This window comes from Schistocerca cancellata, chromosome 8 (assembly GCF_023864275.1).
Source record: "Schistocerca cancellata isolate TAMUIC-IGC-003103 chromosome 8, iqSchCanc2.1, whole genome shotgun sequence".
In the NCBI taxonomy this organism is placed as follows: domain Eukaryota; kingdom Metazoa; phylum Arthropoda; class Insecta; order Orthoptera; family Acrididae; genus Schistocerca; species Schistocerca cancellata.
This window is the reverse complement of record NC_064633.1, coordinates 96,921,350-96,993,438: the sequence shown is the minus strand read 5'-3', so window position 1 is coordinate 96,993,438 and position 72,089 is coordinate 96,921,350. Positions and strand designations below refer to the sequence as shown.

The 72,089-nt window shown below is 43.4% G+C and overlaps 1 pseudogene; it reads left to right on the top strand.

The window, feature by feature from the left end:
• Positions 1–22,103: 22,103 nt before the first annotated feature.
• LOC126094506 (myogenesis-regulating glycosidase-like) lies at positions 22,104–71,655 on the top strand (annotated as a pseudogene).
• The last annotated feature ends 434 nt before the right edge of the window (positions 71,656–72,089 follow it).

Below are 72,089 nucleotides of genomic sequence, written 5' to 3'. Positions count from 1 at the left end.
CGATATCGAGTGAAAAGATAGGAAGCATCTCAGGGTTCAAAGAGCAAAAAAGAAAAAAAAATCCTTTTGTTAAGCCGATGATGTTCAGGAATCAGACTTTGTGTTATGTTATGTCCCATAAACTGTATACAAACAACAAATATTCAAAATGCCGATTCATCTTGTTGTTTGTAAGCTGATGGATTTAATACGAAACAAATTTTTATGTTAGTTGTATCAGCTTACAGAAACAACGCAAATCGACATTTACAATATTTTTTGTTTATGTACAGTTTACGGGAATAACATAACATAAATTCCAGTTCCTGAATTGTTTACTTTTAGATTGACGTAACTTTCGTCTAAAACAGATAATTTTAACTTTCCAATGGCTTTAATTTCAAAGATAGAAAGGAATCAAAAGGCGAAACAATGCGTACAATTTCTTGCTAATAGACTATATATTAAACTTGTTAAATTAGGGAAAAGCAACTGTGTTAAAATTTTTTAGGTGTAGACGTGAAAGAAAGCCTGGACTCCGAAGCCGCTGTTTGTAATTCCATTTTTCTTTTATTTTTACGTTTATCGGAACGACATACGTGTTTATATGTGACTGAATGTGTTTAAAAACGTATTAAATTAGGTAATTATTACATACAAAGTGTTCAAATTAATAAATTTTTCTTTGAAAGGCAATTAAATTATAACTTACGTTTCCAATTGTAATGGACGATTTAGGTTTCCTATGTCCTTAACATATATAACGAGAATTAAAACCAACTTTACGACACTACAACTTTGAAAAAATCAATAAATCACAAAAACACGTGATATTACAAAGACTGCACGAACTGGCGTATTCCCAGGAATAAGCAGTGGGATGCGACGCCGGGGATGCGAGAGACCAAGCTTTTAAAATCAGGGAATTACCCGACTTGCGATGCTAAGTTGCGTTTCGTTTCTCCTCTAATGAAAGACAATAAATACGTTAATTTGTAAAAGTTGTTGACAGTTTCGTATAATGATATTTTTAGTGAAAACTGGCAACCACAATAACAGTTTAATAATAATTAATGTATAATTTTCAACTTCCCTCTCTGTAAAATGAAAATTTTCATAAATAGGGAGGTTATTGACTTCAGTCCGATATTCGAAAATCGAGTTTTCGTCAGATTCGACGTTTTAAGGTCCTAATAAACTATTCTGATCATATTTACGATAATGTCCGTTCATTTCCTTGTGCGCGCGGGCGTGTGTGTGTGTGTGTGTGTGTGTGTGTGTGTGTTAGAGAGAGAGAGAGAGAGAGAGAGAGAGAGAGAGGAGAGAGAGTGAAACCCCTAAACATCTTTTGTATGGACTGACCCGTAGCGTTTGAAAGCTATTCGCTAAGCTTAGATTTCTTGAAATTTTGAAAAAAATAGAGTAAATTTCGAGAAAATAGAAATATGAAGTTTCTTAAAAAAATATACCTGATCTTAATATCTTTTAAATGGTCAACTTAATGCCTCAAAAACCCAACCAGCACTTTTTCTCAACAAGCGAGGTCGAATGACGCGTATCAGATGGAAATCGGTTGATTCGGTCAAAAATTACCGCCAATCAAAAATTTACAAAAAGTTTTTTTTTTAAATCAACACAGTAATTGGTAGTTAAAACACCACGTAGAATACTCTCAACATCGCTTAATTCGTTTAGAAGATATTGCTAAAAGAAGTTTTCAAAAAAGAGCTTTTTCAAAATAAGTTTCAAATATCTTGAGGGAGCAATATGTTTGAAGAGACATTATTTCTTGTTATAAAAACCAGCATCGAATGCCACAGTTCAGTTAATCGCTCGGTAAATATTATTGCTCAAAAACATAAAAAACGCCATTATTATTTTCCGAACTCAAGGAGCTCGAAAATGAGAAAACAAGTCCTACTTTTTGAGCTCGAAGAGTTCAGTAATTACAAATAGAAATGACCTTGAGTCAACCATTTTTAAAATTCTTCTGTTGCATTTCTCTCTATGTATGTGTGAACTATTTTACACGTAGCTCGTAAACCAGGGGTATGTAAAGTAGGGGCGCAAAGTAGGCTAGGGCCCTACTGGCAATCGTCACCTCGACTATACAGCCAGTCCGCCCACAGTGCTACCTGGCTGCAAATAATGCACAACATGGGCCAAACGTTCAGCTTTTTACACTGAGGGTGACGCTAGATAGCAAAGATTAGAGCCAACGAGCCAGCCGTTCGATCAGGTCAGAGGAACGCATTTATATTTATCACACCAGATGTGTTATCTAATATTAGTTATCTGGGACTAGCAGATAACGAGCGGCTTCTGAAAACTAACTCATATGGAATTATCAGGTGGAAGCCGTTCCTACGATGTCAGTTTGTCATTTTTTTATATGATTCAGTTTCAGTGTAGTCATTATTTTGCCACTATGTGTCTGTGTTTTCTATGTTGCTGAGTCTCTTACGTTATTTGCAACTATAAACGAATAAAGCATTAATGTTATTTCTTGCAAAACGTTGTTTGTTATCAGACACACAACTTCGGCAAGTAACGATACTGAAAGTATGTTTGTTGCACCGGAAGAAAAGGCTCGAATTAAACTGTTTCGAAATTTATAGCTCATATGTGATTTAATGATACAATATCTTGACTTTGCTTATCAGGCGGCTGTCTGATAGCGGGAGTTGCCGTGCCTGCAGCCGCCGTAATTATTTCGATATATGTGTAGCAAGACGGTAAGTGTTCCTGGCAACGTCTGTGTATGTAGAACAGGAAGAAGGAAAGAAGAGGAAAAGGAGACAACAAAAGAGAGGACATCAGTCAGTGCGTAAGAGAATGGGAAAAGGTGGGCTATTATCTGTGACATATATTAAAATTTTTGGGTACGTAATTTTAAACGAAGATTGTTAATGTTGTTAGCATTACTAGAGTTCAGCACGTAGCAAATTCTAGAGTAAGGTCTTCACAGAATAGTTACAGACTACACCGGTAAAGTATATCATATCTGCAACAATACATGAGTATAACAACAGATCGTATAACAATAGATCGTACCACATATTTTCACTTTGCTTACTTTGCTTACGAGAGTGTCATGTCCACACATTCTGTGACCAAAATGGTACTGAAACAGAGGATGACAAACTAAAGGCCGAAATACTAAATGTCTTTTTCCAAAGCTGTTTCACAGAGAAAGACTGCACTGTAGTTCGTTCTTTAGATTGACGCACAGATGACAAAATGGTAGATATCGAAATAGATGACAGAAGGATAGAAAAACAATTAAAATCGCTCGAAAGGCCGCTGGACCTGATGGGATACCAGTTCGTTTTCCCACAGAGTACGCGAAGGAAATTGCCCCCTTCTTGCAGCGGTAAACCGTAAGTCTCTAGAAGAGCGTAGCTTTCCAAAGGATTCGAAAAGGGCACAGGTCATCCCCGTTTTCAAGAAGGGACGTCGAGCAGATGTGCAGAACTATAGACCTATATCTCTTAACGTCGATCAGTTGTAGAATTTTGGAACACGTATTATGTTCGAGTAAAATGACTTTTCTGGGGACTAGGAATATACTCTGCAGGAATCAGCATGGGTTTCGAAAAAGACGATCGTGTGAAACCCAGCTCGCACTATTCGTCCACGAGACTAAGAGGGTCATAGACACGGGTTCCCCAGTAGATGCCGTGTTTCTTGACTTCCGCAAGGCGTTTGATACAGTTCCCCACAGCCGTTTAATGGACAAAATAAGAGCATATGGACTATCAGACCAATTGTGTGATTGGACTGAAGAGTTCCTAGCTAACAGAACGCAGCATGTCATTCTCAATGGAGAGAAGTCTTCCTAAGTAAGAGTGATTTCAGGTGTGCCGCAGGGGAGTGTCGTAGGACCGTTGCTATTCACAATATACAATACTTGCAACTGATCAACAGAGATTGAAAAATGAGTTTCGACGTCTGGAGCTTCGCCAACGCGGAAAGATTCTCTCCTTGCATCATAGCATGACAGAGGTCGACAACGGACCCTCCGTATTCCAGCTACTGTGGAACGTATTCCGGTCATACTCCAAGAGCCCCAGCGAAGTACACGTAACGTAGCAAGGCAGCCGCGTGTCTCGCAAGGCAAGGTCGTTGACGTGCTGCACCAGCATGGACTGCGCCTCTATCATTATTCTTTAACGCACCACCTGCACCCTGCAAACTGCAGTCTGCGGATGCAGTATCGTGAATGGTTCTAGTAACAACGGGAAACCAACGAAGACTTCAGAAACATTGTACACTACTGGCCATAAAAATTGCTACACCACGAAGATGACGTGCTACAGACTCGAAATTTAACCGACAGGAAGAAGATGCTGTGATATGCAAATCATTAGCTTTTCAGAGCATTCACACAAGCTTGGCGCCGGTGGCGACACCTACAACGTGCTGACATCAGGAAAGTTTGCGACCGATTTCTCATACACAAACAGCAGTTGACTGGCGTTGCCTGGTGAAACGTTGTTGTGATGCCTCGTGTAAGGAGGAGAAATGCGTACCATCACGTTTCCGACTTTGATAAAGGTCGGATTGTAGCCTATCGCGATTGCGATTTATCGTATCGCGACATTGCTGCTCGCGTTGGTCGAGATCCAATGACTGTTACAAGAATATGGAATCGGTGGGTTCAGGAGGGTAATACGGAACGCCCTGCTGGATCCCAACGGCCTTGTATCACTAGCAGTCGAGATGACAGGCATCTTATCCGCATGGCTGTAACGGATCGTGCAGCCACGTGTCGATCCCTGAGTCAACAGATGGGGACGTTTGCAAGACAACAAACATCTGCACGAACAGTTCGACGACGTCTGCAGCAGCATGGACTGTCAGCTCGCAGACCATGGCTGCGGTTACCCTTGACGCTGCATCACAGGCAGGGGCGCCTGCAATGGTGTACTCAACGACGAACCTGGGTGCACGAATGGCAAAACGTCATTTTTTCGGATGAATCCAGGTTGTGTTTACAGCATCATGATGGTCGCATCCGTGTTTGGCGACATCGCGGTGAAGGCACATTGGAAGCGTGTATTCGTCCTCGCCATACTGGCGTATCACCCGGCGTGATGGTATGGGGTGCCATCGGTTACACGTCTCGGTCACCTCTTGTTCGCATTGACAGCACTTTGAACAGTGGACGTTACATTTCAGATGTGTTACGACCCGTGGCTCTACTCTTCATTCGATCCCTCCGAAACACTACATTTCAGCAGGATAATGCACGACCGCATGTTGTAGGTCCTGTACGGGCCTTTCTGGATACAGAAAATGTTCGACTGCTGTCCTGGCCAGCACATTCTCCAGATCTCCAACCAATTGAAAACGTGTGGTCGATGGTGGCCGAGCAACTGCCTCGTCACAATACGCGAGTCACTACTCTTGATGACCTGTGGTATCGTGTTGAAGCTGTACGGGCATCTGTACCTGTACACGCCATCCAAGCTCTGACACAATGCCCAGGCGTATCAAGGTCGTTATTACGGCCAGAGTTAGTTGTTCAGGGTACTGATTTCTCAGGATCTATGCACCCAAATTGCGTGAAAATGTAATCACATGTCAGTTCTAGTATAATATATTTTTCCAATGAATACCCATTTATCATCTGCATTTCTTCTTGGTGTAGCAATTTTAATGACCAGTAGTGTAATATGGCCGAATGAAGCAGTGTCCACTGGTGAGGGTGTCTTCAATGTGCACAATGCCCACCATGGGTGTGACGTTAGCCCACAGTTCACCTGCGACCGTATATCAAGATGGCTTTGGCAACAGCGTCTGGGCCGCAATCGGGCATCAGGAGTTTAGGTCCCTAATGATCGAGTAAGCGGTTGACTGTCGAAGGTATTATGCATTCGTCTCAAACTACACTCCTGGAAATTGAAATAAGAACACCGTGAATTCATTGTCCCAGGAAGGGGAAACTTTATTGACACATTCCTGGGGTCAGATACATCACATGATCACACTGACAGAACCACAGGCACATAGACACAGGCAACAGAGCATGCACAATGTCGGCACTAGTACAGTGTATATCCACCTTTCGCAGCAATGCAGGCTGCTATTCTCCCATGGAGACGATCGTAGAGATGCTGGATGTAGTCCTGTGGAACGGCTTGCCATGCCATTTCCACCTGGCGCCTCAGATGGACCAGCGTTCGTGCTGGACGTGCAGACCGCGTGCGACGACGCTTCATCCAGTCCCAAACATGCTCAATGGGGGACAGATCCGGAGATCTTGCTGGCCAGGGTAGTTGACTTACACCTTCTAGAGCACGTTGGGTGGCACGGGATACATGCGGACGTGCATTGTCCTGTTGGAACAGCAAGTTCCCTTGCCGGTCTAGGAATGGTAGAACGATGGGTTCGATGACGGTTTGGATGTACCGTGCACTATTCAGTGTCCCCTCGACGATCACCAGTGGTGTACGGCCAGTGTAGGAGATCGCTCCCCACACCATGATGCCGGGTGTTGGCCCTGTGTGCCTCGGTCGTATGCAGTCCTGATTGTGGCGCTCACCTGCACGGCGCCAAACACGCATACGACCATCATTGGCACCAAGGCAGAAGCAACTCTCATCGCTGAAGATGACACGTCTCCATTCGTCCCTCCATTCACGCCTGTCGCGACACCACTGGAGGCGGGCTGCACGATGTTGGGGCGTGAGCGGAAGACGGCCTAACGGTGTGCGGGACCGTAGCCCAGCTTCATGGAGACGGTTGCGAATGGTCCTCGCCGATACCCCAGGAGCAACAGTGTCCCTAATTTGCTGGGAAGTGGCGGTGCGGTCCCCTACGGCACTGCGTAGGATCCACGGTCTTGGCGTGCATCCGTGCGTCGCTGCGGTCCGGTCCCAGGTCGACGGGCACGTGCACCTTCCGCCGACCACTGGCGACAACATTGATGTACTGTGGAGACCTCACGCCCCACGTGTTGAGCAATTCGGCGGTACGTCCACCCGGCCTCCCGCATGCCCACTATACGCCCTCGCTCAAAGTCCGTCAACTGCACATACGGTTCACGTCCACGCTGTCGCGGCATGCTACCAGGGTTAAAGACTGCGATGGAGCTCCGTATGCCACGGCAAACTGGCTGACACTGACGGCGGCGGTACACAAATGCTGCGCAGCTTGCGCCATTCGACGGCCAACACCGCGGTTCCTGGTGCGTCCGCTGTGCCGTGCGTGTGATCATTGCTTGTACTGCCCTCTCGCAGTGTCCGGAGCAAGTATGGTGGGTCTGACACACCGGTGTCAATGTGTTCTTTTTTCCATTTCCAGGAGTGTATTTTCTTGACGCACTAGAAGATGTTCCACTTCATGTTCGGCAGAGATTTACTCTTTCAAAGTGATTGTGCACTTCCACACTTTGGAATTAATGTGCGGCAATATTTAGACGGAACATTTTCAGGAAAATGGCTCCTGCGGGAAAGTCCAGTTGAATGCCTCCGCTTTCACCTGACCCTTGGATTGCTTCCTCTGGGAACCCTTGAAGGAGTACGTGTGTTCTACACCTCCGACACAATATGTGGAAGAACTGATAGCGCATCTTCATGCTACTCTTGTGTATGTAGATGCACCCACGTTGCGAAGAGTCGCGAGCTGTATGATCCAGCGGGTCGCGCAAAGTTTGGACATGCTGGGAGGTCGCTGTGAGCATCTACTCTGAGGACAACGTTTTCCTTTTTAAACGTCGTGAGGTTATTAATATGAAGATTATTATTATCACTGGTTGCTAATGTATTACGTCTGAGCGGATGTACTGCATGTGATATAAATTACTAGTAGATGCTGAGTTATTTAACTGTGCAGTCATCTTTAAAATCTTGAAATGGCTGTTGTATTTGTAGTTTTTCTGTCCTACGACTAGCCATTTGTTTCAGCTGTCTTTTTATGACTTGTCTGACCACGTCTTTGTTACGTTCACCGCATCAAAGCACTGTATCATGTAAATGTCGGGTATGTGTGGTTTAAGAAACAGTATATAATACAGTATTATATGGTAGAAGGAAATTCGCAAATAAGAAAATACGTCTCGACCCAGAATAGCGCACCGTGCCGCGTGGAACTTAGCCGCCAACACGCGATCCGCCTTATGGGCGCGACCAATAAAGAAGCAAAAAAGCACGTTTCCAACACTGTGTTCAAGGTCACAGCGACTCCCAGAGGCACCCAGAGACACTGTGTGCATCCCAGAGTGCCCCATGAGAGCTACAACACGAAGAAGAATCGCTTCTCGGCATTTGCCAAGATCATGTGTAGTATTTTTGGGGTTCAAGGTCATATAAGTAAAACACTGTATACATTAAAGATCACTTATTGCCTATAATACAACACACAGTCTCCTACAATCTTTATCTTACAATTGTTATTGCTTACTTTGGCCCAAATAAACAAATACTCGTCAGAATTAAGGAACTTCTTTCTTCTAGTTGAGATGGAAAACGGCTTATTTGGAACCTAGGTACCATAAGGAATCTTCTGTAGTAGTCCGGTACTCTCTGTTATACTTCAAGTATTTCAAGCCAAAATGTTTGCATCAGGAAAAGTTTCAAGGCCACCATAGTGTGCATGACTGCCCCATACAACAGCTAAGGTCAACCATGTACTGCCTCCAAACACTACTGATACGTCACACGTGAACTGCATTTTAAGTCCACGAAAAACACTGGGACCACCAATAAGCTGATGCTTATTAAATTGCCCAGTAAGGTCAATGTTGATAGCTTTCAATGACCTATACACAGGAACATACCGCGGAAGGCGACGACGATAATAACGTCGACGAGGCATTGCAGAGGTACGTTAACACACAGTGAACCTAGAATCGCACCTCCTAAAAATGCTGTAGTTACTGTACATGTAAATACAGTGTTGACAGATAGCCAGTCTTTAACATCCACTTACTGCCGGAAATACGCAAAGGACCAAATTCTGTGGGAGACATGTTTGTACTGTATATGAGGAATCACACTGCGAAGGCCGAGTGCGAGAATTTTTCTTCACGCTTTGTATATACACAATGATGAGAAACAACATTACGGCCACCTACATAAAAGGGTGTTGATGCACTTCTGGAACGCAATTTAGCAGTGATTCTGCGTGCCGTGGTTACGGGAAGCACTCGGTAGGTTACCAGAGGTTTGTGGCAGCGGATGCCAGCACGCAGGTCACACATCCCGTAATTTACGCGCGCCTGGTTTGTGGGCGCGTGGCTGGCGGACGGCAGCGTCCCATTTGGGTTTCATCGTATTCGGAGAAGCCGAATCTGATGGACAAGACATCGACGTGAGTTCACTATCTTACTCCTAAATCCATTGCAGCAAGTTTCCGGCCTTCTGACACGGTTATCCTACTGGAAGATGCCATCGCTGTTGAGGAAAACATCGAGCATAAGGGGTTACAGGCGGTCCCTAATAATATTCATGTCCCATGGCAGCCCAGACGAATGTCCCATACAACACAGTACTGCGTCGTGGCGCGCTGCTTGCTAGAGCAGCCCTTAGCCTGGTTGACGGCATATCTGTCACGACTATCGTCCTGATTTAACAATAAAAGGGATTCGTCCGACCAGACGACACGATTCCATTGATCCGCGGTCCAATCTCGAAGACCCCTGTATTCATTACTGACGATGTTGCTGGGTAAACATGGAAACACGTCAGGGCCCTGTTCTGCGGAACACCATGCCCAACATGTACGCTGGACGGTGTGCTCCAAAACACTTGTTCCTGCGCCAGCACTGTATTGTTTCATCAGATCTGCCACAGATCGCCGCCTATCCTGCTTTAGAGAGCGGGCAGGCCTCCGATCCCTATGTTGTGTGATGAGGTACCGACATCCAGCTCCTTGTCGCCTACCCGTGGTTTCAGCACTCTTCAACCACTTTCCACAGACGCTCACGACAGTAGCACGCGAACAGCCGACCAGCTTCACCGTTCCGAGATGTTCGCTCCCAGACTCTGGACCCCAACAATTTGGCTTTTTTTCAAAGTCGCTTAAGTCAGCGAATGATTCCTTATTCGTCTATACTCCGCCCATATACTTGTATTTATCTTATTGCGTCACGTGCTCACAGCTCCACCAGACAGCACACAACCTCACGTTACTCAGTGGTCATAATGTTTCGGCTCATCAGTATATGTAATGTATAGGTTGAATCACCTAAAATTTGCACCGCAGTTATTACTGAAATGGTGTTATGAATGTATGAATGTACAATTTTCGCAGAATGGATTGATGGTCGGGGCCTCGAATTGTTAGCCAATCAACAGATTTGAAACTATATTTTTTGTGTATAGATGCACATTTTAAATGGAACAATGTCTATTGACAGTAACAGACTAAAAGTAGGGTAAATCAGAATGTCAGTGGTGTTTGTTGCAGGAGTCTAGTGATAGTCATTTACCAGATATTGTGTCGTGCAAAGTTTCCACACCGAAATTGTTTCTGCCTTCAACCTGCGTAATTGCTTGTTGTTATGTTTGTTTACAGCGTGCTCGTGTGTTCCTTCAGTGAACTTGCTAGTCAGTTAGTGTGTGACCTTCCAAGCAGTAGGTCGTGAGTGGAAGATGGGATTTACCAATGCAGAAGCCGGCCGAAGTGGCCGTGCGGTTAAAGGCGCTGCAGTCTGGAACCGCAAGACCGCTACGGTCGCAGGTTCGAATCCTGCCTCGGGCATGGATGTTTGTGATGTCCTTAGGTTAGTTAGGTTTAACTAGTTCTAAGTTCTAGGGGACTAATGACCTCAGCAGTTGAGTCCCATAGTGCTCAGAGCCATTTGAACCATTTGAACCAATGCAGAAAACGCCGACATGCTCGTGTTGTATGGAGAGTGTAGGAATAATGCAGTTCGTTTCTGTACGGTGTATACGGCAAGATAGCCAAACAGACGTCAAGCATCTCGGCTATTATTTATCAACCCCTTCAACCAATTACGCGAATGTGTTATAGTGTAACCTAGACAACGTGAAAGAAGGAAACAAGTGACGACAGAAGAGGGGGAAATCATTCTTCTTGCTGCTGCTGCAGTTGATCCGCACCCATAGCTCCCGCGCCTTCATACAAGGAAATGTCACGAGTCCGGCAAGTGCCCTACGCATTCTCCATCGACATAGGTTCCATACCTATCACATCTCTCTCCATCGAGATCTATATGGAAACAATTACGAGAATCGCGTTAACTTCTGTACATGGGCATACCAGACGTATCATTAACCTTTTTTAGTGATGAAAACCACATTTACCAGTCATCTCCAGGTACACCGCCGAAACATGTACGGTTGGTCTATTGACAGGCTCTGTTGGCTTCGTCAGATGGAACGCCAGCGTCCATGGAGGTTAACGTGTAGTGTGGGATAGTGAACACCAGCGCGTGGGCCAGTTTTCCATAGACCGAACACTGAACGCGCACAAGAATCGCAGACTCCTAACAGATCATCTTCCACGGATGCTAGAAGACGTTCTTCTGCAGAATAGGAGGAACCTCTGGTACCAACATCTCATAGTGCACAAAGTACTACAGCATATCTTCTTGAATTGTTTTGAAATCGTCCGATTGGGTACAGAGGGTCTGTACCTTGGCCATCCCGTCCCCCGGCTTTGACGCCTGTAGTTGGGAGAGCTGAAGGACGCTGTATACAAGGGCACAACAATTGCACCCGATGATATGCAACGACATTCATTTTGAACACAACCTGCGATAGTCAGTTGTCTCGTTATTGGTCAGAATCCACGTAACTAGTGTATGCACTTGTGTTGTTCTTTAGTGTGTGTTACCACAGATACTGTACAAGTATCGATGCGGAAACTTTTCAAAATGTATCTCGTAAACGAATAGTACTAGAATCCTGCAACAAACAATCACTGGCAGTCTAATTTACTCTATTTTTTGTGGTTACGTTGCACTTTGTATGTACGGGTGTTTGTGGAACCGTCACTGAGATTAGTCAGATTACACTGTGTTAATTTGGGTCTTATTCATTTTTTAAGGAAGTTATATATTTAGGTCCATACAATGTGATAGACGCCCTACAATGGTAAATGAAGAATAGGAGGAACCTCTGGTACCAAAATGATTACTGTCCATCCCATAGTGCACAAAGTACTACAGCATATCTTCTTGAATTGTTTTGAAATCGATTGGGTACAGAGGGTCTGTACCTTGGCCATCCTGTCCCCCGGCTTTGACGCCTGTAATTGGGAGAGCTGAGAGCTATGTTACATTTCCACACTTTCGTAGCTTGCCACTTTGTCAGGATACTTGTCAATACAGATGTTCTGGACCACGAGGTACGCCTTGTGTTGTAATCCAGTAATGTGGCTGCGACGCAAAAGTGTAGTAAGAAGTGAAAACCAATTTACAAGAGCTAAGAGAGGTCACTGCGGCAATGAGCACTAGTTTGGTCAGGTAATAGGAAAGAGTGTGGGTGTAAATATTCCCTTTGAGGCCATAAAAACTGCTTTCAGGGAAATTAATTTTAACGCCCTGGAATTTGATCCGAAAGGTAATTCGCTTGATGTGGCTTTCTTTAAAGGGTTGATTAGCAGATCCACTGTAGGATAAGAGTAGACAAGCTTGTGCTCTGCTGAAAGGGGTAGCGATCAATGGGGACCAGACATCATTGAAAGATATGAGAAATTTGAGATTTTCAAAAGGTTTCTGGCTAATTATTGTTCAAAAGACTAACAAAATGATTTGAATAAAACATTTAGCCGTACTTCTCGCTATAACAGGTAACCTGGGAAGACCATAAGGGAATGTATTAAAGAGCGGACTAATGATTTGAAATATGTAGCTAGACCTGTCAGTAGATAATGAGGACATAACTGATACACTGATGGACTAGTTGCATCCAAATAAGGAGAACTACACAGTATATGGAAACTGCAGGTACACCTGAAAAAGGTAGGAGTAATTGGCTGCAGCGTCCTCACGTTAGAAGGGATTGTTTTTTCATATATAATCAGTCATAAACAAAATAAAATACAACATGCGGGACAGAGCAGGACAAGTTAATTTTTAGACTATTACAGCCACGTACTACAGGAGTGGTGAGTGGAGGAGATTGGGGGGTCAGTATGAGCATGAGAATGCAACTTAATGAAACACAAATAACAATTTTAGGTGTTTGGCACTATTTCCAGGAACAGAAAATGTACGAATGAAAAGTTGATCGTCTTTCCATGGGAACTAGTAACAACTGATTGGAAAGTACTTAGGCGGCACTGAAAGCTTCAAGTTGTGTGCAAGAGCTTCGGGCAGCTGTTGTGTGTTTTTATATGTACGTGACTGGCAAACACACATCCTGTGGGTGGATGATTTCTTAGAGCCGCTAGTGATAGTTCCCCTCTGGCGAAAGATCGCTGGGATGACCTCCCCATATATAGGACGTACGCGAATTCCACCGACAAACATTCTGTGGTTTTTCAAGGATAAATTCTGAATGTTTTGGTATAAGGGACCCACGGTCTCCAGCGGTTCGTTGCAGAGTTACTACAGTCATACCAATTAGCTTTGTATTTCTGTCGTACTGGAAAAGTGCAGAACGGTGCAGATGTTGACGGTATGCTTTTTGTGTCTGTTTCCACTGGCTTACGGTAGCTGCTGCTAACAACAGTGATGCCGTTTTCAACTCGTTGCCCTCCGGTTTGCCTTAAGTACTGCTCGGTTAGAATCGGAATTTAAAAGAGCTTTGGAGGACTTACAGTCAAATAAGGCAGAAGGGATAGGTAACATTCCATCAGAATTTCTAAAATCATTGGGGGAAGTGGCAACAAAACGACTATTCACGTTGGTGTGTAGAATATATGAGTCTGGCGATATACCATCTGACTTTCGGAAAAGCATCATCCACACAATTCCGAAGACGGCAAGAGCTGACAAGTGCGAGAATTATCGCACAATCAGCTTAACAGCTCATGCATCGAAGCTGCTTACAAGAATAATATACAGAAGAATGGAAAAGAAAATTGAGAGTGCGTTAGGTGACGATCAGTTTGGCTTTAGGAAAAGTAAAGGGACGAGAGAGGCAATTCTGACGTTATGACTAATAATGGAAGCAAGGCTAAAGAAAAATCAAGACACTTTCATAGGATTTGTCGACCTGGAAAAAGCGTTCGACAATATAAAATGGTGCAAGCTGTTCGAGATTCTGAAAAAAGTAGGGCTAAGCTATAGGGAGAGACGGGTGATATACAATATGTACAACAACCAAGAGGGAATAATAAGAGTGGACGATCAAGAACGAAGTGCTCGTATTAAGAAGGGTGTAAGACAAGGCTGTAGCCTTTCGCCCCTATCTGTACATCGAGGAAGCAATGATGGAAATAAAAGAAAGGTTCAGGAGTGGAATTAAAATACAAGGTGAAAAGAAATCAATGATACGATTCGCTGATGACATTGCTATCCTGAGTGAAAGTGAAGAAGAATTAAATGATCTGCTGAACGGAATGAACAGTCTAATGAGTACACAGTGTGGTTTGAGAGTAAATCGGAGAAAGACGAAGGTAATGAGAAGTAGTAGAAATGAGAACAGCGAGAAACTTAACATCAGGATTGATGGTCACGAAGTCAATGAAGTTAAGGAATTCTGCTACCTAGGCAGTAAAATAACCAATGACGGATGGAGCAAGGAGGACATCAAAAGCAGACTCACTATGGCAAAAAAGGCACTTCTGGCCATGAGAAGGCTACTAATATCAAATACCGGCCTTAATTTGAGGAAGAAATTTCTGAGGATGTACGTCTGGAGTACAGCATTGTATGGTAGTGAAACATGGACTGTGGGAAAACCGGAACAGAAGAGAATCGAAGCATTTGAGATGTGGTGCTATAGACGAATGTTGAAAATTAGGTGGCCTGATAAGGTAAGGAATGAGGAGGTTCTACGCAGAATCGGAGAGGAAAGGAATATGTGGAAATCACTGATAAGGAGAAGGGACAGGATGATAGGACATCTGCTAAGACATGAGGGAATGACTTCCATGGTACTAGAGGAAGCTGTAGAGGGCAAAAACTGTAGAGGAAGACAGAGATTGGAATACGTGAAGCAAATAATTGAGGACGTAGGTTGCAAGTGCTACTCTGAGATGAAGAGGTTAGCACAGGAAAGGAATTCGTGATTCGTGGCGGGCCGCATCAAACCAGTCAGTAGACTGATGACCACAAAAAAAAAAAAAAAAAAAAAAAAAAGAAAAACTGCTCGGTTCTGTCTCAGCTTTTGTTTTCCGGCAGTGTTATTTATGCGTTATCAATGTTACACAGTAGTACTGTGGATAGAATTGCAGATGAACAGTTGACTGTTACGCACCTCGTGTATGGGTTCACTGAATGCAGTGGAATAGCGGCACAACGACACGTCGTGCTGTGCTGTTAGCGCAGGGAAGGTAACCACACCACAGCAGTGTTGTGTGTGTGTGTTGAGGTTTATGGGCGCTCAACATCGAGGTCATCACCGCCCTGAAACACATTAAAAGGAACGAATGTCACAGCAGTGTTGTGTTTCTGTGAAGATTATTATGTTACTCAGTGATTTATGGTGTTTGTTTTTTCAGGTGTTTTCACTGTTGTGAAGGTATTCACACAGAAAGGTGACAACTGTAACAAATCGAATAAGAGATAATTACACAATGATTCTGTAACGATTCGCCACAGACCGTGGGTCCCTCAAGCCAAAATAGTAGCTATCCCTGTACATTCTCTGGAAATTTGTCTGTGGAATTGTGTTTCACCCTGCATAACTGGGAGGATGGGAACGGTATCAGGGCAACAGGAAGACAGACGTGCATTGAAATGCTTCTGTGATAGTTCGGCACCAGCTCGACACAGTTGCAAAACTGCCAACTTTTTTATTTAACATTTTGGGGCGGTGTAGTAGCCCGCCTTAGTCACATGACTAACATCACCAATGTTTACACTTTATTTCGCGTCAACAGAACTCACTTTAACCTTCACCTACGTTGCCATCTCTTTCTCTTATTCTTGCAAGCAGAAATCTGAAAATTTTCCTCGTCTACAGACACGAATCCACGAAACTATCAGGCATGTCTTCCTAATAACCTCTGATTTTCGCAAAAATATAAAGGCACGTTGTTTACTTCCATGTGAACGAAATCTATCGTTGCTTGCGGAAGTTGGGTAAACTTTGCGGTAGGACAGTGCACTTTAGTTTTCGTAATGGTGTCGACGCCATACTATTGTTCCAACGTTTTCCAAAGTTGTGTGTCTTATTAATTCTCCTACGTTAATCGTATCAAACAATGTGTCGCTCTATTATACTCCCCGACAATTGTATTTTGTTCCAAGCAATTATTTCTGCTTCATTTAAAGATTGCTTTGAAAATTTCGACACGTTCTTGAGATTGACTGTGTGGTGCTTCTTAGTCGCAGTCTCACTGGGAATTTCATTCTGTGAGGCATTCAGCTAAGTTTGAGCATTTCTGTGGCTCGGAGTGCAATACTGTATCTTGAAGTGACCAATACCACGTTGAAAGTTTTTGACGACGTAGCTCTATCCGTGCTACAGAAACGTCTAAACATTGCTCTGACGTCCAAACGCCTACCAATTATACGTATTATATTTTTAATTATATTATGCAGCGTGATTTTTTCACGGTGTACGTAGGGTTTGATCGATGAGAGGATACGGAACAGAAAAGGTCTGATGAACCTGTGTCCGGGAATGCATGGTTTCTGTGCTAGAGACCATTTATTCAATCATACTCTGTTACAGAAGGTGCGGTCTAATACGCGCTGTACCACGCAGCCGCAGTTACAGTATGCATGGTTTCCTCCTAGAGGGTGGTACTGTTCCTCATACGTCATGCCCTAGAGCCCTCTCCTGCCGTAGTAATTGGTAAAGTTGTGTCCGATGCATCTCTCTTGCTGACTCACCTTGTAGTGGACGTGATACAGCGTTGTACACAATGGTTCCGTATTCAGATTGAGAGCTTGCCGACATAGTGTTTACTTACGGTGAGGCAAATGGTAACTGGCGGCGGGCACTGAGGTTTTATCAGGAGACCCATCCCTGCCGATAACAACCTCAACATTCAATGTTTACAACAATGTTCCGCCGTTTTTCTGAGACAGGGTAGTTTCTGGAAGCAGGAAATCATGAAGGACGTACCCGAAATGTTCGGACACCAGACTTGGAGTAAAATGTGATTAACACTGTGGAAAGCGAGCGCCGTGTCAGCACCAGACAGTTGACCTGCCTATACAGAATAAGCCAGACGACGGTGTAGAACGTTCTCCATGACAATTGTTACTACCCTTGTGGTGTCACCGCCAGACACCACACTTGCTAGGTGGTAGCCCTTAAATCGGCCGCGGTCCGTTAGTATACGTCGGACCCGCGTGTCGCCACTATCAGTGATTGCAGACCGAGCGCCGCCACACGGCAGGTCTAGAGAGACTTCCTAGCACTGGCCCCAGTTGTACAACCGACTTTGCTAGCGATGGTTCACTGACAAAATACGCTCTCATTTGCCGAGACGATAGTTTAGCATAGCCTTCAGCTACGTCATTTGCTACGACCTAGCAAGGCGCCATTATCAGTTACTATTGATATTGTGAATCGTGTACCGTCAAGACCGACGTTCTTCATTAACTGATTAAAGTTAAGTATTCCGCCAGCTACGTCCGTTTTTCTAAATTCTAATTTCCTTGTCCTGTTCGAGACCTCACGCCAGCCTGCGTGAGCTAAAACGCGTGCCTTTCGGTCTCCTCTTGTAACCCGGTGTTGGCTCTCCTGCCAACCAAAACAACCCTTATCACGTAGAGCATGTGCGGCCTTTACTAGCGACAGACTTTCCACATCGGGAGCTGTTTTGTCACTGGTTTTTTCACGAGGCAATCACGATTCAGGGATTTGTGCCACCCATCCTATTTACAGATGACGTCACCTTTAAGCAAAGTTGTATCTTCAACTTTCATAAGTCATCTGTGGGATAGTACGTAGAGCTCCCATACTATGGTGATAGCGAATCATGAGCATCGGTGCAGCCGGAATGTGTGGGCCGGGTTTATTGATGACCATATTTTGGGTCCAATATTCCTTCCATCACGCCAAACACTCCGAAATTATTTCCGTTTCTTGCGGGGACTGCCTCCACTGCTGGAAGAAGTGCCATTGATGATTCGAAGGGTTATGTGGCTGGTACATGATGGTGCTCCAGGCCACTTCGCCTTTGATGTCCGGATAAATCTCAGTCGAGTCTTCCCTGGTCTATGGATCGAGCGAGTGGTCCAGTTGCCCGGCCTGCTCGTTAACCGGATCTCAACCCGTGTGATTTCAGGTTATGTGGCTATCTCAAAAGTATCGTGTATGCCTCAGATGGCCGGCCGCGGTGGTCTAGCGGTTCTAGGCGCTCAGTCCGGAACCGCGCGACTGCTACGGTCGCAGGTTCGAATCCTGTCTCGGGCATGGATGTGTGTGATGTCCTTAGGTTAGTTAGGTTTAAGTAGTTCTAAGTTCTAGGGGACTGATGACCCCAGCTGTTAAGTCCCATAGTGCTCAGAGCCATTTGAACCATGTTTTGCTTCAGATGTGGAGATACTGGAGCAGCGTACACATGCTACCTTTGTTTGGATGCTGCCTGGCGATGTGAATGTATGAGGCAGAACATGCTACAGCGCGTACATGCAGGTGCGTTGCGGGTCATGGAAACCATTTTCCACACATACTGTAACTGTGAGTGCATGCTCGTATTAGACACAGTCTCAGCGACAGTGTATGATTGAATAAATGGTCTCTACCATTAATAAGAGTGGACGATCAAGAACGAAGTGCTCGTATTAAGAAGGGTGTAAGACAAGACTGTAGCCTTTTGCCCCTACTCTTCAATCTGTACATCGAGGAAGCAATGATGGAAATAAAGGAAAGGTTCAGGAGCGGAATTAAAATACAAGGTGAAAGGATATCAATGATACGATTCGCTGAGTGAAAGTGAAGAAGAATTAAATGATCTGCTGAACGGGATGAACAGTCTAATGAGTACACAGTATGGTTTGAGAGTAAATCGGAGAAAGACAAAGGTAATGAGAAGTAGTAGAAATGAGAACAGCGAGAAACTTAACATCAGGATTGATGGTCACGAAGTCAATGAAGTTAAGGAATTCTGCTACCTAGGCAGTAAAATAACCAATGACGGACGGAGCAAGGAGGACATCAAAAGCAGACTATGGCAAAAAAGTCATTTCTGGCCAAGAGAAGTCTACTAATATCAAATACCGGCCTTAATTTCAGGAAGAAATTTCTGAGGATGTACGTCTGGAGTACAGCATTGTATGGTAGTGAAACATGGACTGTGGGAAAACCGGAACAGAAGAGAATCGAAGCATTCGAGATGTGGTGCTATAGACGAATGTTGAAAATTAGGTGGACTGATAAGGTAAGGAATGAGGAGGTTCTACGCAGAATCGGAGAGGAAAGGAATATGTGGAAAACACTGATAAGGAGGACAGTATGATAGGACATCTGCTAAGACATGAGGGAATGACTTCCATGGTACTAGAGGGAGCTGTAGAGGGCAAAAACTGTAGAGGAAGACAGAGATTGGAATACGTGAAGCAAATAATTGAGGACGTAGGTTGCAAGTGCTACTCTGAGATGAAGAGGTTAGCACAGTAAAGGAATTTGTGACGGGCCGCATCAAACCAGTCAGTAGACTGATGGAAAAAAAAAATGGAAACCATGCATTTCCGGACATCGGTTCATTAGACCTTTTCTCTTCCGTATCCTCTCATAGATCAATCCCTAGGGTTTGAACAAAGTGGAAAAAACACCTTGTGCCAAACTGGCTGTTTTTAAACTACCTCCTGATGCTGTCTAGTTCAAGAGAGAGGGATGTCGTCTGTTGACTAGCGCGCGTTCACCCAAGAGTCATACAGCAGCATCTGAGAGAGCTGATTATTTCGCTCAGGGTGGATCTTAAACTTGTTGTCGTACCTGTGGACAAGTGCAACGCTGCAATCTGACGACTGGAGAAGGAGGATTATGTACAAAAAATGAAGTGTTTACCATCTGATCCAGTGTATCGAAGGCTCTGTGCTAACCTGACAAAAAAGTTTAAGAGGAAGAATAACAGGCTCCTGAACAAAAGATCCTTGTCGCAAGAGACAAGTACTAACTCTAATTGAGCTGTCTCTCCTTGACTATTTGGTCTGTCAGTAGCGTTGGTGCTTTAGCATACCGCGTAGCAAAGCGTCTTGCTACTCTATTGAATTCACTAGTAAGTGGGTGTGTGTCACCTTAAGAACGTGACGTATTTCTTACGTCGATTAGAGGGGTTGAACGACTACTATATTTCAGTAAGTTTCGATGTGGTCTCACTCTTTACTCGCGTTCCTGTGACTGAATGGTTGTGTTTATTGAGGTTAAACCTGGCGTCGAATTAAGGAACGTACTTCGACATGTATTGACTTCCACTTGGTTTTTATTCGGTGATCAGTTCAGTTTGAGTTGTGGTGGGGAGCCGTTTGTGACATGACGTTTCGAGTCATGAATCCTGCGTGTTTTTCAGATATGAATGCTACACATTCATTTGACTTCAAAGAAGTGAGAATTTAAACGGCTTTTTAGAACGTCTGAACTGGACCCATCCTCCACGATGGAACTGGAAAAGGATGGCTGCCTTCTATTTAGTGAAGGGTTGGTCAGGAGGAAGCCTGATTGTAAGTTGGGATATGCTGTTCACTGGAAGCCAACGCAAGCCAGTTGTCACCATCCGGCAGAGAATCAAGGGGTACTTTGTACCCTGCTTCATACCGCCCATGTTATTACAGGTCCCGAAAGTTTGTCAACTGAGTTAGCCACCTCTGTCACTTACTAAGAAAGGTAATAGTGAAAGGCAGATCAGACGCACTTTGCGCTATCGGACAACCGTGAATTGGGTGAGTGATGAAGTCTATGGTCGTTGTGTCTTACACAGGTAGCATTTCCAACAGTATTTGTCGTACCCTGCGGCGACGTTATGTGAAACGCGTTTTCTGACCACCATTTAAGATTATGGCCCTTTTAGGGTCTATAAAGAATAATCAGGGTTTGTGTAAGGCGGGTGTCTACCTTATCCCTTGAAATTGTAACATGTCATACTTTGGCCAGATTACCAGGACCGTGAAGCGCCTATATAGTGAGTATGTGTCACAAACGGTTACACAACGTGAGCAAATCGGCTACTGCAGAACAGTGCCTGGGCACTGGTCATCCTAAGAGATATAACGACACGGAGGTTCTAGGATGTACCTCCACCTGTTGGGACGGTTGGGAAGCGGTTGAGATTAAATTCTGCCGGGACTTCAGCTCTCTCCCTCGTCAAATATCTCGACAGAGTTAAGGCTACCTCTCATGTTGCTAATTAATGCTCATTATCGATAACTTCTGGTGTTGGCCGTCTGCGCTTGTGTAGTGGCACAAACGTTTGTGTGTGTGTGTGTGTGTGTGTGTGTGTGTGCGATCTTTGATCATACCGGCGTTTTAATTTTCCTTGCAAAGCGCTCTCTCGTTGCATTTATGAGTTGAAAATGACAGTGCGAGCAACTGTCGAAATATTGGTGGCTGTCGAAGATGTCACCTGGTTGCATTTCTGTATGAACACTCTAAAGCTGGTGACAGTTTACACATTGATTACATTTCTAAAACGTGCACAAATAAGGTCATTTTTAATAAATTAAACTGTATTTATATTTCAAAAACGTATCACATATGGAAACTCTGTTTTGTAGGACACGAAGTGAGACTAATTCAGGATGCGAGCTTAAGTGGTACACGAGTTTTTTTTATTGATTCACATTAAGCGAAACAAAACTTAGAAGAACTGGAAACGTAAAATGTCTTAATTAAACTAATGTACGTAGCATTCTTCACACATGAAGTGCAGAGATGACAAAAGGTGTAGTCTTACTACGATTAAGATACCTCGTTCTCATGTTTCGTGCAACAGGGTCGTAATTTATTTCAGTGATTCTTGCATGATAAAAGTTTGATACATAGTAAGTATAAGAACAGTGCAGGTTTATGTTAAAGCGTAAAATAGGAGTGAAGAGAGGGGCAGCGATAACATTCAATCGTTGCAAACTATTGTTTTCCAGTTGGCTGGATGGCACCTCTGCTGTTATTGGTGCTGCTGTTGCAAGTCGCCGCTGCCGACCTCAGCACCCACTACAGTGACAGCGGTCATCTGCTGCTGTTGTCGTCCAACAGGAGTGAGTCTCTTAACAGTTTCAGTGACACTGAGATTCTGTACGCTTATTTAAAACATGCTTGAAACGTAAAACTGTAGACCATACCTTACATTATAGACCAACTCTAAATAGAATTACGACACTAGCTGCCGGCTGGGGTGGCCGAGCGGTTCTAGGCGCTACAGTCTGGAACCGCGTGACCGCTACGGTCGCAGGTTCGAATCCTGCCTCGGGCATGGATGTGTATGAGGTCGTTAGGTTAGTTAGGTTTAAGTAGTTCTAAGTTCTAAGGGACTGATGACCTCAGAAGTTAAGTCCCATAGTGCTCAGAACCATTTGAACCATTGACACTAGCTACACGTAAGCTTCATAAGTAGCTTAATAAATTCTTATATATTAGGAACATTACGTATGTGGATTGTGGACAGTTGGGAATGTGGGTCTCACGGGAAGCGTGCAAGGGATAAGTCCCTGCAGTCGCGCTATTCATCTGTGTCCTCGGTGGCTCACATGGATAGAGCGTCTGCCATGTAAGCAGGAGATCCCGGGTTCGAGTTCCCATCGAGGTATGTCAACAACACCTGTCAGCAGCTGAGGGTTTCAATTAATTATCATACATTCAGAAAAGACAAAACGTCGAATAGCTTGCCGCTGTTTTGTTCTACCGGCTTCTTCTGGCTGCACGCAAATATGGGCCAAAAGGGAGTCTGAAACGTTGAACGTTACTTGTGAACTGGCTCCGACCCAAGTAACGTTCAACATTTCGTTTTGTCCTAATGTCCCACGAGCTGTTGTTGCGTGGCCACGTGTTCTGATTCTCACTAAAGAATCGCTCTCAAATTCGATGATCTATAGCCATAATTGGTTCTTAAACCTAAATTTCCATGTATAAAAGTAGATGTAGCATAACATAAAATTTCGATCACAACATTACATTGCTTTAAATTTTCTGTTTGTTTTTTAAATCAATCAATGTACCCACAATTAATCAGTTGCCATCATACTCAAATGCTCAACGTTCATTGCTGAAAGACTGCTAACAGAGAACCATATACAACTATATTTCATTATTTATTAGTTAGCAAGACTAATTATACTTATATTATTTGAACGAATAAAGTTTTTATAACTCATCGTCACCCTGCAAGCAATATAAAAACAGTAATTAAATTCTTGTCACTATTACATTAGTTGCACTACATTCTTTACTTGAATTTTTACTAAAACTTACTGAAAAAATTTAAGAATTTTAATAAAAATTGTAGTATTGCGAACAATTATTACATTATACTGTTACATAAAAATTAGAGTTCTGCATCTCACCGAACATTCTACAAAATATTCATGATGGAGAAGAATTAAACCTCAGTAATCAAGATTTATTTACAGCAGCTATAATCTTAATGTTAGGGTTAATGTTTAAATAAACCCTAATTTCCTTGTTCTAAACTTAAGTTGTTAAATAAACTAATAATTGTAAAAGCTGTTATTAAAAGAATAACCTTTTAGGCCTTAGTAAAATTTTGCATCTGTAGTATTACATTCTGGATTCTTAACTGAGTATAATATCTAATTTCCTAGTAAGAGAGAAATTCTCAAAAGCAGATTTACAGTTCAATACTTTTAACTCCTGCCGTCTTACCCCAAAAATGATTACTCTCAACAAACCATAAGGACACTGGTACTTTATGCATTTTACTTAGAATATGAATCGAAATAGTAGGAACATCAATAAGAACACTGTTTCATACTGAATTACGCCAATCCAGATCTCTAACTGTAGATGATCAAATTTATTGCGTAATTATTACAGTCCAAGATACCTGCTTGTACATATTTGTGCCACTGTTATCTTCGTCACTGCAATTTTTTACACAAGATGGCTGACTCTAAATTTACGTCACACTTATCTTGATGAGTACAATAGAGGACCCAATATGGCTGCTACAATCAGTTTTGGTTGCTCAAGAAAAGTCCAACACCATTACGTTGCAGTGGACTTAGCCCAGTGTAAAAATGGTGCGAAATTTAAAAAGGTCCAAGTGAAAAATGGTTCAAATGGCTCGGAGCACTATGGGACTTAACATCTAAGGTCATCAGTCCCCTAGAACTTAGAACTACTTAAATCTAACTAACCTAAGGACATCACACACATCCATGCTCGAGGCAGGATTCGAACCTGCGACCGTAGCAGTCGCGCGGTTCCGGTCTGAAGCGCCGAGAACCGCTCGGCCAGGTCCAAGTGAGATAGCTTGCATATTGCATCGCTTATTTATCCAGCGCAGTGATAACTATAAATTTGAATGAAATTTTAAAAAATTTAGGTTAGTTTACTTGTTAAAAACAAATACTGCCTACTTTTAGTGCACAATTTAAAGAATGTAGGGAAGGGAAGCATACTTGCCAGTCTGGACATAGTTGCCATTTCAATTTGTCAGTGTGTATAGAGCTGCAATCTTAGAGAAATTGCACAAAGGTTCATTCGAATCCTACTCAGATACGTTTGGCCATTTGAAGGATCCAGCATATGGCACTGTCTTGTGGCGATGTTTTGAGTGTTTTTGAGACGCTCTGATCAAAGGTAAGTTCTTTATTCAAAACATTAATGCAAATTTGCATAACAAATTGCATTTTTGTAACACTTTTGCGTTGAAATAGTGGTTATGTATCGACAGTGTCGACGATTGCTACACTCCAGGCTATCGCCTGCTGTAAACAGCTTTTGTGGAAGGGCGTCAGGTGGACACAGCGAGCAGCAAGTAGCCAGTATACTCACCCTAAATTAACCTTTTTATCCACTTTTATTTTTTCTTATGTTAATAATTATTGAAAAATGACAAGAAGGTATGTGGAGGGTTTCGGATATTTTTACATCAAAACAAGGAAAGGAAATTTACCATCATCTCCTGTTGTTGGAATATACTTTTTTCGGAGTACCAGCTAAGAATGTGCATTGTGCAACATGTGAACAGTGCGAGAGGATAACCTCAAGCACAGTTTTAGTAAGGAGACCAGAATGCGTGGAAAGGGGGAGGTTGCTGGTTTCCGGATAAAGTTTCCAACATTGAGGTTGTGTTCAAATGCCCAGGATTTGCAGTTTGGGCCCACCCCTAGTACGCTGCTACTGGTGGTTATTTTAAGAAAACTGTGCCAAAAATTTCTGAAATCGGTTTACTTTACTTTCTCTCAGTAGCAATAAAATATTTTTCTTGATCAAAAATAGCAATAATATTATGTAATAAATATTTTCCTCTCATTATGTAATTTGTACTACAAATAAGTTGTTTTTTCTTTCACAAATTTTTCAGCGTTAGAATTATGTTTGTCAATTTATTTAGCATTCTGTAGCGGAGTGGCCACAATGGCCTATCGAATATTTTTCGGATTATTGATTAATTAGGTGTGAATGAAAAAAAAAGGGCAGGCAGGTAGGAGCATAGTGTGACTACAACCCCGCGGTTTTGGAATTCCTACATCCACTACAACTTCGCTAAAAAAAAAAACTGCAGAAACATCGAGTGGTCATTTTGTCTGTTCTTCACCTGTACTCTTTCTGTGTAATAATTACACTGTGCAGGTGTTGGGTTTCATTTTTCAAACGAAGTTCACCTTCCTATGTAATTCCTATGGAAACGCGGGATTCATTTTTATAAACAAATTACACTGATATCCCATGGCTCCCTGCTTAACAATTGCTACTGGCGTTTATTTATGCAGCCACGTTTTACGGCCTGAACTTTAGGAAGGAATGGAACAGATATGAGATCTTTATTATAAACATTCACTGCAACCAGCGAGCGCTACCCACCAACGTTGTCACCAGCACTCACTACCAAAAGATCGCTACATTACACAGTCCTGATGTACGGGCTGCTGCAGCTGGCTGGTGGACCTTTGCTCAACGGCCGCTCGCAATGTCCACCGAGCACCACATTGGCTCTGAGCACTGTGGGACTTAACATCTATGGTCATCAGTCCCCTAGAACTTAGAACTACTTAAACCTAACTAACCTAAGGACAGCACACAACACCCAGCCATCACGAGGCAGAGAAAATCCCTGACCCCGCCGGGAATCGAACCCGGGAACCACCACATTGCTCATCTGTCTGGTCTTGTACCCCCTCGCAGCCAGACGGCAACTGCTGCCCCCGACTCCTGTTCAGATGAGTAGACATTGCATGTAACAGATACAACTTTCTCCCGTGAGATGGCAGCACATTGCAGAGGCAATTTTGAGAGCTTGCATGGAGGCTAAACAATCATGAGAGTCCATACCTTGGAATGATAAAGCCTATCTGAAAGAGCCAACCTGTACACAACAACTCGCACTCCACTAGCATCAGTGATAAAAAGATTCAATGGAACGGGTCTTAATTCAATATATACCATGCAAAATATACGATTATACGACTCAGTTACCACACTTACCCGTCCTACCAACTCTGGATACATCCTACCCTATCCCCCCTCCCCTCCCCCCTCCACCCAGGACTCACCCTGCTCTTCCCTCCTACCACATCTTATCCCCTCTCTCCTTGTTCCCCACAGCCACATCTGTCTTGTCATCACGTCTTACCGTTTCTCCATCCTCATTACCACCACTCACCTATCTCCCTCCATACTCTCACTTCTTTTTCATGTACAATGCAATGCCACAGGTCAAAGGTCCTTTTCCAATTTTAGGAAAAGCGCACGGTGTTCCGTTTTTAATGGTCATTGTATCTTACTCGTTCACGTTTTTCAAGTGTTCCTTCATGTGTTGGTTCGTCAAGTATTCCTCAAGTGTTTTTAATTGTGCTTTCTGCCCACATTTTTATCACTATTTTTCAACAATTCATGAAGGTAGCACTATGTTATTGATCTCTCTCCCACTCATGTCACCTTTCCAAATAATTTTATCTATATCTACATCTACATACATACTCCCCAATCCACCATACGGTGCGTGGCGGATGGTACCTCGTACTACAACTAGCATCTTCTCTCCCTGTTCCACTCCCATACAGAACGAGGGAAAAATGATTGCCTATATGCCTCTGTAAGAGCACTAATCTCTCTTATCTTATCTTTGTGGTCTTTCCGCGAAATGTAAGTTGGTGGCAGTAAAATTGTACTGCAGTCAGCCTCAAATGCTGGTTCTCTAAATTTCCTCAATAGCGATTCACGAAAAGAACGCCTCCTTCCCTTTAGAGACTGCCACCCGAGTTCTTGAAGCATTTCCGTAACACTCGCGTGATGATCAAACCTACCACTAACAAATCTAGCAGCCCGCCTCTATGTCCTCCCTCAATCCGACCTGATAGGGATCCAAAACGCTCGAGCAGTAGTCAAGAATAGGTCGTATTAGTGTTTTATAAGCGGCCTCCTTTACAGATGAACCACATCTTCCTAAAGTTCTACCAATGAACCGAAGACGACTATCTACCTTCCCCACAACTGCCGTTACATGCTTGCCCCACTTCATATCGCTCTGCAACGTTACGCCCAAATATTTAATCGACGTGACTGTGTCGAGTGCTACATTACTAATGGAGTATTCAAACATTACAGGATTCTTTTTCCTATTCATCTACATTAATTTACATTTATCTATGTTTAGAGTTAGCTGCCATTCTTTACACCAATCACAAATCCTGTCCAAGTCATCTTGTATCCTCCTACAGTCACTCGTCGACACCTTCCCGTACACCACTGCTTCATCAGCAAACAGCCGCACATTGCTATCCACTCCATCCAAAAGATCATTTATGTAGATGGAAAACAACAGTGGACCTACCACACTTCCCTGGGGCACTCCAGATGATACCCCCACCTCCGATGAACACTCACCATCGTGGACAACGCACTGTGTTCTATTACTTAGGAAGTCTTCGAGCCACTCACATACTTGGGAACCAATCCCATATGCTCGTACCTTAGTTAGGAGTCCGCAGTGGGGGCATTTACATTCATAGTACATATGTCTCCTTGTTTCTTTGTGTGTTAGCATCTAAGATAGGGCTACTTTCTAATCGCTGAGGAGCATGTTATTTGTACAGCTGCCAGAGCACCGCCACGTCCACATGGAGCAAGGGGGGGGGGATGGACTAACAATAAAGGAGAAAAACTGCCAAGCTGCCAACACACAAATTATCCCTCATCTCCATGGTTGTCACGAGAGACAATCCCAACTCTCTGTCTAAACATAGCACACTCTATAGTGGTTAGCAGAAATGAAAATGGAACCCCGTAATTTACATTTTATTTAAAACATGGGATAGTGTACAGAAGTTACCATACAAGCTGAGATTAACATCCCATACCACATCTCTGAAAGCCAAGTGCCATATGAGATCAGATATGTATGAGACCTGGTGGTCAAGGAAGGCAGAATTAGGTTACGATTGTCGACAGGGCCGTAATCAGTTACTATTGGTTTGCTTTTCTTTTTATCACACACAATTTATTTAAAATTAACAACAAACTAAAATAATGTCAATATTTTAAGAATTGTTTCACTGCTGAAGGTCTTAATGGCCATAAATTAAGAATGTTTAACTTGTTGCAATTACAAACTACAGTTATTAAAAAACTGAATACAAATCACCAAGGTCTTAAAGGTTAACTGCTAAATACCATTGCCGCATTAGAATTTTAAGACAAATAGCGACAGTCACGGCTGAAGCCCTTTAACGCCAAGAATGGCAATTATTAAAAAAATTTAACAAACATCCTGTCAAATAGCAAGGCAATAGCAAAGTTAATTTAAAAGACAGGCAACTGATTACCAAACAGGTGAGACAAAATGAGAGTTAACTTGGTAGTACAAATGTTTAAACTTGCTCTTACACCAAGAATATTAAAAAGTTTAGAAACATACAATAAAACAGCAAATATAATAACAAGGTTAATTCGAAAGGACAAGCAACTGATCACCAAACAGGTGAGACAAATGATGGTAACTTGGTAATGCAATAATAAAATAATAACCCAATAATAAAACACAAGGGCTAGTCACATACGGTGCTCCAGGAATCGACCTCTGAGAAGGTCAGGCCAAAAACACTTTCGCGAGCGATGAGAAAGGCAGCTAAGAGTTGCATTCACTTCACAAGATGGTAACTCAGACTAGTGGAAGTCTAACGAATGACTAATAACAATCTGCTGAAGCTACCTAACGTCCGATAACGAATGCAACGATGGAACACCACGCCATAGCCGGAACCGGTGGTCAGCACTAAGTCCTCAGAATGTTGTGTTTAGAGCGTCCTAAAGAAGAAAGGAACCACTACTACCAGAGATGAAGAAACACAAGCCAACCTACAAATCAAGGAAACTGTCAAAACTACACACCTTACTGGACAGCAGCGGCCAGGCGAGGAAACGTACACTGCCGTTACATGCACTAACCTCCAGGGCAGGTCACTGGGGCGTAAACGGACACCAGGCAGGAACAATACCGCCTTCCCCAATCACTCCACTCGCTGCTCTTCGTCTTGGCGACACTGTGAGCAGCAACACGAACCCAAGTAACTGGAGAATCGCGAGATCTCACAATTGTGGAGGTTTCAGTGCTAGGATTGAAATCAACTTAAAGCTTGTTGGATCCGGTTGACGACTAGATCGTGTACCCTCGCGACCACAGCCCTTCCATCCAGCAGTCCATGCGTGCCGCCAGCAGTTCCGGCGTTCTTGCACTGCCATCTTGGTTCCTCCGGAGTCCCCAACCGAACTGCTCACTCACACAACCCGGAAGAACAACGACGTCACCCCAAAGATAGGGCCACGGTTACTACACATCGATAACGCTGCTGCTGCCACTAGCGGACAGGCAACTGTTGCGAAACCGAAGTGGCGCCAGTCAACACAAGAAGAACACAAACAACCGTAACCACGTCAACTAAACGATACAATCTGGCCTCCAACAGAGGACGGAAATCTACAACAGCACCATCGCGAGCAGTAGCATGGCTCAATGTAATACAGACGTCATCCATTTCATTAAGAGTATATCATCTAGTCATTTGTGGATTGCAAACGTCCATAATTTTTGGATCCAGAGGAAATAATGACGTTAGCTTCTACGGGGCACTGAAACATACTAAAGGGAAAGTTTAAAATTTGTGCTGGACCAGATATCGAAATAGACAGAGGGATAGAGAAACAAAATCGCTCAAAAGAGTAAAGGCCTCTGGACCTGATGGGATACCAGTTCAATTTTCCACAGAGTACGCGAAGGAACTTGCCCCCCTTCTTGCAGCGGTGTACCGTAGGTCTCTAGAAGAGCGTATCGTTCCAAAGGATTGGAAAAGGGCACAGGTCATCCCCGTTTTCAAGAAGGGACGTCGAACAGATGTGCAGAACTATAGACCTATATCTCTAACGTCGATCAGTTGTAGAATTTTGGAACACGTATTGTGTTCGAGTATAATGACTTTTCTGGAGACTAGGAATCTACTCTGTAGGAATCAGCATGGGTTTCGAAAAAGACGGTCATGTGAAACCCAGCTCGCGCTATTCGTCCACGAGACTCAGATGGCCACAGACACGGGTTCACAGGTAGATGCCGTGTTTCTTGACTTCCGCAAGGCGTTCGATACAGTTCCCCACAGTCGTTTAATGAACAAAGTAAGAGCATATGGACTATCAGACCAATTGTGTGATTGGATTGAAGAGTTCCTAGATAACAGAACGCAGCATGTCATTCTCAATGGAGAGAAGTCTTCCGAAGTAAGAGTGATTTCAGGTGTGCCGCAGGGGAGTGTCATAGGACCGTTGCTATTCATAATATACATAAGTGACCTTGTGGATGACATCGGAAGTTCACTGAGGCTTTTTGCAGATGATGCTGTAGTATATCGAGAGGTTGTAACAATGGAAAACTGTACTGAAATGCAGGAGGATCTGCAGCGAATTGACGCATGGTGCAGGGAATGGCAATTGAATCTCAATGTAGACAAGTGTAATGTACTGCGAATAGACAGAAAGATAGATCCTTTATCATTTAGCTACAAAATAGCAGGTCAGCAACTGGAAGCAGTTAATACCATAAATTATCTGGGAGTACGCATTAGGAGTGATTTAAAATGGAATGATCATATAATGTTGATCGTCGGTAAAGCAGATGCCAGACTGAGATTCATTGGAAGAATCCTAAGGAAATGCAATCCGAAAACAAAGGAAGTAGGTTACAGTACGCTTGTTCGCCCACTGCTTGAATACTGCTCAGCAGTGTGGGATTTGTACCAGATAGGGTTGATAGAAGAGATAGAGAAGATACAACGGAGAGCAGCGCGCTTCGTTACAGGATCATTTAGTAATCGCGAAAGCGTTACGGAGATGATAGATAGACTCCAGTGGAAGACTCTGCAGGAGAGACGCTGAGTAGCTCGGTACGGGCTTTTGTTGAAGTTTCGACAACATACCTTCACCGAAGAGTCAAGCAGTATATTGCTCCCTCCTACGCATATCTCGCGAAGAGACCATGAGGATAAAATCAGAGAGATTAGAGCCCACACAGAGCCATACCGACAATCCTTCTTTCCACGAACAATACGAGACTGGAATAGAAGGGAGAACCGATAGAGGTACTCAAGGTACCCTCCGCCACACACCGTCAGGTGGCTTGCGGAGTATGGATGTAGATTTAGATGTAGACTCGAACCCAGATTTTTCCGTTTCTCGTGACCTGTCGCCTTGAGCACCTCGTCCATCCGGACAAGGTCTCTGACCGATTCAAAACTGTAAGCTGTCCACGTACTACTTGATGTAGCGCTGCTGCCTGATATCCTCGTTACTCGCTGCGCTCTGCTGATTTCTGTAAGAGTTCGATCGAGTTGGTGCATCTGTACTGAAGGGGTTGTTGGGCCGTCTCGGCCTAGTTGTATGCGGGGTGGTTAGAAACAGTGTGAAGGGCTTGTAAGAGTGTTGCAGGGTACGTTGTGCTGAGAAATAGCTGTTCAGAAAAACGTTCGGTACGTTGCGCCGTTTACGAGTTAATTAGGGTTGAAGTTAGCCAATCAGGCCGTAGCACGTGCAAATTCAGGTGGCCCCCCCAGAGACGGTGTCACCTAAGGCTTTTTCGTCTGGTTTCCTAAAACCGAACAACAGGACTGCACAAAAAATGGACATTGGGCTGTAGTAACGATGAAACCCGAGCCAAACGCTGAGCAGCCTCCTTCGCTATCGTTTACTCGGTGAGAACAACTGACACTAAGCGTATGTGGTGGCCAGCTTGAATTCGCGCGCTAAACGGCCTGATTGGCTAACTTCAATGCTAATTACTACTACTACATTTATACTCCGCAAGCCACCCAACGGTGTGTGGTGGAGGGCACTTTACGTGCCACTGTCATTACCTCCCTTTCTTGTTCCAGTATGGTTCGCGGGAAGAACAACTGTCTGAAAGCCTCCGTGCGCGCTCGAATCTCTCTAATTTTACATTCGTGATCTCCTCGGGAGGTATAAGTAGGGGGAAGCAATATATTCGATACCTCATCCAGAAACGCACCCTCTCGAAACCTGGCGAGCAAGCTACACCGCGATGCAGAGCGCCTCTCTTACAGAGTCTGCCACTTGAGTTTGTTAAACATCTCCGTAACGCTATCACGGTTACCAAATAACCCTGTGACGAAACGTGCCGCTCTTCTTTGGATCTTCTCTATCTCCTCCGTCAACCCGATTTGGTACGGATCCCACACTGATGCACAATACTCAAGTATAGGTCGAACGAGTGTTTTGTAAGCCACCTCCTTTGTTGAGGGACTAAATTTTCTAAGGACTCTCCCAATGAATCTCAACCTGGTACCCGCCTTACCAACAATTAATTTTATATGATCATTCCACTTCAAATCGTTCCTCACGCATACTCCCAGATATTTTACAGAAGTAACTGCTACCAGTGTTTGTTCTGCTATCATATAATCATACAATAAAGGATACTTCTTTCTATATATTCGCAATACATTACATTTGTCTATGTTAAGGGTCAGTTGCCACTCCCTGCACCAAGTGCCTATCCGCTGCAGATCTTCCTGCATTTCGCTACAATTTTCTAATGCTGCAACTTCTCTGTATATTACAGCATCATCCGCGAAAAGCCACATGGAACTTCCGACACTATCTACTAGGTCATTTATATATATTGTGAAAAGCAATGGTCCCATAACACTCCCCTGTGGCACGCCAGAGGTTACTTTAACGTCTGTAGACGTCTCTCCATTGATAACAACATGCTGTGTTCTGTTTGCTAAAAACTCTTCAATCCAGCCACACAGCTGGTCTGATATTCCGTGGGCTCTTACTTTGTTTATCAGGCGACAGTGCGGAACTGTATCGAACGCCTTCCGGAAGTCAAGGAAAATAGCATCTACCTGGGAGCCTGTATCTAATATTTTCTGGGTCTCATGAACAAATAAAGCGAGTTGGGTCTCACACGATCGCTGTTTCCGGAATCCATGTTGATTCCTACATAGTAGATCCTGGGTTTCCAAAAACGACATGATACTCGAGCAAAAAACATGTTCTAAAATTCTACAACAGATCGACGTCAGAGATATAGGTCTATAGTTTTGCGCATCTGCTCGACGACCCTTCTTGAAGACTGGGACTACCTGTGCTCTTTTCCAATCAATCATTTGGAACCTTCCGTTCCTCTAGAGACTTGCGGTACACGGCTGTTAGAAGTTAAACGGTGCTACGTATCGAATTTTTTTTCTTACCCTTTATTTCACAGCACAACCTACCCTGCAACATCCTTACAAACTTTCCATTCTGTTTCTGATAGCCGTGTATGTGCGGTGTCTTTTCTTTAGGACGTGTCCAAAGGAACAGACACCGCATAAATATGCATCATTCGTATCTCTTTGGTCAGTTGGCGCCTCCTTTCCTCCCACAGAGGCCAGTGGCTGGGAGTGGAGTGGACAGGCCCTGTCGTCGGGTACATTACACAGCTCCCATCTTAAATACTGCAAATTTTAACAGCAACTAAATTTGTTGCATTTACGTCGCAGTGGTTCACAAATAACATCCCACATTGTGTTTCCACCCATAGCCAATAGTTGCACTCTACGTTCGTCTCACAGCGATGATCTGCATGCTATGTAGCCATTGTCACATACGTCCCTAAACCCGGATCTGTGTACGCTATTTATAGCTTTATCCACAAAATGACCAAAGATCGCCATTCTGAGAAATTAAAAAAAAAACAACTTACATACACGACTAGGTTTTTTTGAGTCATCAGTCTTCTGACTGGTTTGCTGCAGCCCGCCAGGTATACCTCTTCCGTGCCATCCCTCAATAGTTTTTGCCCTCTACGGTTCCCTCTAGTACCATGGAAGTCATTCCCTGATGTCTTCACGGATGTCCTATCACCCTGTCCTTTCTCCTTGTCAGTGTTTTCCACATATTCCGTTCCTCTCCGATTCTGTGCAGAATCTCTTCATTCCTTACCTTATCAGTCCACATAACTAGTATCACCTACTAAAAGATACGGAATATCAAGACTTTCGCAAGTCTGTGGCAAAAAGTTTCAGAAATACATGAAAGCCATAGAAAAAATCAATACATATTATAAAAACAGGTTTATATACATGTGTATGTACGTACACTGAAGGGCCAAAGAAACTGGTATAGCCATGCGTATTCAATTGTAGACATATGTAAAATGGTAAATATGGTGCTGCGGACTGCAACGCCTATACAAGAAAACAAGTGTATAGCGCAATTGTTAGATCGGTTAGTGCTGCTACAATGACAGGTTACCAACATTTAAGTGAATTTGAACGTGGTGTTATAGTCGGCGCACGAGTGATGGGATACAGCATCTCCGAGATAGCGATGAAGTCGGGATTTCCCCACGAATGAACCCCGTCAATATTAAGAATACGGTAAAACATCAAACCTTCGATATCGCTGAGGCCGGAAAAAGATCCTGCAAGAACAACATCAACGACGACTGAGGAGAATCGTTCAACGTCACAGAAGTGCAATCCTTCCACAAATTGCTGCAGATTTCAATGGTGCGCCATCAACAAGTGTTAGCGTGCGAACCATTTAACGAAACATCATCGATATGGGCTTTCGCAGCCTAGGGTCACTGGTGTACCCTTGATGACTGTACGGCAAAAAGCCTTACGCCTCGCCTGGGCCCCTTCATTGGACTGTTGGTGACTGGGAACACGTTGCTGGATAAACGAGTCTCGTTTCAAATTGTATCGAGTGGACTGACGTGTACGGGTATGGGTACAACCACATGAATCCATGGGCCCCGCTTGTCAGCAAGGGACTGTTCAAGCTGGCGGAGGCTCTATAATGGTATGGGGCGTGTGCAGTTGGAGTGATATGGGACCCTGATCCGTTTAGATAGGACTCTGATAGGTGACGCGTACGTAAGCATCTTGTCTGATCACCTGCATCCATTCATGTCCATTGTGCATTCCGACGAACTTGGGCAATTCCAGCAGGACAATGCCACACCCTACACTTCCAGAATTCTACAGTGTGGCTCCAGGAACACTCTTTTGAGTTTAAACACTTCCGCTGGCCACCAAACTCCTCAGACATGAACATTATTGAGCATATCTGGGATGCCTTTCAACGTGCTGTTCAGAAGAGATCTCCACCCCCATGTACTCTTACGGATTTATGGAGAGCCCTACAGGATTCATGGTGTCAATTCCCTCCAGCACTACTTCAGACATTAGTCGAGTCCATGTTACGTAGTGATGCGGCACATCTGCGTGCTCACAGGGTCCCTACATTATATTCGGAAGGTGTACCAGTTTCTTTGGCTCTTCAGTGTATGTATGTATGTAGGCACGTATTCCTCGTTTCCTTCTAAACCACTTGACTGATTTGAACCAAATTTGGTACACAGATCACTTATTGCCTGGAAAGAATCGCTGTGAGGTAAGAACCGTCTACCCATCAAAGGGCGTGGGCTTGGGGGTAAAAAGCAGTGTAGACCACAACTCGCGGATACCCATACTTCAGACATTCAGAATTTGAGAACGAGAGCACTTAATGACTTGCAACAGACTTTACACATAATTTTAAACCCTGACGAAAATTTTTTCACAGACAACCTTCAAAAAAGGATAAAAGTAAAAAAGTTTGTCGCTTACTACTTTTTCGCTATTCAGACATTAAAAATGCCGCTTGAAGAATGACGTTTCAATTTATTACTTCTTTACTACTACCTCCATACGCAACACATTTCAAAGGCGTTTTACACATATGCAGCTGAATGCACCTAAAAAAATATGTCATAGTGCAACACATAGTTTATGAAATATGACCCCATAAACAACGAGATGCGTGGAAAACTGCAACATCATGCATGACGTATAAATTTATTACTTCTTTACTACCTACTGTATACATAAAATATTTCACAGGATATATCTGGATATATCTGCTACATTATACTATTCTTCAGTCCATTCGTCGGGAGATACAATGTCATAAACATTGAACTACGCGAAGATAATCTGAAGGACGAAATTCGCTAGACGTAAAGGAAAATGTGTGTACAAACAGGTGTGCAATATGTTTTATATGAACTATATTTGACATATGCGTACGCGAGCAAAGCTACGGGCATAAATCTCATACTAAACGTGTGAAACGATTTCCGCCAAATTTAGTACATCTATTAGTTACGATCTGGAAAGCCATACGGTCAGGGTAAGAACCACCAACCTTGTATTGGGGTGGCTGTGATAACTTGGAGAGAGGAGGAGTGAGGAGGAGTTGGACAGCGAGGGACAAGGAGACGGATACAGGCAGGACGTCGTCAGAGAGAGGGGATGGGGAAATGGAGAGGGGAGAAGAGGAGGTTAACAGAGAAAGGAAAGAGAAGGACATGGACAGAGACAGGGAGGGGAAGAGAAAGGCAGTGATGGGGAGGAGATGGATAGAGAAAGGGGAGGATAGTGGAGGAGAAGGACAGAGAGGAGGTGAAGGAGAAGATGGACAGAGAGAGAGAGACTATATATACACAGGGTGTTTCAGAATTACATAGACATACTTCGACGATATATTTAACATGTCTTGAGGGACTAAATGAGCATAGGAACCCGTGTCCGGAAACTTCATCCAACTATGCTACAGAGTTTCGAAGTAATAGGCGCCGGTGCCTGTATATACAGGGTGAGTCAGGAGGAAAGGTACACTAATGGTGATACTGAACAAAAACTCTCCTAATAAACATATGCCCTTTTCTTAACCGTTTCCGAGTAAACCAATGAAAACAACTAGGAACGGGAAACGTGTAGCGTGGTCCTTACTAACCGTGTCCGAACGCAGTTCACTTGCGCATGATGCAGTTGTCTACCTCACGTCTCAGTCGGACAGTGCTTTTCGTAGTGCACGGTTCTACAGTGTTGTTAAGTGAACAACGAATACAGTTTTGTGTAGTGAAAATGCCACGGATGTTCACACGTGCAGAGTATGCTGACATGGTGTTTGTCTATGGTTTGTCCAATGGGAATTCCAGAGCTGCTGTGCGAGAATACCAACAACCATTTCCGAATCACAGAGTGCCAGATAGCAGGGTGTTTCACGGATTGCGTGAGCGTGGTACGCCTCCCAGGATAAATGTTGTCTCTGGTGGGCCGCAACTCTACTACTAGCTCTAGAAGAATTACTGCCCAACTTAGAATACCATAAACACGAGTGATACGCACAGTAGACGAGCACGGTCTGTATCCCTTTCATCGGCAGAGTGTACAACATCTGCATGAAGGAGATGCTGCCGCCCGGCAAGAATTCTGTCACTGGATCATTGCCAATGGTCGATTAATTCCACGTATTCTGTTCACTGATGAGTCAACATTTACCCGTAACGGAATCAACAACACGCGCTACTCTCATGTATGGGCAAACGAAAATTTTCACGCTACTGCGGAAACGAATTTTCAACGACGTTTCTCAGTCAACGTGTGGTGCGGTATTATTGATGACCAGCTCATCGGTACAGTTGTTTTAGATACCCGTGTTACTGGGACACGGTATCTTGAGCTTCTTCAAAATGTGGTACCAGAATACGTGGAGGATATCCCTTTGGCAACACGAGCTCGCATTTACTTTCAGCCTGACGGAGTTCCAACACATTCCGTACGGCCAGTGACACAGTATCTCAACGCAACGTATCCCGGTCGTTGGATCGGTCGCCGTGGAGTCACTGCTTGGCCACCGAGGTCACCCGATCTTACCCCATTGGGGTACTGTTTTGATGGTGGCTGAACAGCGACGTCTACAAGCGCAGAGTGGACGCAAGAGAGGAACTTCTCGCTCGTATTTTACATGCATGTCCCCAGGTAAAGGAAGGCAAACTTGAGCTCCGATCGGCGGCACATCACCTGTCTTCAACATGCATTGAAGTTGACGGTGAACTGTTTGTATATCTTCTGCGAGGAAACGTACACAATTAAACCATAACATAACAGTATCTTAGTTTACCGTCACCTAACCCTTTCTCATTCCTAGCTGTTCCCATTGGTTTACAGGAGACGGTTGAGAAAAGGGCATACGTTTATTAGAAATTTTTTGTTCAGAATCACCAGTACTATCATCCGTCAAAACATGTACCTTATCTCCTGACTCACCCTGTACATAGATGTATATACAGGAGGATTCCACGATGTTACAAACTACCAGGGATGATGGGGAAGGACAAATGGTTCAAATGGCTCTGAGCACTATGGGACTCAACTGCTGTGGTCATTAGTCCCCTAGAACTTAGAACTACTTAAAGCTAACTAACCTAAGGACATCACACACACCCATACCCGAAGCAGGATTCGAACCTGCGACCGTAGCAGAAGCGCGGTTCCGGACTGGAGCGCCTAGAACCGCACAGCCACCGCGGCCGGCGGGGAAGGACAAATAAATCAATTTGAGGTTCGGGGCTCTGGCCCAGAAACGACCGAGTCTGAAGTTATAAGCAACGATCGTTCTGGTACTTCTGAAAGTGGAATACATGTACCGGTACTATTGCTGTTGAGATTACAGGGTAGGCACTTTTCTTAGATGCTAGTATGGACAAAACAAGAAAAAAAAGTCTCGTAAACATGTGCTCTAAAACGCATTCCTTAAGAATTATGAGCTGTTGTTCAATAGAGGAGATGTGTTTCTCAGTAACGCAGATGAACAAGCGCTCATACTTCCTGAGGTATGCATTTTAGAGCGTGTGTTTTGATCCATACTGTCATCTCTGAAAGTTGCCTACCCTGCAATCTTCGCAACAACAGTACCGGTACATGTATTCCATTGTCAGATGTATCAAAAGGATTTTTGCTTGTAACTTTCGACTCGTTAGCTTCCGGACCTCAATTTGATGTATTTATGTTTCTGCATTATCTCTGGAGAATGTTCTGGCTACATTTTCGCGTTTACGTACATACCAGCAACAAAAACGTATCATTATGTACGGGAAGTCAACGAGACACAGTAACGAAAAGAAATGAAGTAAATATATGTAAATTGAAATGAATATTATAACGCATAGAAATTCAATTAATTAGAAGGGATTTACGCTAGTTGGTAAGCACAAGTAACATTCCCTTCGCTGTTTTCTGGGTATAAATATGTGCCTTTCACCATCCTCTTCCTTGTCTTTTCATTTTAAAAGTTTAGTTGTCTGTCACAAATACTCGCACTTTACTCTCTTTGAAAACATCCTTTGCTCTGTTTCTAAGCAGCAGTCTTCATCTTACGAGCACATTTGTCCGTCACTTTAATGCAATAAGTCTACTACAGTCACACCCTGAACTACAAATTAACAGCTACAACGATACCTCATATCTACTTGAAATTAAGCATCCTTTGCTGAATTTGTTCTCATGCTACGAGATACCCCCCTCTATTTCTTGCTTTGAGGATTCTAACTTATCTCGTTCACTCTACTCACAGACAAAAACTTTTGAACAACGTGTGTCCCCAAGCAAAAAAGGAATAACGTTGAATAATCTCTATGGACCGGCTAGTTTGTGATTTTTTTAATGGTCATTTCTTTTCCTGAACTCTCACATCAGGATAAATCTTTGCATTTCTTCTGTTCCATCACTAAATTTCTATTTGACAGAACTTCGATATACTTCTGAGAAATGGTATACTGTTCCTGAATGTAACCTCTCACTTCACGCCACGCGGGATTAGCCGAGCGGTCTAGGGCGCTGCACTCATGGACTGTGCGGCTGGTCCCGGCGGAGGTTCGAGTCCTCCCTCGGGCATGGGTGTGTGTGTTTGTCCTTAGGATAATTTAGAATAAGTAGTGTAAGCTTAGGGACTGATGACCTTACCAGTTAAGTCCCATAAGATTTCACACACATTTGAACATTTGAACATCTCACTTCGCACATAATAATCTACGCTGCTTTCTACTCTCACTTTTTCCCTCCAGCTTTCAGTTACACTGATGCAATCTCAATAATGAATTCTTCTACAGTGTATTATCCTGATGCCTTCCAGTAGCATAACATCTTCCCTCTAGAAATGACAACTTCTTTCAAAACGCCATTCTCCTCAACAAATCAATTTAATACATCATGTACATTCATTAAATATATACGACTATGCTTCTCTTCCACAGCAATGTTCCTCTTACATTACTTGTTTCATAGCCTCCAACACTTCCTCAACAAAATAACAACTTATAAAAACCTGCTGCTCCCATGGAACAGGTAGGTTACTGCTTTAAGATCTCACACTTTGCTCTCGTTTCTCATACTGGAACTTAATCACATGCATTCTAATGCTACCATCACAACTCTGCCAAATTTCCCACATTTGAAAATAGACCATAGGTATTATTGTCTTCGTGAATTGTCCGGTTTTCTTGCAGACACTGTTCTGCTGCGCTAAGAATTTTGCGCTCGAGCATATGAATTATTTTGCTAATCATTGGCCCCTCTGCTGCTACACCAATTCCGTTTTATAGCTAAAGAAATACTGTCTTCCTTCATTTTACAGGTGGGCAGAGCAACGACATTGGTTACGTTTCAGTCCGTGATGAGGAGGACTTGCTTAGGCCCTGTCACCTGAGCGCTTCTGACGAAAACTGTTACGAGATCTACGAATCGATAACCTCAGTTCTGCATGGAGGCAGGGCCAGTGACTGCTTTCATTTGAATATCACCAGCAACTCGACATCCGGCATGGTGATGTACTGCACCTGTTACTGTGACAGTCACCTCTACGGCGGTCCTGGACAGTACAACCAGTCGTGGCCCATAGAGTACGACGTGTACGGCCACTACTCGTATGTTACTAAACAGGAAGACAACGTCGGCATTGCCGAGAGGTACTGGTTGTTCTCTGATGGCACCTACATCTACGTGCCGCCGTACGTCCCGCTTTTTATCGATCAAAATACAAACGAGTCAGAGGATTCGCTGTGCCTAATCGCGGAGAACAAACCTCCTTATCCCGTGGACCGGAAGGACATGGTAATGGAGCTGTACGTGTGTGATTTTGACGATGCCCAAGAAGCCCACGAGGATGCTGTGGAAAACTTCCTAGGTAAGCCTTCAGGCATCCCAGACGAGCGAATGGTCACATATCCCATTTGGTCGACTTGGGCGCGGTACAAGAGGAACATTGATGAGGCGACGGTGAGGGAGTTTGCGTCAGAGATACTCTCCCACGGTTTCAACAACAGCCAGATAGAGATCGACGACATGTGGGAGATATGTTACGGTAGTCTGACATTCGACTCTGAAAAATTCCCGAACATCACGGTTCTCGTCGACGACCTACACGCGCTGGGATTCCGGGTCACGCTTTGGGTGCATCCGTTTGTGAACTTGGACTGCGAACCTTACCACACCGAGGCTCTCGACAGTGGTTACTTCGTGAATAACACTGATGGCTACACCAACACGACCTGGTGGAATGGAGAAGCTGGTATCATCGACTTCACTAATCCCGAAGCAGCGGCCTGGTGGGCGGGACGCCTACGGGTGAGTATATTTTTTGACAATATTGTACTACAGTGCCCATAGAAACAGAACTAGTTAACTGTAGAGTACTTAAGCTTAATCATTAAAACAATTTTTTAAAGTAGGAAGTGAGAGTAACTCGAGGTGTCCCGTAAGAGAAAGAAGCTATTGCGGATAAAATAATATACCTGTAATTACACCAGATGCTGAGGACAAGTGGTAGTTGTAGAAAATAACGCACTTAGATATGATCTCATATTTGAACATATCCCTTGAGTTTTGTTTTGGTGATCTATACTTGTAGTAAAATTACTTCATATGGTCTCATACATCGATATCAGTCATGCACTTCCATTCTTTCCACCAGTGCAGAGAGAGCATCTGGTACATAACGTTGGTTCTACATCAAGTAACTCATCGGCTTTCGTCCTGTATCTGACTGCTTAGCCTGCTCGATAGTACTTAATACGTTATTTTCTCCTTTTATGCTAACTTGGCTGCGATCTTTACTGGGGAAATGAAAGTAAGACGTTCAGTGGAGCAACGCTAAAAAGAATAAATTCAGAAGTTGGACAGAGAAAATATGTTTAAGAAATGTAACTGGGAAGAAATTGAAGATAACGGAGGAATGTTTCTATTTGTTTAAAAACGTTTAGGGAAAGAAAGATATAAAGCGACATGTCAATTACAGATGGCATAAATAAAGTGAATGCATACAAGGGAAATAGTGCAGATTATAAAAAGAAAGTGGTCGCTAAGACATATTCTGCATTTAGAAAAGTCACAATAACTCTCGGAGAACTTAAAACACTCACGTCAACAAATACTGCTCTGCCCAAAGCGGAAGAGGGAGCAGATATGTGGATCACTACAACAGGAAGACGAAGTAGATGTCAATTTAGAGGACAGTGGGAGTCAGAGTCAGAATTCGACAGAATTTTGGAAGGGCTGCAGTCAAGGAAGGCGAAAGAGCTCGATAAGATTCGCGCAGAATTCCTAAAATCTTCATGGATGTTGCAACCAAACGATTATTTAGGTCAGTGTATAATATGCGAGAAAGTGTTGACATTTTCGAAGAGTATCATCAACACAATGCCGAAATAGGAAGGGCACATATGGAAAAAGTATCTCTTCTTTTACGTATGAAGTCCAGTTTTCTCGTCCTGCTTACATTCAAATAAGTTGCAAGCAACTAACTGTTTCTTGGTAAATGTTCTGTCATTAGACATAAAATTACATTAATAATAGTTGTAAATAATAGATTTCAGCTATCAGTCGTCCTTTTTCAATTTTATTGGCAAATCTAGATTTCAGCTAGAAACTAGCCATTCTCAATGCTAAGAATACAAGAGGTACATCGTTAGATGATGCCATAAAAAGTTGCAATTAATGGCTTAACTCATATGGTTTGTATATTACATACCACTAACATTTGTGATCAACGCATGTAATGCCTGTTAGTCGGGCTTCATCCACAGTTCATTGAATACTACTGTTTGCGGAAGGCGGGCTGTTGGAGGAGAACACATCAGTTGGTTACATGGCGCCATCTGTGTGAACTACATATAAACCTCAAGGGAAGTAAACCACTTCAAATTTAATGACATAAAATGAAACGTAAGTAAAAGTCTTGAATTGTCGTCCGACTTATTTCATATTTATCATCAAGTAATAAAATTTCCATGTTCACTCCTTGTGAGTCGGTTATTATTATTAAAACATTTAAATTACGTCAGGTGGGTAAAACAACTTTTTTAAATTTTTTAAAACATTTTTTAAAATTTATAAAACACTAGAAGACAATTGCTGTATAACCCTATTAGTTGATATGTCTTAAATATATTTATTTTTATATCTCCCTTTATTAAAACGTAATAAGTATATTGTTCATCATATTTGCGAAATAGTTCATGGATGGAGCCAAACATCATTTAAAAATGTTTAAAAAAATTAAAAAAGTTTTACCCACCTGACGTAATTTAAATGTTTTAATAATAATAAGTGACTCACAAGGAGTGAACATGGAAATTTTATTACTTGACGATAAATATGAAATAAGTCGGACGACAATTCAAGAATTTTACTTATGTTTCATTTTATGTAATTAAATTTGATGTGATTTACTTCTCTTGAGGTTTATACATAGTTCACGTAGATGGCGCCATGTAACCAACCGATGTGTTCTCCATACAGCCCGCCTTCAACAAATAGTAGTACTAAATGAACTGTGGATGAAGCCCGACCAACAGGCATTACATGCATTGATCAAAAATGTTAGTGGTATGTAATATACAAACCATATGAGTTAAGCCATTAATTGCAGCTTTTTATGACATCTAACTATGTACTTCTTGTAGTCTTAGCATTGAGAATGGCTAGTTTCTAGCTGAAATCTAGATCTGCCAACAAAATTTAAAAAGGCCGACTGATAGCTGAAATCTATTATTTTCAAGTCAATATAACAGTCACTGAGTGCAACAGCCTTCTGAATGTACGGTAACCTGACGTTGATAATAGATGACGTTAATAGTTCTTTTCACTTTTTTTTATTTTTCTGTAACTTATGTTAAGAAAAAGAGTAAATAATACACTGAGATGACAACAGGTATGGATTACCTCCTAATATCGTGTCAGATCCCCTTTTGCTCGGAGTAGTGCAGCAGCTCGATGCGGCATTGTCTCAAAAAATAGTTGGAAGTTGCCTGCAGAAATATTGAGCCTTGGTGCCTCTAGAGTCGTCCATAATTGCGAAAGTGTTGCTGGTGCAGGATTTTGTGAATGAACTGACCTCTCAATTATGTCCCACAAATTTTCGATGCGGTTCATGTCGGGCGATCTGGGCAGCCAAATGCTTCGCTCAAATTGTCCAGAATGTTTTTCAGACCAATCCGCAAATGCTGCAAATGAAGGGTAGCCGAGCATAACCATTTCCAGTCAATGATCTATTCAGTTGGATCCATCCAAACACAGACCTCACCATTATGGAGCCTCCAACAACTTGCCCAGTGCCTCGTTAATCTGGGTCCATGTCTTCGTCGAGGCTGCACCACACTCGAAACCTACCATCAACTCTTACCAACTGAAATATGGACTAATTTGACCAGGCCACTGTTTTCCAGCCATCTAGGGTCCAACCGCAAAGGCACTCGTGTCGGTCGCCTTCTGCCAAAGCCCATCAACGCCAAATTTCGCCGCTCTATCCTACCAATATGTTTGTTGTACGTCCCACATTGGTTCGGCAGCTATGTCACGCAGTCTTACTTGCCTTCTAGCACTGACAACTCTACACAAATGCCGCTGCTCCCGGTAGTTAAATGGAGGCCATCGGCCACTGCGTTGTCTATGGTGAGAGGTATATTCTCGGTACATTGTTGACACCGTGGATCTCGGAATATTGAATTCCCTACCGATTTCTGAAATGGAGTGACCCACGCGTCTAACTCCAACTATCACTCCGCGTTCTAAGTCTGTTAACACCCGTCGTGGTGCCATAATCACGTTGGAAACCTTTTCATATGACACTGCCCTTTTATACATTGCGTATGCGATACTACTGCCATCTTTGTATGTGTATATCGGTATCCCACGACTTTTGTCACCTCGGTGTACAGAATTAGTAATGTGTAGTCTATAAAACAAGCAAAAATTTATGTTGTCATGAGTGTTAAGTAAGTCAAGCGGAGATGTATTCTATATCTCTCGTATTTATGGTAAATAAAAACAAACCTAAAGTAAGGGTGAAAATGAAACTAAACAGCGTCGTAAGAGATAATATGGAGTAATAACTTTACTGTATGAAAGCATTTTACCTTAATAAATTGATTTGTCATATTTCTTCAAAATTTAGGTTTTCATTTTCTCAGAAAGTCATTTTTGGGCTTGAAACACTTTAGGCAGTTAAAACGGAATTATCAGCAGACGTAGATGTTGGTATATATAAATATAGGAGTGCATTTCTGTGTTCGTTCTACTTGTCCAAGTCCTTCAGAATTGCCTTACTATCGCTCAGCGAGTGTACTTCCATGTAGCCAGCTGCCTCATTAGCGGATAACCTGATAACCCTGCTAGCTCTATCTGATAACCTGCCTGTGCGCGTTAGTTTGATGCGGCAGCTACCGAGTACCGAAAAAAATTGACTAGATGACACGTAAATTTATCATCGAAAGAACAGACTTAGGGGTATCAAGCAAAATTAGTGACTAGATTTAGGATTTACTTGCAGGGAGGACACACCTTGTTATCCTGGATACAGGGTCATCGATAAATTTATCTTGGGTGTAGAGTCATCCACAAATGTAGAAGTAATTTCAGGAGTGTAAAAGGGAAGTGTAATGGGACCCCTACTGCTCGTGTTGTATATTAATGACATTACGACAATATCATACGTAATCTCAGCTTTTTCCCAAATGATAAGTGGTGGAAAAATTGGCAACGTGCTTTAAATATACAGAAATTTAAAATTACGTCCTTCATAAAACGAAAACTATCTAGTAAACCATACCTGCAATATCATGCATTCACAATTAGAATCCATCAAGCCGAAGAAATAGCTGGGTGTAACAGTTTGCGTGCATATTAATTGAGATAAACACAGGGATCCAGTCGTAGGCAAAACAGATGACTCACTTCGGCTCATTAATGGCGGGATAGTAGGAAAGTGGATTTAATCGACAGAGGAGATCGTTTATAAATCATATAGGTGTCCCATTTCAGAATATTCCTCGAGTGTGTGGGACCCGTACCATATAGGATTAACAGGTTACGCTGAGAGAAGGATGCCAGAATGGCCACTAGTTAGTTCGACTCATGGAAGAGCGTTACGCCAATGGAAAACTCAAACTGGCAGACTCTAGAAGAGTGACGCAAATTATACCGCGAAAGCCTACTTATAAAATTTGACAAACCTGTTTCAAGTGAATGATCTAGAGACATTCTTTAGTCTCCTACAATTTGCACCAGTACGGATCTTGAAGACAAGTACAGACTAACTACAGTATTTAAGCCATCTTTACTCTTTCAGTACACGACTGGAACGGTAAGAAACCCCGACATGCTATGTACCCCTTGTCATGCAGATCGCAGTGGTATATGGACTGAGTGTGTAAATGTACTCGTGGATGTACTCGACTCCGCCCGTCAAAAATTCTAAAATTTCTTAGAATGAATCATATACTTGCAAAGATACAGAGTATAATTGTCTCTTTGTTATTAGTCGAGAATGTGGCGAAGTTTGCAATGCCTTTTGGAAATCGTGGAAGACAATCGACCTGTTCACCTGCGTGTACTGTTTGGGGGGTATCGTGTGTTAATAAAGCAGCCAGGCCTCCCTGAGCCCGCAACCTTTCTTTGAGGGAAAAGTCCTTTACGAGAGCGATATAATGCTCGAGCATAAAATAAACAATGTTATCCTGCAACAAGAGGATGTTATCGAAATTTATCAGTAATTCTGTGAATCTGATCTATAATACTTGTGTTAAAGAGGAGTGATCTGCACTCTTTTCGTGTCATGGATAAGAAATCAAATGGCTCTGAGCACTATGGGACTTAACATCTGTGGTCATCAGTCCCCTAGAACTCAGAACTACTTAAACCTAACTAACCTAAGGACATCACACATACCCATGCCCGAGGTAGGATTCGAACCTGCGACCGTAGCAGTCGCGCAGTTCCGGACTGAGCGCCTAGAAAGTCATGGATAAGACTTTTAGGTAATATGAACTAGGAAAGGAGCTAACTGAGCTGTATGTTGGTTGTAAAACTTAATAGGAATCGCGTCTTGGCCTGATGCATTGTTTGCTTTAAGTAACCTTAATCGTTTTACAATGACAGTGTGCTTATTATTTACTGTGCACAGTGGTTTTACATTGATATGGTACTATCCTCTTGATGATTAAATTTTCAAATGCGGAAATTAATATTCAGTTTACTGTTAACGCCTTAAGGTTCAACATTTGCCTGGCCCACGAGTAATTTAATGGAAGGTTCGGAATAGTTTATTGCTTGAACAAAGAACCAAGACTTCCTGGGTTTGTAGTTGATCTTTCGCCAGAATCTGACAGTGAAAATTATTGTAGACTTGATATATGATCCAACGTATGGATGCCATTGAATTTTCTCTATCAGTTATCCTCAACTCTCTTTGGCAGCGATAGGGCAGCAATCTCTTTTTCACAAAGTTCTCCGAAATTTACTGTAAATCAAAGTGAGTCTTTATCGTCTTCTATTATTTTACTTGGAACTTAAAAACAACTGTACTGTTTTTGCAGGACGTGAACTAAGTGTTCTGAGTAGATTCTTGATGACTGTCCATCCTTCGACCAAACATGTTCCCCTAGATTCTTTCGTAACCTTTTTGCCTTCGGTGACCACTGCCCCTGTAACATGTATTTTACAGCCACAAGCTTGAGATGAAATCTTTTAAACACAGCTAATCCAACACCCGTTCCAAATATCTGCGTTTACAAAAAAAGGAAATTGTCCCTGTTCACAGAACCATCTCAGTATCACTGAGATCTATTTGTAACAGAATTCTACAACATGTTTTTAGTTCAAACATTATGATCTATCTGGAATGAAATATCCTCACCCATGGGAATCAGTAATGTATCTGAAAAAATCTGTCTTACGAAACTCAGTCGCGCTCGTCACACGTGATATCTTTCGTGCGGTGGCTACCGTGGATGTAGGAAACCAGGTTGATCCGATGTTTCTAGATTTCCGAAATTTTTTAATGTCTTCCAAGGAGCATACATTTCTAAGAGATATCTGACTAGATTTGCGACTGAATCGAAGATTTCCCGAATAGCATGATGCACCCTGAAAGGTGAGCCATCTACAGACATTGAAGTTTTATCTGCTGTGCCGCTGGGGGAATGTAATGGGACCGTAGTACTTCATGAAGACATTAATGATATAACGGCTTGTATTAGTTGCTGTCTGATGCCTTTTGCAAATAATTTAGTTCCTCTCAATGATGGTGTCATGTCCGGTAAAAACTGCAGTTAAATCTGGTTCGATCTCAATCATAAGTCAGCCTGTTGCAGTGTCTGGCAACTGTCTCCAAGTTTACAGAAATGTCCTTTTGCTGCTGAACTGAAGAATCACAACCAGAATCAGTCATAGAACACAGATTTCTGAGAGAAACAAAGTGTAGAGAGGAACGATCGACGACATAGGCGTGTTTCTAGGTAAAACAAGGGACAGGCTACTGAAAAACTGCAGAAAAAAATGGAGACATTAATGTTATGATATCAGGATCATAGAAGGAATGGAGACGTAAATCGTTAAAGGATTGTTTAATCAGCGAAAGAATATAACAAAAATTCTGAAAAAGCTTAGCTGGGAGACATTCTAAAAAAGGTACCGTGCGACATGCGACAATCAGCCTAGCAAACTTCAAGAACTGGAAACAAGTTTATTAGTCATTCAGTTGCACATCTGTACTCTATAGATAATATTAGACAGATAACAGTATATAGAGGGACAAACATTGTTACTAGCACAATCATTTAATAGAACAGGAAGAAAATCTAACATATAGTACAACAAAACATACTTTCTGTCACGGTTCTGGAACATGGTTGGGTTTATTATTTCCTTTTTTTGCATATGAGTTACCAAAACGATAATGTAAGAAGCTGTTCAGCGCTCATCAGAAACTGAAACTACGCTACAGATGGATTAGCAATGCAAGGACAAGTGACTAACATGGGGAATTCCCCATCATCCCCCCCCTCCCCCCCAAAACCAGATTTAGTGGTAAGATGGCCTAGTGGACAGCCCGTCAAAATTGAACAGACATCAAGCCCGAAAAGAGGAAGAAGTGTGCTGAACTTTGAAAACAGAAGCAAAATAAAAACTGTACGGTTCAAGCTCAAGAGGAGCAATATCGAGCAAATTAGTATCTATCTACATCTACATCTACATCCATACTCCGCAAGCCACCTGACGGTGTGTGGCGGAGGGTACCCTGAGTACCTCTATCGGTTCTCCCTTCTATTCCAGTCTCGTATTGTTCGTGGAAAGAAGGATTGTCGGTATGCCTCTGTATGGGCTCTAATCTCTGTGATTTTATCCTCTCTTCGCGAGATATATTTAGGAGAGAGCAATATACTGCTTGACTCCTCGGTGAAGGTATGTTCTCGAAACTTCAACAAAAGCCCGTACCGAGCTACTGAGCGTCTCACCTGCAGAGTCTTCCACTGGAGTTTATCTGTCATCTCCGTAACGCTTTCGTGATTACTAAATGATCCTGTAACGAAGCGCGCTGCTCTCCGTTGGATCTTCCCTATCTCTTCTATCAACCCTATCTGGTACGGATCTCACACTGCTGAGCAGTATTCAAGCAGTGGGCAAACAAGCGTACTGTAACCTACTTCCTTTGTTTTCGGATTGCATTTCCTTACTATTCTTCCAATGAATCTCAGTCTAGCATCTGCTTTACCGACGATCAACTTTATATGATCATCACTCCTAATGCGTACTCCCAGATAATTTATGGAATTAACTTCTTCCAGTTGCTGACCTGCTATATTGTAGCTAAATGATAAGGGATCTTCTCTTTCTATGTATTCGAAGCACATTACACTTGTCTACATTGAGATTCAATTGCCATTTCGTGCACCATGCGTCAATTCGTTGCAGATTCTCCTGCATTTCAGTGCAATTTTCCATTGTTACAACCTCTCGATATGCCACAGCATTATCCGCAAAAAGCCTCAGTGAACTTCTGATGTCATCCAAAAGGTCATTTATGTATATTGTGAATAGCAACGGTCCTACGACACTCCCCTGCGGCACACCTGAAATCACTCTTATTTCGGAAGATTTCTCTCCATTGAGAACGACATGCTGCGTTCTGTTATCTAGGAACTCTTCAATCCAATCACACAATTGGTCAATAGTCAAGGCTTCGTGATTGTGTGCTCACGGTGTTGGGCCGGCCGCGGTGGTCTAGCGGTTCTAGGCGCTCAGTCCGGAATCGCGCGACTGCTACGGTCGCAGGTTCGAATCCTGCCTCGGGCATGGATGTGTGTGATGTCCTTAGGTTAGTTAGGTTTAAGTAGTTGTAAGTTCTAGGGGACTGATGACCACAGATATTAAGTCCCATACTGCTCAGAGCCATTTGAACCATTTGAATCACGGGTGTTGGACTGCGCCAATAACCTTTCAGCAAATATCCACTTGCCTAAAATCAAACCTACTTACATAAAACACAGTAAAACCGAGAACGTTTTTTTTAATCATTGGCTATGATAGATTATGAACAGACATTTAAACACCGGTGAGGAAGACAATAAAGACAACAGCACTCAGAAGCCTACAGTGGGTCGGTCTGCCCTCGTTCACTCAGGTGAGACAGGTGGTGAGCCCAACTACACTTCATCTGTCGGAACCCAAACCAAGGGACAGCCATGGACCGACCGACAAACGACTTGCTTGCCATCAGTCGGTACATGAGAACTCAAACACAAAATGTTACAAGCGTGATTATCCACAATCAAATATGTATATTTATTAAGCTGTCAAAACTACACACCGTGTTGGACAGCGACAACAGGTGAGGAAAGGACACTGCTTGAAATTATGTTAGTGGCCAAGTCAGGTAACCGGAACACCAACGGCCACAGGGCAAAAAATTCCGCTGGTGCACTATTTTTAGTCAACCAGTATAGTTAATTCCACATCATGGGGGCTAAATTTCAGCAATACAAACAATCAATGTTGCTCACAGGAAAACCTCCCCAACAGCGAACCACCGAAACGAACCACACAATATGAATGGACGTGGGTGGCTTGGTTACTTGAAGCCACTGCTCAACTCTGACGTCCTGGGTCGGTAAACCACGAAGCTCGCAGCGATCGGACAGCTCCACACATGCTCCGACACTACGCAGGGACCGACAGCGGACCCACCCAACTGCCCGCACGGAGATATCCTCGCTGGTCCGAACCAACCGACCGACTAGCCGCAGAATGCCGACAACATCTAAAATAGTCGTCAGTGGAAATAACGCCAACTACACAGACAGCCTGAGAAACACTTGCACGAAGACCTGAACGTTACCCAACAGTAACTAAGCACGCACGAAGAGAAATCGGGAGTCGATGCACACGTACACAGCCGACTCATGAACGATCGGCGAGCCAAAACGTGCAGTCCGGTAGGACGACCGACCGACGATCCACCAAGACCGTGGCCCGGCTCAAGTGATGCGTGGCGGCAATGGTCGGGCGAGGCATGTCGACGCAGACCTCACTGGTGCTCCAAACCGACTGCACCAGTGCCGCATTTCAACTCCCCGACTGGCAGGTCCAGATTGCGCTCCAGACGCGTTCCAACCGACTGGCAGACCCGAACTCGCGACCCGAACTCCCTTACGACAGACAATGACCGAGAAGTAATAGCATTCAAGCAAAGATAAAAACTAAACGAGCAGCGATAGAAATACACCGTTTGTTGCAATATGCTTGGGACAACAGTACATTTTCAGGCAGACAAACTTTCGAAATTACAGTAGTTACAATTTTCAACAACAGATGGCGCTGCGGTCTGGGAAACTCTATAGTACGATATTTTCCACATATCCACCATGCGTAGCAACAATATGGCGTAGTCTCTGAATGAAATTACCCGAAACCTTTGACAACGTGTCTGGCGGAATGGCTTCACATGCAGATGAGATGTACTGCTTCAGCTGTTCAATTGTTTCTGGATTCTGGCGGTACACCTGGTCTTTCAAGTGTCCCCACAGAAAGAAGTCACAGGGGTTCATGTCTGGCGAATAGGGAGGCCAATCCACGCCGCCTCCTGTATGTTTCGGATAGCCCAAAGCAATCACACGATCTTCGAAATATTCATTCAGGAAATTAAAGACGTCGGCCGTGCGATGTGGCCGGGCACCATCTTGCATAAACCACGAGGTGTTCGCAGTGTCGTCTAAGGCAGTTTGTACCGCCACAAATTCACGAAGAATGTCCAGATAGCGTGATGCAGTAATCGTTTCGGATCTTAAAAATGGGCCAATGATTCCTTTGGAAGAAATGGCGGCCCAGACCAGTACTTTTTGAGGATGCAGGGACGATGGTACTGCAACATGGGGCTTTTCGGTCCCCCATATGCGCCAGTTCTGTTTATTGACGAAGCCGTCCAGGTAAAAATAAGCTTCGTCAGTAAACCAAATGTTGCCCACATGCATATCGCCGTCATCAATCCTGTGCACTATATCGTTAGCGAATGTCTCTCGTGCAGCAATGGTAGCGGCGCTGAGGGGTTGCCGCGTTTGAATTGTGTATGGATAAAGGTGTAAACTCTGGCGCATGAGACGATACGTGGACGTTGGCGTCATTTGGACCGCAGCTGCAACACGGCGAACGGAAACCCGAGGCCGCTGTTGGATCACCTGCTGCACTAGCTGCGCGTTGCCCTCTGTGGTTGCCGTACGCGGTCGCCCTACCTTTCCGGCACGTTCATCCATCACGTTCCCAGTCCGTTGAAATTTTTCAAACAGATCCTTTATTGTATCGCTTTTCGGTCCTTTGGTTACATTAAACCTCCGTTGAAAACTTCGTCTTGTTGCAACAACACTGTGTTCTAGGCGGTGGAATTCCAACACCAGAAAAATCCTCTGTTCTAAGGAATAAACCATGTTGTCTACAGCACACTTGCACGTTGTGAACAGCACACGCTTACAGCAGAAAGACAACGTACAGAATGGCGCACCCACAGACTGCGTTGTCTTCTATATCTTTCACATCACTTGCAGCGCCATCTGTTGTTGAAAATTGTAACTACTGTAATTTCGAAAGTTTGTCCGCCTGAAAATGTACTGTTGTCCCAAGCATATTGCAACAAACGGTGTATTTCTATCGCTGCTCGTTTAGTTTTTATTGCCGTTTCAAATATACCGGTCATTTTTGAAACACCCTGTACTAAGAGAAGGGATATATCGATAAGCGCTGCTAACGCCGCTAACTGTCAGGTAAAGCGGCAACTCAGTGACAGTAGTAATTTAAATTAACGTAGTGAGGTGGAAGTATGTTAAAACATGGTGTAAAATACATGATGGCGGAAACACGAGCCACGCGCGGCACAGACATGACCGTGTAGTGCTTGTAAAAAAAAACAATGTATTACGACATGTGCATTCACCAATAGGACACTTTCCCGACACTGATGAACGTTTTAAAGTAATTCATCTGGATTTGATAGGGCCAATGCCTCGTATTGCTTAACATGCATCGATACAGTTACATATTGGTCAGAGATAACACCACTTCAGGATATACAAGCAGAAGCTGTAACTCATGCTTTCTTCAATTGTTGGATTACTAGATTTGGCACATCTCATCAAACAGTAACTGATCGCGGAAGAGAATATAATTCTGATTTCAAGTACTATTAAAAATATGTGGTTGTAATCAAACTCAACCTACTGCATATCATCCTTAATCCAATGGAAAAATAGAAAGATTTCATCGCACATTTAAAGCTGCAATCCGTTCATATTCAGCTACAAAATGAACTCAAACGATACCTGTAATCCTTCTTGGTTTTCGTTGCTCAATCAGAGAAAACACGAATGCTACGATAGCAGAAATGGTTTATGTTTCACCCATCAGGATACTTGGTAATTTTTCAAAAAGTCGGGACAGAAAGGGATTCAGACTTACCCCAATTTGTTTCACAACTATAACAATATATGAACCGGCTGAAACCTGTACAAATAGCTCACAAAGTAAAAGAGATACCATTTGTATACTAGCACCTCAGTACTTCAACACACGTATTTGTAAGGGTTGACAGTGTTAAAAAGTCGTTGGAACATCCATATGAAGTCCCATACGAAGTCATGGAAAGAACACCAAAATTTTTTGGACTCGAGCCGCGCGGGATTAGCCGAGCGGTCCAGGGCGCTGGAGTCATAGACTGTGCGGCTGATCCCGGCGAAGGTTCGAGTCCTTCCTCGGGCATGGATGTGTGTGTTTGTCCTTAGGATAATTTAGGTTAAGTAGTGTGTAAGCTTAGGGACTGATGACCTTAGCAGTTAAGTCCCATAAGATTTCACACACATTTTTTTGTTTTTTGGACTCAAAATTAAAGACCAAGTAAAAAACATTTCTATCGACCGATTGAAACCTGCGCATTTGCTGAACGAAGACGTTAGATTTCCGGATGATACTCCAATTTCACCACCACCGCAAGACAAACAACCTGAAGATAAAAAACCACTAACATCAAGATCGCAAGACTAGTGGACGTGGTACATTGGCTCAAGTGGCTCTGAGCACTATGGGACTTAACATCTGAGGTCATCAGTCCAATAGAACTTAAGAACTACTTAAACTAAACTAACCTAAGGACATCACACGCATTCTTGCCCGAGGCAGGATTCGAACCTGTGACCGTGGTACGGTGAATTATACCGTCTTACTGAGAACGGGGTGATGTGGGAGCAGGTTGCTCTTCCATATAGTGTTTTGGTGTGTTAGTGAGTGTTTTGACGTCGATAAGGGTGGCGTCAGAGCTATATGTTCTGTGATATCACAAGAGACAAAAGACGATTGTATTGCTTTTGAGAGTTGTAAAATGTATCGTTGCCTAAGCAACACACCGATTCACATCTTATGAAACGTTATAATAAAGAAGTTTTGAGTTCTTATTTGTGTGTGTCTTTACGTGTGTTAGACACCACCGACAAGACTGTGGCAGTTAGTCCTGCGTTGCATGTTAAAAAGAGAGCGAATATGTGCGGAAGCCAAAACTTTTGGAAAATTTTTTAAAGGTGCTGAGGAAGGTAGAAGGAGGCAGTTGGTACCCCAGTCATGGATGAGAGCCTTTTAAACAAACAGGAACGTATTCGCATTTTTTTTTGCCTCAGTGGTGTTATTTTTTGGCTTGTATTTTATGGGCAAGTATTATTTTGCGCATCCTGTACGGAAGAGGTGACTACAGTGTAATGGCTATCGGACGATTTCGACGTGTTACGAAGCATTATTACACTACTAGGCATTAAAATTGCTACACCAAGAAGAAATGCAGATGATAAACGGGTGTTCATTGGACAAATATATTGTACTAGAACATACACGTGATTATATTTTCACGCAATTTGGGTGCATAGATCCTGAGAAATCAGTACCCAGAAGAACATCCTCTGGGCGTTATAACGGCCTTGATAGGCCTGGGCATGTAGTCAAACAGATCTTGGATGGCGTGTACAGTTACAACTACCCAAACAGCTTCAACACGATACCACAGTTCATCAAGAGTAGTGACTGGCGTATTGTGACGAGCCAGTTGCTCGGCCACCATTGACCAGACGTTTTCAGTTGGTCAGAGATCTGGAGAGTGTGCTGGCTACGGCAGCAGTCGAACATTTTCTGTATCCAGAAAGGCCCGTACAGAAGCTGCAATATGCGGTCGTGCATTATCCTGCTGAAATGTAGGGTATCGCAGGGATCGAATGAAGAGTAGAGCCACGGGTCGGAACACATCTGAAATGTAATGTCCACTGTTCAAAGTGCCGTCAATGCGAACAAGAGGTGACCGAGACGTGTAACCAATGGCACCCCATACCATCACGCCGGGTGATACGCCAGTATGGCGATGACGAATACACGCTTCAAATGTGCGTTCACCACGATGTCGCCACTCACGGATGCGACTATCATGATGCTGTAAAATGAATCTGGATTCATCCGAAAAAATTACGTTTTGCCATTCGTGCACCCAGGTTCCTCGTTCAGCACACCATCGCAGGCGCTCCTGTCTGTGACGCAGTGTCAAGGGTAACCGCATCCATGGTCTCCTGCATCCATGGTCTGCTGCAAACGTCGTGCAGATGGTTGTTTGTCTCGCAAACGTCCCCATCTGTTGACTCAGGGATCGAGACGTGGCTGCACCATTCGTTACAGCCATGCGGATAAGATGCCTCTCATTTCGACTGCTAGTGATATGAGGCCGTTGGAATCCAGCACGGTGTTCCGTATTACCCTGCTGAACCCACCGATTTCATATTCTGCTAACAGTCATTGGATCTCGACCAACGGAAGCAGCAACGTCGCGATACGATAAACCGCAATCGCGATAGGCTACAATCCGACCTATATCAAAGTCCTAAACGTGATGGTACGCATTTCTCCACCTTACACGAGGCATCACAACAACGTTTCACCAGGCAACGCCGGTCAACTGCTGTTTGTGTATGAGAAATCGGTTGGAAACTTTCCTCATGTCAGCACGTTATAGTTGTCGCCACCGGCGCCAACCTTGTGTGAATGCTCTGAAAAGGTAATCATTTGCAAATCACAACATCTTCTTCCTGTCGGTTAAATTTCGCGTCTGTAGCACGTCATCTTCGTGGTGTAGCAATTTGAATGGCCAGTAGTGTACATAGCCATCTTTCCTAAGTTAGCAGCCCTTCAGTTCACAGATTCGTTAAGCTGTTTACGATTGATTGCAGGCACTTCGCAATGAGACGGGTATCGACTCATTCAAGTTCGACGCCGGCGAGACCAGCTGGCTGCCCCAGCTGCCAGACATCGAGCCCAGGAGGCTGAACCCGGTGCAGTTCTCGGCGGAATACCTGCAGACGGCCTCGCAGTTCGGCTCCATGATAGAGGTGCGCGTCGGACAGCAGAGCCAGTACCTGCCCGCTTTCGTCCGCATGCTCGACAAGGACAGCAGGTGGGGCTTCGACAACGGCCTGGCCACGCTGGTGACGACGCTGCTGCAGATGAACGTGGTGGGCTACCCCTTCGTCCTGCCAGACATGGTGGGCGGCAACGGCTACGGCAGCGAGGCGCCCACCAAGGAGCTCTTCATACGCTGGCTGCAGGCCACCGTCTTCATGCCGGCCATTCAGTTCTCAGGACTTTGACGACGAGGTACGTCGCCTGCTGTGTAAGACAAGCTTTCCTCTTGTCCTCTTTTACTCACTCTTTTCCAACCAGTTAAAAGTAGATATTTTTAGGATTTGAATCTTGCACAAAAAAATAGTGCCCTGATTACCTTAATGAGCTTCGATGTTTTGAATCTGTTTATTTGTGAGACGTTAAATGTCTGTTAAAGCTTTTTATGAGTGTTCGTATGGAGAGTGTACTCAGTAAAACCTGGTGACATTCTTGGACATGATTGTGGAAAAATACCTAACAGCCAAATTGTGATTAGATCCCAATTGCTCAAGGTTTTTATTATGCATTCTACACTTCCATTTGATTTCCTGTTTATCACTTTATAGAAATGACTTTTTTATTTTAATAATATGACTATATATACATGTGTTTGGGGAGAGAGAGAGATACTGATTTTTGATTGAGATTTTTACTTTAAGTCGTAACTATTACCTGAATTTTGGTTGCTGCCTCCTAGAATGATCAGCTTCTGCACCAGATGGTGACGTATTACAATTTGGAGGAAGTTATTGATCTTTAAGGTTTAAAATACGACTCTGTTAGTTACTTGGCCGTATTGCGGATAGCTTTGAGCCCAAGTTTTCGTAGCTTTTCATACCTAAGGGACCACTGTTGTAAGTAAATAAGATCAAACAGCAATCTGCTTTTCGTGAGAAAAGGAGATTGCTTAGCACACAAACTTCCTTCAAGATAATCCTCCAGCCACATCAAAATTGGTCAGTGAAGTTCAGCACCATACTATTGTACAAGAACATAATCCAATTACTGTATTTAAGAAATTATGAGAGATTGTTACTTATTGAATGAAAACTGTAGAGAATGCATTTCTTTTCCTGTATTTTCGTGAACTTTCTACACTTACAATTCTCTCGATTGATAGACGGCAGCCGGCCGGAGTGGCCGCGCGGTTCTAGGCGCTAAGGTCTGGAACCGAGCGACTGCTACCGTCGCAGGTGTGAATCCTGCCTCGGGAATTGATGTGTGTGATGTCCTTAGGTTAATTAGGTTTAATTAGTTCTAAGTTCTAGGCGACTGATGACCTCAGAAGTTAAGTCGCATAGTGCTCAGAGCCATTTGATAGACGGCAACGACAATGAAGTTTACCTCCTTTTCCAAAAACAAGATATTTCTATTCTTCACTTCCAGAAAATTTGTATACATAAATGTTTGGCAACTCTTACACATACTTTACTCGGTTTTATCACTAAAATATCATTAAATGTAACAATACGTTCTCAGCGACGGTCCGGCAACACGTCCTCTTTCCACAAGATACAGATTAACAGTCCTCTTTTTCTTAATAAATCAATATGTTTGTTTTTAGAGTCCATACTCAAAGATTCACTGCTACTATCGTTGCGGGGATTGCGCGCTAAAGAGTTTCTTGCTGTCCAGCTGCGCTTCACCTCACTTCAAGTACTTTTTGAATCACGTTTGCATTTACGGTATTTACATACATTACTGAGCTTCTCAGAATAAAATCAGGCACAAATTAGTTACAGAAAAAAAAAACAGTGAGGCCCACATAACATTACAACTTCCGCGTCTCATTATCATTGATCCGACTAGCACTTCTACGAATCACGCTTTGTAGAACAAATTGTGCTTTTATTTTGCAATATTTCTGACGTATGTTAATTTAAAATACGGGCAACAACAGCCTAGTTGCTGCAGCTCAGTCATCTTCCTCCTTGTGGCATGGTTCTACTACACCATTCACTTCAAATACGGACTTCCGCTTTTAGCGCGCAGTATGTTTACAACTTGATATGAGTGATGGACAGTGGCTCTAAGGCAGTTACTTTTCGGCGATGACTTGTTAAACAAGAGTCTCCAACTGACGCGAAACCGGTCGTGACTTTTAATAAAAGGTATTCTACAGACAGTGCAGATCAAATGGCTCTGAGCACCATGCGACTTAACTTCTGACGTCACCAGTCGCCTAGAACTTAGAACTAATTAAACCTAACTAACCTAAGGACATCACACACATCCATGCCCGAGGCAGGATTCGAATCTGCGACAGTAGCGTTCGCTCGACTCCAGAGTGTAGCGCCTAGAAATGTCCGAAAGAACAGACACCATATCCATATAAGTATATAGTTCTGGCGATACCGGCCATGACCTTCTTCTTCTGTGGTGAGAATGTGATTCTCGCGGGAGGCGTGCACGAGATAGTCCCTGCAGTAGCACTATCATCTGTGCCCTCGGTGGCTCAGATGGATAGAGCGTCTGTCATGTAAGCAGGAGATCCCGGGTTTGAGTCCCGGTTGGGGCACACATTTTCACCTGTCCCCGTTGATCTATATCAACGCCCGCGCGCAGCTGACAGTATTAATATAACTATAATTACCTCTTATTTGTGTCTCGTCCGTTGTGCTGCTTGTGAGCGAGCGCGCGTGTGTTTACTTCCGCGCAGCGGCTTGCCTTCGTGTCCTAATTCATCGACTATCAGGGCGTTTTCCGATCGTCAAGCCACGATTAAATTAACTTTTCCATCGGATCATACCAAAAGAATATGAAGTTTTTGCGGGACGAAATGCGTCTCCCGCCACAAGATATCGGAATCCATTTTTCAATCCTTTGTACCACAGTGTACATAAAGCTGACCCATGATAATCTGTGTGCCGACGTTGTATGGAGCCATGATACCGAACTCAAGTTCCGCTACTCTGACAGCCATGCAGGGAGTACCGTGGTTGATCACACTAGTTTTGGTCTCCGAACGTTAAGGGTTTCCTAACGCCTGTTTGAGATACCGTCAGATGTTGTGGTGGCCGCCTTTAAACCCTACAGCAACGTCATGAGTCATGTTGCTTAAAAGTGGAAGACGTTCGAAACGTACCACGTCCTCAGTGCAGTCCGTCAGATAAAAACTAAACTGAAGAAACACGTGCCTGATTACTTGGTTATTGCCAGCTGCAGGTCTGTCACAGTGTATGATGCCAAGCCGCTCGCTTGTTCAGGTTGTGGCAAGGAAGGCTATAATGATTGGAGGCATATAGGCAGTCATTTTTCCCTCGTTCTGTTTGGGAGTGGACCAGGGAGAGAAGACGCTAGTTGTGGTACGAGGTACCCTCCGCCACGCACCGTATGGTGGATTGCGGAGTATGTATGTAGATGTAGATGTAGATGTTCTGAATGTCTCTGACGTAGGCTGGTTCAGACATCGATCGAAGACGTTGCGTCCTAAATATGGTTTTTCGTTAGTTTGTTGAGCAAAGCCGGCCGCGGTGGTCTAGCGGTTCTGGCGCTGCAGTCCGGAACCGCGGGACTGCTACGGTCGCAGGTTCGAATCCTGCCTCGGGCATGGGTGTGTGTGATGTCCTTAGGTTAGTTAGGTTTAAGTAGTTCTAAGTTCTAGGGGACTTATGACCTAAGATGTTGAGTCCCCTAGTGCTCAGAGCCATTTGAACCATTTTGTTGAGCAAAGTACATAGACATAAGAGAGAAATTAGTTAGCACCAATAAAATCTCCCACATTGTCTAAAGTAGTCTGACAATACCCGAATAGGCTTTTGACAATATGCTGATATCTCTTCGTTTCCTTTCCTGTTATGCTGTGGAGGAGACAGTAATACTGTACAGTTGAGCATAAAGGTAAGGTGAGGGGTCTCGTGAATTCTGTCACTAACTGTACAGCTGGAAATATTAATACGCCAGCCGCGCAATGCAAGCTGGAATCTCGGCAAACAGAGATCTGAGAATGGTCAATAAATGGTGACTTCAGGTCCACTCAATACAGTCTCAATGATAGCAGCGCCTCTGCACTACGAAATACGTCGACTGGAACCCCAAGCAAGACGAGACCTCGCTTTGCCCAGTTAAACAGCAATATCCCACAATTGGATGGCGTTACAGCTCGCTAAGTAGTTTCATCTCATATATCCCCACTGACTTTTCTCAAAGACAATTATACTTTCAGTACCGTTCAAAAACATCTTTGGAGAGTGTCTGTAGTTTAGAATACCCACAAGAAAAATCAGTTAAGAGAGTTGCGACTGTCACAAACAACTTTCAAGAGCTGATTCAATATTTACATCATAGAAATCGTAAAATTTAAAGTGATCATAAAGCATGAGTTCTACTCAATAGCGTTTTGCTTGGTATGGAGGTGGCGTCTTCCTTATCGCTGAAACCTGTAAATTGACTTACCAGCTACACAGATTGGAAGGAGAGGGGAACACAGTATACTTTGGAATCGAGTCTTGGAATTATACTTTTTAGAATGCAGTACAGGAGTTGGAGGTTACAATAACAGTCAAAAAATAAAGGAAAACGCTTTTGTTGCCATCATTTTTGGTTCTATTCTTTGATGGAAATACATTGTTTACTTCTTTTGTAATGTAATATTCCACGTTAATGTGTAGTTCTCGTTTTTATATTAATCCGTGTATGCGCCTACATGTATACTCCGCGAGCCACTATGCGGTGTACCACTACGGCTCTTTCTTATTTCAGTCGTGAACAGTTCGCGGCAAGAACGATTGCTGGTAAGCCACCCTGTTGGCTCGAATCTCTCTGATTTTCTCTTCGTGATCTGTTCGTGAGGTGTACGTAGGACGAGGAAATATATTTGTTACGTCTTCCATGAGCGTACGCTCTCGGAACCTTAACAATAACTCAACCCATGACGCGAACGCCTCCGTTGCAGCGTCTGCTACTAGAGTTCGTTGGTAACCTCTGTGATGCTTCAGTGCTTACTAAATGAACCCATAATGAAACGCACTGCTCTTCTTTGTATCTTCTCTAGTTCCTCTGTCAGTCATATCTGATACGAGTATGTATCCTTTACTAACGAACGATATTCAAGTATTAGTCAAGCGAACGTCCTGTAAGCAACTTCCTTTGTTGATGGACCACATTTCTTGAGGAATCTGTATCAAGTGTTTGTTCCGTCAGTTCTTGGTACACGATTTTGTACATTATGGATGACAAGGCACATGACACCGGTGTATATTCTACAATATTTACTATCTTACAAACTTGTTTTCAGCTGGTATGCCATCATCTACTATAAAGATAAATACGTGGAGTCGCGAAATTTTTGTGGAATCAGATACTTTAAAATAGTGCCACCGCAGGGTATGTCAGCTGTGTTTGAAAGCTGACAACTGCTAGTGTCAATTTAGGACGAAAATCAGATGGATTACGTCATTAAAATGTGACGTAAGAATATTTAGGTAAGATAAAATAAAATACCTGACACATTAAGCAATGTGTCAGGTACTTTGTCTAACCTAACCTACACTAACCGAACCTAAATATTTTATATCGTACGTTTAATCAATTAATCCCTGAAGTTTCAATCATAAATTAACTTTAACAGCTGTCATCTTTGGAAACAAGCTGAGAAAGTCTATAGTTGCGCTATTTTAAAACGGCCGGTCCCACAGTAATTTCGCAGCCACATGCATTTATCTTTGTATGCTAACATGGAGTAACAGCCGAAAACCGGTTTGCAGAGTAATAAATATTGTGCAATCTTACAGCATGTCATTGGTAATGATTCATGCTCCTTTCTTCATTGGTGTCCTATTGTAAGCTCTTCATAGGGCTAGAGGACTAAAACCTGTTCATGAATACGATGAACGTGGCTGTTTCGGCTGCACCTGAGTCCTTACTTGCCCAGCATGAGTGCGGCGACCGTGTTGCAGGCGCTGGAGATCTGCCGCAACCTGACCGAGCTGCACACGCAGTACGCGCCGCGAATCCTGGAGCTGATGCAGAAGGCGGTGGAGGACGGCACGCCGGTCAACCTGCCCCTCTGGTGGCTCGACCCCACAGACGAGACAGCCCTCGCTATCAACTCAGGTATGCCGCCGAGCTCCCTAACGACACTCCTCTGTGATTACTGTTTGAAGAAGATCTTTTACACTAATCCGTAGTTTTACTTCTGGCTCCGCTCCGTATCTCTACCTGTTCTTGTACTCATTCTCTTAACGTATAACTTCTCATAATGCATGTCAATCATAGGTGAGGAAAAATTTTCTTTCAGTGTAAAAAGTTTAAGTTCACTTGCCAGTCCAAAGAGGGGGGATGGTATGTGGAAATTAGCATGTCAGAAGCACGTATGAGAATAGACATACCGGCCGCTTCTATTTGGATTATCTAGTTGGTAGATAGGGTATGAATTGGCAGGTTGTTGTGTCTTGCCTCCCTACAGCCAGTACAGGCTTAATTTAGTGTATCACACATCCCTCTTTCTCACAGGTAAATCCGTAGTTACCAGCGGAAAAATACTGCTATCGGAGACTTTAACTGAAAAGTGGGGGTACCAGCCGCCTCATTCTACCTTCCTCAGCGCTTTTACAATTTTTACAAAAAATTTTGGCGTCTGTAGATATTAGCGCATTTTTTGACATGCAACTCAGTCCCACCAGCTCCCCTAACTGTAACTCACTCACACCTAATAGTCCATCGCTGTAAGTCGCTCATATCCATTCACTCTCAGTTGCCCTTTCTCTCTCTCACTCATTCAGCCTAACTCACTGTTATTATCTCTTTGTGTATGTTGTTGCCTCCTGTATCACGGCCACACCCCCCTCGTTCTGTACTACTACTACAGTCTCCTCTCACCAACCATCTTGCTCTTTCTTACTGGTGTCATTCCTTCCTTCCTACTGCTGCTGTCTCTTCTCCCTACCACTATCTTTCTCTCTCCCTCCTTATCATTGTCATATACTCTGTCTCTCATTATCACTGGCTCTCACCCAATTCCACTTTCTCTTTCGTTTTATTCCTCCTTCTCTGGCACTGTCTCTTTTCGTCTTCGCCCAGCATTTTTCTACTACTGTCAACTATATTTCATTGCCACTGTGCCCTCGCTTTGTCTGAACTGCCAATGTCTCCTTCGCTCTTTCTGACACATCCATCTTCCGTCTCTTTACCACTGCCATTGTCTCCTCTCTCAGCACAAGAAAGCGCGAATTTGTTCAAATGCCAAAATTTTTCGGAAAATTTTTAAAGGGGCTGCGGAAGTTAGAATGAAGAAGCTGGTATCCTACTTTTCAGTCAGAGTCTTTTGAATTAACAGGAACATATTCGCATTTCGCTCCGATATAACCATTTTTCCGATTCGGGAGGACGACGGTTCAATCCTGTCTCCAGCCATCCTGATTTAGGTTTTCCGTAATTTCCCTAAATCGCTTCAGGCAACTGCCGGGATGGTTCCTGTGAAAGGGCACTGCCGATTTCCTTCCGCATCCTTTCCTCACCCGAGCTTGCGCTCCGTCTCTAATGACCTCGTTGTCGACGGGACGTTAAACACTAATCTCCTCCTCCTCCTCCATTTTTCCGCTGGTTCTCCTCTTTTCCATGCTGCAACAGCACATGCAACTCATATGAAAAGAAATCTATTGGTCCGCGAAATTTCGATAGTTTGATGATGCGAAATTGAAGTAATTCAAAAGTAATTTTACACCTCAGACAGAATTATACGTACAAAAAATTGTGCTTCATTACTACAACATGGGTTTCACAGATCATAATGTAGACACTTTACAGCATTTCTCTGTGCTACGTCACCTTATAAACGACGTTTTAGCTTTACACCGGGTTTTACGTGCGTATTTTACGTGTATAAGTAGGTTAACTTTAAAACTCTGCATCTCGGAAATGTATGAAGATATGAAGAAAATTTCAAGGTTATATTTTATATATCCTAAAAATTTCGCGCATTTTCTGTGCATAGCCGTTTTGGAACCCTGGCAGCGTTTTGGTTGCTGGTACCAGCGAAAATATAGTAAAAACCCCTTTTATCGGGGTTTCCAGAGGAAAAGCCTAGAACTATTGGAGCTTCCAAGTCCCATCAAGCCCACCGTAGACCACATCAAATGAAAAAGGAACCAACCAATTGCTCCATTTGTCTAAGCAGGAGGAAGTGTGTAATATTTGTATTTTGGCCCTGTACTGTAGGGAAGTGACACTAAGACGATCCTTCTGTTGGGCCTCTAAATGGTTCCAAGAACAGGGGCTACCCAAAACACTTGGAAATTTGTGGTAAGGTCTTATGGGACCAAACTGCTGAGGTCATTGGTCCCTAAGCCTACACACTACTTAATCTAACTTGAACTAACTTACGCTACGGACACACACACACTCACTCATGCACGAGGGAAGACTCGTACCTCCGTTGGAGGGAGCCGCACGGACCGTGACAAGGCGCCCTCGACCGCTCGGCTTCCCCGCGCGGCCAAAGCACTTGATCCTACCTTTTTATCACCAGTACAACCAAAGGTCTGAGCAGCAGAAAATCTCGTTTTTATGCACGACGTTTTGGAATGTATGAAGTATGCATGCATACCGGCATTCAGTAGGTCATTGATGACGGAAGGGGACAGTTCTTGACTCTCATTTCTCCACCCCCTCTCATCTGTCTCCCAACCTACTCAGTTCGTAAATGCTTCGTCAGAGGAACGACGTCCTCTCTTTCGTGTCACCTGTCTCCTTATTGTTTTGATGCTGGCTGACAGATGAGAAGTTCTTATGAATACGTCTAAATGGATATTGAATGCTACATCGTTCACAGACGAACAAAATTTCCGTACAATTATTCCAAATAATATCAATATAGCCGCTACGGTTCACACAACAGGCAGTACTATCCAGAATAAAATTTTCATACGGCAGTGGAGTGTCACCTAAGGTGTAACTTCATGTCAGATGAAAACTGTGTGCCAGACAGAGCATCGAACTCCGGAATTTGATTTTCGCGGATAAGTTCACTACCACCTGAGCTACCCAAGCACGACTCACGACTCGTTATGAAAATTTAACTTTCTCCAGTACTTCGTCTCCTACCTTCCAAGCTCCATAGAAGTAAAACTGTGAGTCTCGGTCCAGCACATAGTTTTAATCTATCAGGAAGATTCATCTCAGCTCACAAACTCTGCTGCAGAATAAAAATCTCATTCTGGAAACATCCCACATACTGTGAATGAGCCATGTTTCTGCAATATCCTTTCTTCCAGGAGTGCTAATCCTACAAGATTCACAGGATACTCATGTGAAGTTTGAAATCTAGGAGACGAGGCACTAGCGGAAGTATAATTATGAGGAGGAGTCGTGAGTTGTGCTTGGGTAGCTCATTTGTGCGCGAAAGGTAAAGATCCTGAGTTCGAGTCTCTTTCCGGTACCTAGTTTTAATCTGCCAGGAAGTTTCAAGTTTTACGATGTTGTTCTACCCCGGCGTCATGCAATTGGATAAAATGCCTGAAGAGAAAGTGAAGCATACAGAAGAAATAATCGGATGTCAATGTAACGTCGAACAGGTATAAACGATCGGCGGGTATGTAAATGATTAGAATTACGATTTTCTGTGACAAGTAGAATGACTGTCAGAGGGCATTATGTTGTTCGTGTTTAGTGGTGTTACCAATTCTGGTGGGATGTATAAGGGAGTGAAGAACGTCAGCTGTTGAGTAACCGCTAATGGACACAGACATACAGCATACTCCTGTGACACCGTTACTGGCGCCTGACAGCGTTTCAAAGGCGCCTCATTGTAGGTCTACGGTTGGCCTGATGGCCGAATCGTGCAATGGACATTCACATGTGACAGCGTCCCAACGTTGGACTTCATGGTAACTTCAGGACAGGGTACTCTTTCTCAAGTTTCTCGTCGAACACGTTTTGACCACCAAAAGGCTGGATGGCCGTACTGTGCACCAACTACATCGTAACCCCACCACATCTGCACCTGCCTTTCCTGGTTGTCGAGCTGTATGATGGGCGACCACTGTCTGGTGAGCCTCCGGAGACGTCTTCGGCCTGGAATCTCATTGACTTGAGCAGAATTGTCTGCATGACCATCGTCGGCGAGTATGGTGGCGACCTCGGGAGAGGAGCCATCATTCCTACGTTTCAGAGAGGTGCTGTAGTGTTACTCCAAGCCTCATGTTGTGGGGTTGGAAGACATCGAGTATGACTTAAAAGCCACGGCTGCTAGTGATTGAGGGAACTCTGACGGTACAGTGATACATCATGGAGATACTTCGCTCTCATGTCTTTCGCAGTTGACGGTTTCGTGGTGCCATTTTTCATCATGACATGCTCGTTCACACAAGCAGTGTGTCTCAATGAGTACCTTGTGTGTTGCCGAGGCTCCTGTGGCGCGTAAAGTATCCATACCTGTCCACAATGGAACATATATGGGGCCAGCTCGGGCGTCAACTGTATGCCAGAGTCACTATTCCGGATCGCAAGTTATAACAGTGGTAAGTCAGCGTGCCCCAGGAGAGCATAAAACAGCTTTGGATACCCTTCTACCTAAATCACATACCCTTTCAACTTGGCAAGTTTCTTTTCGTTTCATACTCCCCTCTGCGAGTTTCACTTTTTTTATCAGGCAGTGTACTTAACGCTTGCGACTGTATGGTGATGTAGTAGCCGGCCGTTGTGGCCGAGCGGTTCTAGGCGCTTCAGTCTGGAACCGCGGGACCGCTACAGTCGCAGGTTCGAATCCTGCCTCGGGTATGGATGTGTGTGATGTCCTTAGGTTGGTTAGGTTTAAGTAGTTCTAAGTTCTAGGGGACTGATGACCTCAGATGTTAAGTCCCATAGTGCTCAGAGCCATTTGAACCTTTTTGGTGATGGAGTGCCAACAGTTTAACGGAGCTGCAAATGTTCTTTCTGTCTACTTACACGTAGTAGGTCAAGTTACTTTGCATTTGGAGCCAGCTTTCAGTCTCTTCACAGTTAGTAGGTCTCCCAATCACGACCACAAATTTCTTTATCTACGCGAGAAGTTGCAGCAAATAATCAATGCGCGTGTCTGTAAGACCTTAAGAATTTTATGATTCTGCTGACAACCGGACACAATGTACTTTCTTTAAAGACACTATTGCCTTTCACGACATAATATACCAAAAACGTTATCCCACGTCATCAAGTGTCTTGAAGTGTTACTAGATATCCGTTTTGTCACAGCTTTCTTAGAGTAGTTTCTTTCCCTCTCGGAATCCAGTAGCTGTGTTACAGCTATCTGACGTGCTTGTCACCTCAAACACCCTGAATGTTATAGAGAACCGGACCTAGGGCCAGGAAATCTACAATTTGATTCATACGTATTTTGTCGAAACACTCGTCTACTCTCTTTACATTATCAGCGAGGATATTGTTAGGCTGGCCACTGAAAGAGCAAACTGAAATCACACTATAACATGTGTAGCAAAGAATTGTTCACATTGTCGAGTGGTGTCCGGAATCAATGGCTTGATGAAACGATTGTAGAAATTCGACCGACAGTGCGTCTTGATTTAAGATCAGCTGAACGTCTGGAAATAAACGACACAGCATATTTCTTCGTATTCATGTAATATTGCTATTGACCATTACGTCTAACAATTATTTTACAAGGAGCCTGTAATGTTAAAACTCGTTTTCTATTTCAAGGGACGGCTGCTGTGGCAGAGTGGTTCTAAGCGATTCAGTCCGGAATCGCGCGACTGCTACGGTCGCAGGTTCGAATCCTGCCTCGGGCATGGATGTGTGTGATGTCCTTATGTTAGATAGGCTTAAGTAGTTCTAAGTTCTAGGGAACTGATTACCTCCGATGTTAAGTCCCATAGTGCTCAGAGCCATCTGAACCATCATCTATTTCAAGTGAAGTTAACCAAAGATTTTAATTCATTACTTAATGTTAAAGATAATCACTGAGTGGAAGTGTGAGCCTGTATCCTAGTTTAGAGAAATTGGGTTCAAAGATTATGCTTCTGCAGACAACCTTGTATGTAGGGCAACCACAGCTACGAGTAGTCATCTTGGGTATTAATAACCGCTTCGGCTGTATTTAGTCCTTTATTATTAGGTCACTACCTCTTTCGTGGCACTTAAAGACACATCTTCAGGTTTCTCTGCATAACAATAAATCCAGAAGGAATAACAACCCAGAGATATTCACTGGAAGGGTAAATAATTAAAATTTTAATTTAAAACTTTTACATGAGATTATCAGAATGTTAGTACTCAGATGACTGAATCATTAGAGCGGAAAAGCCCAGAATCTTTTTACGCAACATTCGTTGTACTTCAGAACGATTGCATGTGCAAGCCGTCCACAGGCAAGCTGTTTACTTTCTTGCCTTCAGTATGACAGAGCACGCGGCCGCGTCCGCTGGTTGCGATTCCGTATAGATCGGAGAAGCGGTAAATGTGGTTTCTAGGTTATGTTTTTCCGCCAATAGCTATTTACCTGACGACTTTGTCCAGGCAGAACATACCTACATTTTGTGGCAACCACTTCTTGGTTTTTCATTCTGGCCCAATATTAGGTCCCAATAGTTTTCATTTATTTTATCCTTACCAATGGATCAGTATGGTACCATTTGTTTAGGACCCATTCGCTGTATTGGAATCAGGTTGTTTTATTCGATGACGTACCACCTTTTAGCGGTCTTTCGTTCTGAGGGACAATGAATGTTAGGTAAAAAGGTTCCTAGCTTTTGCGCTCTAATGTTTCAGTCATTTGAGTACTAACATTTTGATATTTTGATGCAAAAGTTTTAATGTTTTTTAAAAAGTTTTAAAATCTTGATCATTTATCGTACCAGTGTATATCTCAGGGTTGTTATTCCTTCTGGGTTTATTGTTATAAAAATATTCGCGTGAAGATGTGGTTTTTAGTTCCACGAAACCGGAAATGATCCAATAATAAAGGACTAAATACAGCTGAAGCGGTTATTAATACCGAAGACGAAGGATTTCATGTTTCATAATACCTATGGTTTTTACAAACGAATTTTATAGAATAAAAGCCGAGCGGGATTAGCCGAGCGGTATGAGGCGCAGCAGTCATGGACTGTGCGGCTGGTCTCGGCGAAGGTTCGAGTCCTCCCTCGGGCATGGGTGTGTGTGTTCGTCCTTAGGATAATTTAGGTTAAGTAGTGTGTGAGCTTTGGGACTGATGACCTTAGCAGTTAAGTCCCATAAGATTTCACACACATTTGAACATTTTTTTAACGTATAGAATAAAATGCCGATAAACAAGGTTCTTGTCAGTAAATACTGCTAATCTGAAACATTTCTAATGATATGGACTTACTAGGTAAAAATGTGGTTACAATGAAAGCGAAAAAAGAGAAAGAGAAATAAATTTTGCAGCGTAGCTATGTGACATCATTTCAGGCTCAAAAAATCACTGTTTGTGTAACGCAATTTACTATGGCGTTGAATGCCTACATCAGTTGGTTAGGAACAGGTAGTCTATAAAAGTGAAAATAAAAGCCTTTATGTTTTCTTTCATAGAAGGTCAAGTTTAACAGGAGCTGCGGCCACTTAATCCTGCAGTCTCGCAAGAATCTGGTTTCGTTTCGGCTGAGGTTAACGGCACGCGACTGTGTAAGTTGTATAACACCTCTCTCCGTATTTTGTACACAGAGTTCCTGCTCGGAGAAGACCTGCTGGTGGCGCCGGTACTGGAGGAGGGCGCCACGAGCCGCGATATCTACCTCCCCGCGGGCAGCTGGAGGGACGAGGCGGACCCCGAACACCCCACCGTAGACGGCCCCGCCTGGCTCGCCAACTACTCTGCTCCGCTCAGCGTCCTGCCCTACTTCACCAGGGTCGACAGCGCCTAGGCTCCACCGGGCGCAGATGTGTGCTGTGGTCCGGAAATAAACTGCTATGCCGACTACAACATGAACTTGAATAAAAATAAGAGATATATTGTGTGTGTGATTTCTTTCTCGTCCACACCAAATCCATTCGTCACTGTAAGCCTAATCAGCAAAACGGAAAAGAAATCAACTTGTATGGAATATTCGTGCTCGGCTCCTCTGCCGTCAGAGACCCTGCTAAGCTGTGGAGTCTTTGACTAGTGCTGTAACCATTCCAATTAGTGCCTCTTTGATGTACGGATTGAACAACAGGGGAGAAATACTACATTCTTGTCATACACCCTTTTTAATCCGAGCAATCCTCCACTCTTATTATTCCCTTTTGGCTCTTGTACATACACTACTGGCCATTAAAATTGTTACACCAAGAAGAAATGCAGATGATAAACGGGTATTCATTGGACAAATATATTATACTAGAACTAACATGTGATTACATTTTC